The sequence below is a fragment of the Lolium perenne genome, chromosome 1 (assembly GCF_019359855.2).
Source record: "Lolium perenne isolate Kyuss_39 chromosome 1, Kyuss_2.0, whole genome shotgun sequence".
Lineage (NCBI taxonomy): Eukaryota > Viridiplantae > Streptophyta > Magnoliopsida > Poales > Poaceae > Lolium > Lolium perenne.
Genome location: NC_067244.2, coordinates 226,680,890 through 226,752,978, shown reverse-complemented (window position 1 = coordinate 226,752,978; position 72,089 = coordinate 226,680,890). Strand labels below are relative to the sequence as shown.

Here is a 72,089-nt window from a genome sequence, read left to right as displayed (position 1 = left end):
AATAATAATTGACATACTGGAGAAATAAGAGATAGATAACAAACGATTATGGTATTCTGGAATATGCAAATTATTAATAACTAGCACAAAATCCGTGGGTTGCTACGGCCCACATTAAATCAAACAAGCAACCATTTATATATTAAAAATCTGTGTGTCAACTTAAGTCTAGAAGTATTTCCTCATAAACAGTGTCACGGAGACGCACAAGTTTTCCTTACCCCACATGTAAACATAATTCCAAGCAAAGAAAGAAATAAATAGCCATATAAAATTTCTATAGTAGTATGATACTAATTTGCTTATTAATGGAAATATATTTCAATTAAAACTACAACTAACTTACACGATACGTTGCAACCACGAATGGTCAATAATTTGAATTGTATTGGCAAGATGAGACTTTGGTGGACACAAGTTGCAACCTAACACATACGTGATCATTTGGCTGGTAGAGCTCAGACATATTTTACATAAAGCCAGTTTTCTCCTATCATTTATCAAATCATTTTCTTTCCTACTAATTAGACGGTACCATTAATAGAAATCAATGAACCTGGAAACCACCGGTAAACCCCGGTGAATCCTCGTACCCATGATCAACTTGGTTTGAGTGATCTACCCCTGTAGACACAGACCATAAATATTTATGGCACGGGACCTACTAGCCGATAGTCACATATACCAATTGTCATATTCCATGTTCACCCACCAAGTTTTAACTTAAGAAATTGGGATGAGAAAGCTTTCATGAACCTTGTCAGTTCGCTCAAATTTTCCGTAACCGGGGACACAACTAAGTACTTATTTGTAACACTCTATAGAGGTTGTACAAATTTACCCACATGACTTAGTCTGCTCTTTGCTCAAATGGACAGATGTTGACTAGGACGAGACTTTTCCGAAGTGATCACCCAGACCTTTCTCTATGGACCCGCTCCGACCTACATTCCCCTACATCATCATGTCACGTAGGGCCCAGGTTCACACAACATACTCTGTCAAGCCAGAGCTCATATTAGCATGTGGTTGTACGGTAAGCTAATGAGCAGGGTTGTCTATAACCTCTTTGTTCCTGAGTGGCCGTCCACAAGTGTGATACACATAACCACCATAGATATGACTCCGGTTAACCACTCCACATAATCCAATCACACCCACCACCGAGGTGGTTCATTAAACTTAGTTATTTTTCCTTAACCACTAGTAAAACATTTTTCATAGCATAGATGACAACAACAAAATTTAATGGAGACAAAGTAGTCAAGTGGGGGTAGCTAAACTACTGGGAGTGAATAGCAAGCATAAAACCATATACATGTATACTACAAAAATTACTACAGTGCATAGATAAAAAAAATAGGGATATTGGTGATTGGGGTGTCACTTGCCTTTTTGGAAGTCGAAGAGCGTTCACTTCCCGCAATCAAAACACGTAGCTCTCCGTACATACTGTAAGATAAAGATAACACCACATAAACACACATTCCAACAACAACAAAATCAAGCAAGGCAAACAACAAGTTGTTATTTATTTTTATTTTAGTCAAATAAGGAAGATATAGCATGAGGCATGGCTTGCAAGCTATGGCTTTGGGAGATGAAATGGATGGGTCAAATACTTGAAAAGAAAACATATCACGCTCTTGATACATTTGTTATAGATCAATTTAATAAGTCAAATACTTAGAAAGAAAAAGATTATCCAAGTCAATTGCTTAGAAAGAAAAGATTGACAAGGATATATGGTCAAGGGTTGTTTGCTACACAAGGATGGATAAATAGGATGATGCTTGTACAATTAAAAATGCAACTTGATATAGTGTGAAAACACTTATCAAAGTAGCACAGAGTCACACATAGACTTGGGTATGAACTAATAATATATTGAATTACTCGAATAACTCATTCGAAATTTGAATAATTTAAACTAAGTGGAAGGGTTGAATGGCATGAGGTTGGATAGGCATGAATGATATTAAAGATGTGGGTCCAAGATGCTAATGGATATTAAGGGTTCAAAACATGTGCTATGTAGTAGAGCGACTCAACATTACATTTGCACGTGGGAAAATCTATAGCTAAGATTTATCACCACTTACTCAAATAACTCAATTGTCATTTGAATAATGTGAACTAGACAACCAAGCGTAGGATATGTATTATCCTTGAACATGATAAAAAATTCTAAAAGGTTCTGAAAGATGGGTATGATCATAAGGATCATTTTGGCAAAAAGAACTATGTTGAAAATATTTATAGGATTAAACCTATGATGAAAAAAAACTCAAATTCACATATTTTGAAATAGTTCGCAAGTCAATTTTTATCATTCTACTATGTTGCTCATATTTTTATGAGTTTAAGGGTATAATTTTTGCACGATTTTGATAAACAGATCAAAAGATATTGATTTTACAAGATTAAATATTTCTCGGTTAAATTTTGATGACGTCCAAAAGGTCGCGAGAAAAAGTTTCTCGAATGGAACAATTTTCTTCCCAGAAGTTGTAGAGAATTTAATTATGAACAAAAGGCAAAATTAATCATTTAAAACGGAGCTATAGATCTAAAAATATGAAATTACGAAGATACTACAACAATCTATTTAAAAAACGAGGATTAGGATTATTACAGTATGGGCGATGTGTCGAGTCACCGTGTCGCGGCGTTCTCCCGGCGGTGATCTCGTGCGTGATGAAGATGGCGGCGTTACGTAGGCATGTAGCATCACGGTTGTTGCGGCGCGGGAGAGAGGAGAGCCGCAGCGTGTGCGCGAGTGTGCGTTGTTACGTGGGGCGGGTGCTACAGGTGTGCGTGCACAGGGCGAGCAGCTTGCAGCAGAAGAGAGCAGCAGCGCTTCGAATTAGAGAGAAGCGCTGAGCACTGTTGTGTGCGTCGTTGGGGGCTCCAGGGGCAGGTATTCATAGGGCTGGGGCACTGCTAGGCTTTGCGGCGTCCGGGGGCGCGCGGAGTGCGGGGTCGCGCGGGACGCGCTGGGCCGTTCGGCCTGGTCGGGCCTCCTTTTTGTTTCTTTATTTTTAAAGCTTTTTGGGGTATCAAAAATAATCAGAAAAATGCAAATAGAATATGGGTGGATTTCTCTTTAAAAGGACTTCATTTTGGAATCATTTTTAAAACCAAATACAAACTTTATAAAAGCAAAGGTTGCATACATGCCTAAGTGGCTATTAATGCCATTTTCGGATTTGAGGTTTTGAAATAAGGTTTGAAATTTTCCCTAAAATGCAGTGATGTCATGATGCTTATGCATCCCATGCATGATCTTTGACAATTTGAAAATTGGGATGTTACATGGTATTTCCTACCAAACCTTAGTTTCTTATGAGGTTTAAATTACACAAAAAGAAAATTTTGAAAAGGTTGGAGACAAACACACATATTATACTTGGAATAGCAAGTGCTATGTAGGTAGGTATGATAGATAATGGATTTGAGTTGATCTTGGAAACAAGTGTATGCTTGTGTAAGAATTCAAATCTTTTGGCTAGCAAGAGGTCGAAAAGCATGCAATAGTATCCATAGGCTATTCATTCATCATCAAGTAATGATACTTAAAGTTAAACATCTATATACACTAGCAGGAAGTAGCACTGAATAAGGCACATAAAAAATCATCACTCAATAGAGCATGTGAAACTAGAAATGCATTACACAAAATAAATTTCAATTTTTAGACATTCATCTTTTTGTTTTAAGAGCATGCAATTTATTTTACTTTGAACATTCAAAGATAAATAGTTTGGTCGTAGCTTATGAATATGCATTATAAACACTCAATATTACGGTCCTCTCACAAAATAAAACAAAACAAAACAAAACTAGACACAAATAAGGCAAGGACGCTTTAAGTTTTTGCGAAAATTTTATGTTGCTCAAAAAACAGAGTTTAGAGGTGCTGAAACCAGGAATTAAAAATGAGTCCAATAGGGTTGCATTGGCATCCCCAAGATTATGATATTCATCATACTTGAATCATCTTAGTGTGATATTCCTCCATTTCCTGTGAAAAAATTTCAACACAAACTTTTCTACCCATTCTTTTCTATAGGTGACATTAGAGGTACAAATAAATCATGCTTGCTACTATTTTACTCAAGAATAAAATTATATATTTATGAAAAATAGAGCACATAATTTTCTACTCATTCTACCATACCAAAATATTCAATTAAAAATCATTTGATACTCAAAATAATGGATCTAACAAAAAAAGGCAGAATCTGTCCATAATTTGTGACGCAGCAAAACTGAAATTTTTTATCGACTTAGAAAAATCATAAAATTAATCCAATTTACGTGAATATAGAGGATGAAAATTTGCAGCTTCATTATTAAGGAAATTTTTTTAGGAGCTACTAGTAAAAATATAAAAATCATGCACTAAAAATTGTAGCGCAGAAATCAGCAACTCCATATTATGTTTGCAACTTTCAACATCCAAATGGGTAAAAACATGATACTTTATTTAAAAGCCATAGAGTAAACTAAAATAAAACTAACATGCTACATCAAGCATGCAAAAATAAAAAGTCCAAATAAAAAAATCTCGGGTTGCCTCCCGTAAAACGCTTTCTTTGTAGCCATATAGCTAGACTTACTTATTTGATTCAAGTGATATGGAATTTTTGTGGTAGCATAAATGCTACCTCCATCTTCCTTGGAAAGTGTCCAATACATTTCTTATGAGGGAACTTAAACTTAACATTTCCTTCCATCGAATCAATGAAAGCCCATGTTGTTCTCAAAAAAGGTCTTACAAGGATAATAGGACTAGAGGAATTTCTCCCCATGTCCATAACAATGAAATCAACAGGTATATATGTCATATGTAATTCAACCATTACATATTTTAATTTTCCTAATGCCTTTGTGGTTGAATCATCAGCAAGTAATAAATCAATAGAGCATTTTCCATATTCTTAAGGTTGAGTAATTCATCTAGCTCTTTAGAGATAACAAAAACACTAGATCATAGATCAAGAATAGCATCATGTGTTTCTTTGTCAATATATATTAAAATATTGGGAATACACACATCCCCAAGCTTAGGTGGTATCATGGCCTCACTATTATACCTCTGAATCTTTTCTTTAATAACATAGTTGGCAATATAGGAACCAAAACCAGCTTGATTAACATTGATAGTGGGATATGTAGCAAAATTTTCAAGTATAGCAATCAATTCATTCAAACTACATTTATCAAGATCCAAGAGTGGTTCCCTAGCTTCACTAAGCATGTTAACTTCTTCAACATGTTTATCATTAGTAAGCAGAAGAGTTTTTTTCATCCATAGCATTCAAAAAATTTCAAGATTTACCTATAATTTCTTGCACATATTTAATTGTTTCTTCATGGCTCTTTTTTTGTAAGATATTTTTTAAAGAGACGACTTCTTGTGTTAAAAATTAAACATTATCTGTCATAGCATCTTGCCTTTCAAATTTTGCTATTAATTCTTTATTCAACTCTTTTTGTGAAGCAATAAAAGATCTAATGGTGTTTTCTAATTCATTAGAATTATTACCACTAGCATATTTGTTGGGTACATAATGGGGCCGGCCATAGCTATTGTTTTAATTGTTATTCCCATACCCATTGTTGCCAAAGTTTCTGATAAAATTAACATCCACATTTTTTATTGTTGTTGCCAACTAAATCTGGTAAAGGAACATTATCATTATTTTGTTTAGCTATGTATGCAAGGATGGCATCAATTTTATTAGATAAAGGATTTTCTTCTTCAATTGAATGCACTTTCTTTTTGGGGCCAGGTGCTCTTTCAGTATGTCATTGACTATGATTATGCAACATGCTCTCTAATATCTCTTTAGCTTCAGGCACAGTTTTTCCCATAAAAGCACCTCCCGTAGTAGAATCTATCATGCTTCTGGACATTATGTTTAACCCATTATAGAAATAGTGTAGGATAGTCCATTCATTAACTCCATGTGATGGTAAAGTTCTAAGCATGTTTTTAATTCTTTCCCACGTTGTTGCTGCATGTTCATTATCATTTTTGTCTAAAAGACAATATGCTATTTCTATTTTGTAGGATTTAATAGGTGGATAGTACTTTTGGATGAAATCCTCTATAAGATCATCCCAAGAATTATTAATAGCAGAAGGTAAAGATAATAACCATTCTTTGTGTTTCCCTCTAAGAGAGAATGGGAATAATTTAAGAATAATAATATTGTTTTCTACATTCTTAAATTTTTGCATATCACAAATTTCACAGAAATCATGTAACTGCATAGAGGCATATTCACTAGAACTACCGCCAAATTGTTTCCTAGTTATAAGATTTAATAACCCAGGATTTACTTCAAAGCTTTCAACAGTTATCTTAGGTGTAGTAATAGGCTTAGCAATAAAATGATCATTAGGAGTGTTTCTTTCCCCCATGATTTTCAGAAGATAGTTGTTACTATTTTTTATGTGTTTTTCAATTTTTAAGAAAGAGAACTAACAAGCAAAAACTAAAAACAAGCAAGCAAAGATTGAAAACAAGAAAAATAAAATACGATGCAAAATCTAAAAGAGATAGGAGAGATCATAATGATGTTACCTCACCAAGCTTTGGTGAGACACGGTGCCAGAAATGTCTTCAGGCGCTAGAAAATACTCTGTGGTGTAACCGTTCTCAGTTCCCCGGCAACGGCGCCAGAAAATGTCTTGATGACGTTGAGACTCCAAGTACAGAGTGTTGCGTCAGCGAAGTATTTTCCCACAAGGGTGAGGGTTTAGATCGAACTCTCGGGTAACTGGATCAAAGAGTATTCTCTTCTCTTCTTCAGGCAATCCTACAACTAAAATAAATGCCTTTTGTCCCCAACTCCACCGTGTGGTTGTCAAGCACAAGGTTTTGCGTAAGTAAATAACACAATTAGTAATAAAACAAGTAGTAACTAAACTAGATAAAGTAACTAAGTAAAAAAGGGTAAATAGATTGATTGTTTTTGGTGTTTTGGATGCAAATAAGAAAGATAAATATTTTTTGTATTTTCGTAATAAAATAGTGCAGCAAATAGAAAACAATGTAAAGCAATATAATGGTGTTTCTTATGATAAAAAGTGGATCGGGGTTCATGGGTTCACTTGACTATTCTCTTGTAAGGTTGTGGTGGACAAAAAGCAATTCATCAATGAGATATGAAGGTACTAATAATATTATATGTAAGATCAGAATTAATATGGGTATCACGTCCTAACATAGAGATGATGCAACACACCTCTCTTATGCTCCACAAGAATGAAATTTCATCAAATTTGTATTAAGAATTAACAAAGCATAGAAATAAGTACTTTGACATGAAGTTTGAATATCAAATATACTACCTTGAACAAACAAGATCATCATTGATGTCACATGATGAACATAGCACATGAATTCACTTTATCCCTAGTGAGGTAGAAAAAGAAAGGAAAGGCCATAATAGATCATGAATATATTGTCACTATCCAATCACTAAAACTCTACTACTCAATCTAACGCACACATCACCCCCACACACGCTCTTGCATAGATGTTGGATCAAAACATAAACTTAAGAATGGGGTACATAGTATGCATCTATCAATACATCTCACAATATAATAAGATCAGATCTCATATAACAATATCATAGAACAAGGATGAGATAAGTCCATTTTACCACCCTAAACTTGTCTCAAAGTTCTGTTTACAACCCTCAACTTTATTTTGGTTCAACTTTCAACCCTGAATTCTAAAAACGGTACAGAATCACCCCTTGCATTATATTAAGCTGATTTTTCTTGTACCGTGTATGTTGTATGTTGATGAGTTGGCACAATATATAGGAATAAAACCCGCTAACTGGCGAGAAAACCCGGTTCAAAACATGTCAAAAAATGGTAGAAGGTCCAATTCCGAACGGTTTATAGAATTTAGGGTTGAAGACTCAACCAAAGTAAAGTTGAGGGTTGTAATCTGAACTTTGAGACAAATTTAGGGGGTTAAATTGGACTTCTCTCAACAAGGATCCACCACATAGGTATTACAAATATGACCATAATCATTATAGGCAGGTCATATGGCACTAAGTACCACTACTAGGAAAACAGCTATCAGTGGCGCACTAGTGGTGCGCCACTGTTATCACGCCACTGCTAATAGCTAACAATGGCGCACTAGTGGTGCGCCACTGGTAAGGCGCATAGCAATGGCGCACCTCTTTGAGCCATGTAGTGCGCCACTGTAATATTGATAGAAGTGCGCCACTGTGAGCCATGTAGTGCGCCAGTGCAATATTGATCGAGTGCGCCATTGAATCAGTGATGAGTGCGCCATTACTATAGTAAATAAATAAAAAATAAAAAAGGGCCACATGGCCCTGGCTGTGGCAGGCAGTCGATCTGGATCTGAGTTGACCCATATGAAAATACCGGTTTTATTTTATTACAAACAAGAGTTACTACATGACCCAAATAAATAAAATAACCACATGTTCTAAAGTTTACAGCTAGGACCCTAAAACAAAATGAAAAACGCAATCGAATCCAACACAGTGGAGAGGCGTCGCGCCTCCACGCCGTCGTCCGCCGTGGTGAAGAGCCGCTGTGCCGTCATCCTCCGTGGTGAAGAGCCGCTGCGCCGTCGTCCTCCGTGGTGAAGAGGAGCCGGGGGCCCGAGCTTTGCCTGCGAAAGGACTTGGAGAGGCGGTCCAGCACGTCCGGTAGGTGGAGGAGGCCGGTCACGGCAGGGGCGAACAGCAGCTCAGCCAGACAGCCATGGCTAGCGTGGGGAGTCGGAGGCCATGGCGAGTGCGGGAGGGCGGTGTCCGTGGCGTCCGCGAGCGCGGGCGGCACGGGGGCGGCCTTGCCCTCGAAGCGCGCGTCGACGTGGCAGAGGAGCTCGTCGGCGGTGCCGCAGAGCTCCATGCCGGCGTCGGAGAGGTGGAGCAAGGGGGCGAGCGGGGCCGCCTCGGAGCGCGTGGGGTGTAGTGGAGGCGCGGCCACGGGGCAGCCGTCGGAGCTGTAGAAGCGGACCACGCCGTCCTTGTCGTCCGGGTTGGGGTCGATGGACGCTGACACGGATGGGGATCTGGCGAGCGAGTACGGGGAGATGGTGGTAGCGGTGCCGCCGCTGACCGTGCCCGAGCCGGTGCGGTGGGGAGGCGGGGAGCTCGCCGGCGACGGGCGGTCCCGGCGCGGGGAAGGGGCTTTCGTGTTCACCGCTAGCTTCTACTGGATCCAATTCCAAGTGTCTGGGTTAGCTTCTACTGGGGAGGCTGGGAGAAAGAGATAAGAAAGAGGGGTGCGATTTGTGGTGTGCTCGAGCCGGTGTGGATAAGAAACGGAGATGGGTTTGTGGCAGGCGTGGGGTGCGTGTGTGGCAGGCGGTGGGATGTGGAACACATGTCCGATGGAGGCGTGTACGTGGGCTGAAATTTTAGGCAGTGGTGCGCCATTGCTATTTAAAGTAGTAGTGGAGCACCTATGTGTAGTGCGCCACTAGTAGCCTCAGTTTCATCCATAAATCAGGCCAAAAAGTAGTAGTGGCGCACCATATATCCTAGTGCGCCATTGATATTTAAAGTAGCAGTGGCGCACCTATATGTGGTGCGCCACTGCTAACACCAATCTCATCTATAAACCTGCCCAAAAATTAGTAGTGGCGCACCACTTACCTTAGTGCGTCACTGTTATTTTTTTACCAGTGGAGCACCACTTTTCGGTGCGCCACTGCTAATTAGCAGTGGCGCACCACTATTGATGTGCGCCACTAAAACCCTTCTTACGGCTAGGCCTTTTCCTAGTAGTGTACTATGAAGAACATGAGAGAAATAGATTAAGCTACTGCCACAAACCCGTAGTACAGAGGTGGACTACTCCCTCTTGGTCATGGTGATGATGATCAAGATGTTGAAGAAGGTGGAGATCCCTCTGGCGGTGATCCCGGTGGAATTTCCCACTCGATCTTCTCTGCAACAACCTCCGTTTTGGTGTTTCTATCTTTCTGCGGCGCCCTTGATACATTGCAAGCGTATCTATAATTTTTTTATGCTCCATGCTTGATTTACACCAATTTCTATGTGTTTTGTTTACACTTCGTGGCACTTTTATGCATTTTCCGGAACTAACCTATTAACAAGATGCCACAGTACCAGTTCCTTATTTTCTACTGTTTTGTATTCCAGAAAAGTTGTACAAGAAATATTCTCGAAATTGGACGAAACAAAAGCCGAAGTTACTATTTTATGCCTAGGCGCAGCCTGGCCTTAGCCCGCGCCTAGGCATGGTGTGGGGCCACCTGGCTCCCACCGACCTCGCCCTTCCATCTATAAATCCCCTTCGACGAGAAAACCCTAAAAAATACCAGCCTCCGTCCACGAAAAGTTCCATCGCCGTCCAGACGAGTTTCGGGGGTCAGAAGTTCCTGTTACGACACCCTGCCGGGACGGGGATTGGCCCCCGGAGCCATCTCCATTGACTCCACTACTTCCACTTCGAGTCCATGATGGTTGGTGAGTAATGCCCCTTGGACTACGGGTTCTCGGTTGTTGATAGTTGGTACTCTCTCTCAGATGTACTTTAATACAATGATCCCATGAGCTGGCTTACATGATTGAGATCCATATGATGTAATTGGTGTTGTGTTTTTTGGGATTCAGTAAATTATGGAATTGTGATCAGATTGTTCATCATATTATCATACTACTGTTATTTAAGATCTTGCATGCTCTCTAGTACTTTTAGTTACCTTGATCAAGTAGTTGCATGTATCTTCAAGAGGGAGTATTTATGCTCGATAGTGGGTTCATGCCTCTAGTTTTCTGGAAGAGTGGCTATAACTTCTAAGATTGTAGATGTGTTGTTGCCACTAGGGAGAAAACAACAATGTTTTATCTAAGGGTAATTCTATTATTTACTTTACACATATTGTTTAATGCGATAGTCTGTTGCTTGCAACTTAATATTGGAAGGGGTTCGGATGATAACCTGAAGGTGGATTATTAGTCATATACGTAGTTGGATTGCGGTCTATATATTATGTTATAATGCCCAATTAAATACTACAGTAACCTTTATCTTATCATAGCATGCATTGTCATGCCCTCACAATTATCAATTGCCCAACTGTAATTTGTTCACCCAACACATGTTATTTGGAGAGTTACCACTAGTGTAGATAGCTGGGAACCCCGGTCCTTCTGTCATCATCATTGCTCTACAGTCAACTACGCACGGGAATACTTTCCGGTACCATCTCCTATTTGTTACTACTGTGTTACTATTATCATTGCTCTCATATTATTGTTGCTTTCACATCACCCCCTAGTGCTTTTCTAGGTGCAGCTGAATTGACAACTCCGCTATTAATTAAGGCTTATAAGTATTCTTTACCTCCCCTTGTGTTGAATCAACAAATTTTGGTTTTAGTTCCCTCGAAAACTATTGCGATCCCCTATACTTGTGGGTCATCAAGACTATTTTTTGGCACCGTTGCCGGGGAGGCATTGCTCTACTCATCAGTTCACCTGAGGAGTACACTTTACATGTATCTTTGTTTTTATTTTATTCTCTAGTTTATTTGTGCTTTGTTTATTTCTGTTTAGTTGTGTTTTGTTTAGTTTACTTTTGTCTAGTTTATTTTTGTCTTGTTTTATTTTTCTTATATACCTGAAAATCCATAAAAATTTGAAAAACCAAAAATCTAAAAAACTGTTTTATGGAAGAACCTACTAGACCCTCTATGGAACATTTTATAAAGTATAGAGAATCAGATAAGGGTAAAGTCATGAGAGGCGCGTTAAAAAGGTTGGATCAAATTTCTAAAATTTTGCTTAAACGCCATGATATAAACTGTTGCTCTGAACAGGATACTAAACATCTTAAATTCCAATGTGGCTTTAGTAAAGAAGTTTTAATTATGAACTATCATTGGAATAACTATATTTATCTTGGATTTGAAGAAGTAGAATAATTTATTTTATTTATGGGAGCTTCTGAAATAGAATCCTTCATGTCTAAAAATTATGAAACATGTGTTGCTTGTAAAGACCTTAAATATTTGGTCTCTTCTATCCTTTATTATTGCATATAAAATTTGAGCAATAATTTTTATATCCTTGATTATAAAGAGAGACTCGGTAATGCACAAGAATGTATCCACGATTTACAGGAACCTGTGAAAGAAGAAATGACTGAACCTGAAAGCTCATTAGATGAAAAAGAGGAGGAGAGTGATGAACAAAAGGAGGAAGAATGGACTAGCTACCCAAGCCTACCTTCTAACGAGAGTAACTCTTTATCCCTTACATTATTTGATTATCCCCCATGCTTACCAAAGGAGGATGAATGTTATGTTCCTGTGGATTCTCTTGAAATATCTACTATGTGTAAAACTTGTGATAATAATTATGCTCTTGTTATCTATGATAATCCATACTATTTTGATAAATCTTATGATAATCCTTTATTTGTGCCTAATTTCGAAATGCATGGTACTAAAGAGTTTTGCTTACAAAATGTTTATGATAAAGCTCTAGATGATGTTCCTATATTGCTTGATAATATTAATTGTACTACTATTGAAAATGATATTGGAGGGGTCTTAACTTTATCTTGGAGCCCCATACCTCTTGATAATGATCAATCATCTTGTTATAAAATTGTTAAAAGTGAGTTTGAATGTTTTAATCCCACTATTTTTGAGCTTGATAAAAATTATGTGCTTGTAGATCATGAAAAGCATGCTTTATGTGATAGTTATATTGCTGACTTTATTTATGATAATACTAAAAATTATTATGAGGTAGGAAAATATGGTTGTAGAAGTTTTCATGGAACTAAAACACCTTTCTATATGCTGAAAGTTTTGAAGTTACTCTTGTTTTGTCTTCCTATGCTTGTCACTTTGCTCTTTGTGAATGTATTTGTGTACAAGACTCTTATGCATAGGAAGTGGGTTAGAATTAAATGTGTTTTATATTTGATCCTTGATTCTCTCTTTTACTTCAATTCATATTTCTTATGTGAGCATCTTCTCAAATTACTGAGCCTAGCTAAAAGGCATTAAAGAAAAGCGCTTATGGGAGACAATCCATTATTGTTTTATTTTTGTATTTTTTTCTTTTTTTTTGTTGAGTTTTGGAAGTTATTACCACTGTAATAACCTGTCATTATCATTTTTATTTCGCTTTTGTGCCAAGATAGCATCTAATAGGAAGATAGTAAGATTTGGGGAAGTTGCTGTCCTGAAAACAGATTCTGTGCTGTCACTATAAAAATTCGTATAAACAGCCAGAGCGGAATTTTGAGCTGCCAATTTTTGTGCATATGTCCCAGGTTATTATATAACTTTTATTAGTTCACCACTTTCCGATATGAGCAACAGAAGATTTTCGTAAAATCGATCTTTACCTGCTATTTTGCTTTGACAAATTTCTATCATCATTTGCATTTGTCGCTTGATCTCTTTCTTGTTTTTGGATTTCTTTTGAGAGAAGGAGATTTTCAAAGAAACTGCTACAATAGCTAAACTTTTTAATGGATGTTTGAATTATGTTAGATCTGAACCAATTGAATTTGTTATTTTGATTGCACTAATGCTGCTAATGAGAATTGTGTGAAGTTTTGTATGAAGGAAGTTTTCAAGTGTAGGGAAAGAAGAATGATGTGATGAGATGAAGAATGGACAAAAGCTAAAGCTTGGGGATGCCCATGTCACCCAAATAAATATCCAAGAGGTACAAGCGTCAAAGCTTGGGGATGCCCAAGGCATCCCCATCTTCATCAACAAAGTATCACGTCATCTTTCAATATGCTATATTTTTATTTCTTCATATGATATGTGTTGTTCTTGGAGCGTCTTTGTTTGTGTTTTTAGTTTTCTTTTGTTTTGTTTGCTGTAGCATATAGTTGGACCTCAACATATTTGTTTTGGAGAGAGACACGCTCTGTTTTAATTGCATAGAACGCTCTAGTTTTCGCTCTTATTGTTCTACGAGTGTTCTAGTTTGCTAGTACTGTATTTAGCTCTTGTTCTTTCACTCGAATTATGTTCAGAGCTCGTTAGTATTCTTTATTTATGTATGGTTAGCTCTCTGTTACATATTATTTCTCATTTCTGAGAGCTATTTCAAATAAGTTGATTGGTGTTGGAGACGAGTAATATGGTTCATGCTTATAGTGATGCAAAAGGAAGCTTGTCTAGACTGTGGCATATACTTTGGCATGTCATGTTAGATGTTATTTTAATCATATGCTTAGTAGTTATTGTTGTAGCAAGACTTGTTTCAAATATCTGAGAGTGCTTAATGCGCCATTGAAAGAATCATGTGTTGTTTCCATCATACAAAAGCATAGTATTGTGGTATTCTCCTTTAATGATGTTATTGGGTCGACTTGGCACATGTTACACCATGTTATGACTACAAACCAGTCACCTAAAGCATCTATGATCATTTAGTTTTTGACTTGTAATATCACTTTATGCTTTGATTAATAATGTTTTATTGATATGCATGATTATGGCCATTATTGCTCTCTTAGTTGGTCACTCCCAGTATTTTGCTAGCCTTCGCCTGTACTGAGTATGAGCTCTACTCGTGCATCTAACTACCAAAAACCAAAGTTTTCAATTAGGTCCACCATACCTACCTATATGTGGTTTTTCACCGCCACTCCAAAGTGAATTGCTTGTGTGCGACCTTTAAACCTTCAAAATTACTACATGTTTTGTGTTTGTTTTAGCTCATGAGGAAGTATTGAATGGTTTATTGTCTTTTCATGACTTCACACCTTGACTAGAATGCATAATGTGCTAAAGTTCTTAATATTGCAAAAAGAGCAAGGCAATTGGGTGCCCATCTCAAATAAAATATGAAATAAACAAATAAACAAATAATGTTCCGCACATTATGTACCGGAGAGATCCTAAATAATGGTGTGCATCAGAGAACTACATGGGAGTCGCTCTTAAGGTCACTATATGAAAGGATGATAGATTGTTTGATGCCATTCGTTGACATGGACATACATACCTCTCAAAATATATATTTTTAACACTCCTAAAGCTTTCAAAATAAAAAGCTCTAGCACATGAGTAATATTGCTTTCCTCTGCGCTGGGTCTTTCTTTTACTTTTATGTTGAGTCTTCATATTCTTTCTTTATGCACCACTAAGAGAGTATAGTTGTCATTCTGAGTATAATGTGCATAGTCCCAAAAATTATTATTGATTGATTCATGATTATGACTATTGCTTGTTCTCAAATTATTTGTATCTAGTAACCCTCTAAACTTTAAAGATGTCCTGGAATTTATGTTTTGCTACCTCCTAAAGGACAAGCTGAATACCACTTTGCTATGTTTTCGCTATGCCCATAAACAAACAGTTGCTTTCAGTGCATTATTATTCATGATCTTTTGTTTGAGTTACTTCTCATGTTATAAAATAGTTGCTAAGTTCTATTGAATTATATCTATCATGTCTATGTTTAGAGTACTTTGATCCCAGCTCACAATGCTTTTACAATAACTTGATCAAGATTGTGTTGGATGCATGTCACCTCAAAAATTAATTTTGTTATCACTTACCTACTCGAGGAAGAGCAGGAGTTAAGCTTGGGGATGTTGATACGTTGCAAACGTAACTATAATTTTTTATGCTCCATGCTTGTTTTACACTAATTTATATATGTTTTATTTACACTTCGTGGCACTTTTATGCATTTTCCAGAACTAACCTATTGACAAGATGCCACAGTGCTAGTTCCCTGTTTTCTGCTATTTTGTATTTCAGAAAAGTTGTACAGGAAATATTCTTGGAATTTGATGAAACAAACGCCGAAGTTTCTATTTTACCGAAACGAAACGGAGCCCAGAGGAGAAACGGAGGAGGGCCAGGGGACGGCCAAATCAGCCCTAGGCGCGGCCTGGCCTTGGCCCGCGCCTAGGCATGGTGTGGGGCCACCTGGCGCCCACCGACCTCGCCCTTCCGCCTATAAATCCCCTTCGATGAGAAAACCCTAAAAATACATACCTCCATCCACGAAAAGTTCCGTCACCGCCGTCATCATTCAGACGAGTTTCGAGGGTCAGAAGTTCCTGTTCTGGCACCTTGCCGGGACGGGGATTGACCCCCGGAGCCATCTCCATCGACTCCACCGCCTCCACTTCGACTCCATGATGGTTCGTGAGTAGTTCCCCCCTAGACTACGGGTTCTCGGCTGTAGATAGTTGGTACTCTCCCTTATACTTAAATACAATGATCTCATGAGCTGTCTTACATGATTGAGATCCATATGATGTAATTGGTGTTGTGTTTGTTGGGATCCGATAAATTGCAGAATTGTGATCAGATTGTTCATCATATTATCATACTACTATTATTTAAAATCTTGCATGCTCTCCGGTACTTGTAGTTACCTTGATCAAGTAGTTGCATGTATCTCCAAGAGGGAGTATTTATGCTCGCTTGTGGGTTCATGCCTCTAGTTTTCCGGAAGAGTGACAATAACTTCTAAGATTGTAGATGTGTTGTTGCCACTAGGGAGAAAACAACAATGTTTTGTCTAAGGATAATTCTATTGTTTACTTTACACACATTGCTTAATGCGATAGTCTGTTTCTTGCAACTTAATACTGGAAGGTGATTATTAGTCATATACGTAGTTGGATTGTAGTCTATATATTATGTTGTAATGCCCAATTAAATACTACAGTAACCTTTATCTTATCATAGCATGCATTGTCATGCCCTCACAATTATCAATTGCCCAACTGTAATTTGTTCACCCAACACGTGTTATTTGGAGAGTTACCACTAGTTTAGATAGCTGGGAACCCCAGTCCGTCTGTCATCATCATTGCTCTACAGTCTAGTACGCACTGGAATACTTTCCGGTACCATCTCCTCTGTGCTACTGCTGCTGTGTTACTATTGCCATTACTCTCATACCACTGCTGCTTTCACATCACCCTATTACTAGTGCTTTTCCATGTGCAGCTGAAGTGACAACTCTGTTGTTAAGGTTTATAAGTATTATTTACCTTCCTTTGTGTTGAATCAATAAATGTGGGTTCTACTTCCCTCGAAGACTGTTGCGATCCCCTATACTTGTGGGTCATCAGCCCTCCTCCCGAGAAATCTTCGGGGTCATATATATAATGATTTTTAGGGCAAAATACATCGATTTGCGAAAGAATTAGGGCAAACAGACGATCGACGGTCGAATGGAGGTGGGTGGCGTGGCCTGACTTCTGGGCCACGCCACCTGACCTCGTTTGGCCCTCGGGCCTCTCCAGGTGTTCTCCAAAAGACCATTGTGTTCCTCCTGATGAAAAAATGATGCTCCGAAAATCCCAGGTCAATTTGACTCCGTATAGGTCTCAAAAAGTGAAAAATACGCGAAACATGGTTTTCTAGTTCTGCATGGTTATAAACCAAATAAAGGGGATCATTGGTAAATCCCCATAAATCAAGGTAAAACATGGTATTATCATCATATATGTTGCAAATAATTGGGAATTCAATATGATAAAGGAAAAAGTTCATGTATGCATTTTACATGCATCAATCTCGGATGCAGAGTTTGCCTAAAACCACGCCAAGCACTCAACAACAATGAGAAGTCCTTTCATAGTCGTCTACGGCCTTGAACCGCCAATGGGGACTGACCTACTACCACTTACGTTACACGAGCAAGTAAACATGAACATTGACAAACAATCCCAATACATGAAGAAACTACACGAAGACACAAGATCAACAATCGAGCAACAAGTACTTCGTCAAGCCACAAGACTCAAAGCCGAGATGAAGGCCATGATTTTTGAAGAAGGAGATCTAGTGTGGCTACACCTTCGCAAAGACCGGTTCCCTCAAGAACGCAGCTCGAAGCTCAAACCATGAGCTGATGGTCCCTTCAAGGTCATCAAGCGCATCAACAACAACGCCTACGTCATCAACATACCAACGTCCAAGTACTTGGTGACCAACACATTTAATGTGCTGGATCTCTCACCCTATCATGGAGATGAGGAGAACATATAGTCGAGGAAGACTCTTTCCCAAGGAGGGGGGAAATGATACGGGTGGCTTCGAACACCTCTCCCCGGCAACGGCGCCAGAAAATCTTGATGGTGCTCATGTGATGGTGCCAGACAATCTTGTTGGCAGTTGTTGTGGAAGCGGTTGGGAAACCCCAAGAGGAAGGTGTGATGAGCACAGCACTAAGTTTTCCCTGAAGGAGATATGCCCTAGAGGCAATAATAAAGTGGTTATTATTATATATCTTTATGTTTATGATAAATGTTTATATACCATGCTATAATTGTATTAACCGAAACATTAGTACATGTGTGATATGTAAACAACAAAGAGTCCCTAGTATGCCTCTTAACTAGCTTGTTGATTAATGGATGATTAGTTTCATAATCATGAACATTGGATGTTATTAATAACAAGGTTATATCATTGTATGAATGATGTAATGGACACACCCAATTAAGCGTAGCATAAGATCACGTCATTGAGTTATTTTCTATAAGCTTTCGATACATAGTTACCTAGTCCTTATGACCATGAGATCATGTAAATCACTTATACCGGAAAGGTACTTTGATTACACCAAACGCCATTGCGTAAATGGGTGGTTATAAAGGTGGGATTAAGTATCCGGAAAGTATGAGTTGAGGCATATGGATCAACAGTGGGATTTGTCCATCCCGATGACGGATAGATATACTCTGGGCCCTCTCAGTGGAATGTCGTCTAATGTCTTGCAAGCATATGAATAAGTTCATAAGAGACCACATACCACGGTACGAGTAAAGAGTACTTGTCAGGAGACGAGGTTGAACAAGGTATAGAGTGATACCGATGATCAAACCTCGGACAAGTAAAATATCGCGTGACAAAGGGAATTGGTATCGTATGTGAATGGTTCATTCGATCACTAAAGTCATCGTTGAATATGTGGGAGCCATTATGGATCTCCAGATCCCGCTATTGGTTATTGGTCGGAGTGAGTACTCAACCATGTCCGCATAGTTCGCGAACCGTAGGGTGACACACTTAAAGTTGGATGTTGAAATGGTAGAACTTGAATATGGAATGGAGTTCGAATATTTGTTCGGAGTCCCGGATGAGATCTCGGACATCACGAGGAGTTCCGGAATGGTCCGGAGAATAAGATTCATATATAGGAAGTCATTTTATAAGATTTAAAATGATCCGGAAGGTTCTATGGAAGGTTCTAGAAGGTTCGAGAAAAGTCCGGAAGAAACCACTAAGGAAGGCGGAGTCCCGGTGGGACTCCACCTCCCATGGCCGGCCAACCCTAAGGGGGAGGAGTCCCAAGTGGACTCCCCAAGGGGGGCCGGCCACCCCCTCCCAAGGAAGGTGGGAATCCCACCTCTAGTGGGAGTCCTAGCTTGGGTAGGTTTCATGTGTTATGGAAGGTTTTGGTTTGGGGTCTTATTCGAAGACTTGTAGACCAACTCTTGGGTGTTCCACCTATATAATGAGGGCCAAGGGGAGGGGGCCGGCCACCCCAACAACACCAAGGTGGCCGCACCACCTAGATGGCCGGCGCCCCCCTCTCCCAAACCCTAGCGGCCTCTCTCCTCCACCACAACCCGCACGCTTAGCGAAGCTCCGCCGGATTTCTCCACCACCACCGACACCACGCCGTCGTGCTGTCGGATTCAAGAGGAGCTACTACTTCCGCTGCCCGCTGGAACGGGAGGTGGACGTCGTCTTCATCAACAACCGAACGTGTGACCGAGTACGGAGGTGCTGCCCGTTCGTGGCGCCGTGATCAAGATCTTCTACGCGCTTTTGCAAGCGGCAAGTGAACGTCTACCGCAGCAACAAGAGCCTCATCTTGTAGGATTTGGAATCTCTTCAAGGGTGAGACTCGATAATCCCCTCGTTGCTACCGTCTTCTAGATTGCATCTTGGCTTGGATTGCGTGTTCGCGGTAGGAAATTTTTTGTTTTCTATGCAACGTTATCCTACAGTGGTATCAGAGCCGTGTCTATGCATAGATGGTTGCACGAGTAGAACACAATGGTTTTGTGGGCGTTGATGCTCTTGTTATCTTTAGTTTGAGTACTTTGCATCTTTGTGGCATAGTGGGATGAAGCGGCTCGGACTAACTTTACATGACCGCGTTCATGAGACTTGTTCCTCGTTCGACATGCAACTTGTATTGCATAAGAGGCTTTGCGGGTGTCTGTCTCTCCTACTATAGTGAAGATTCAATTTACTCTTCTATTGACAACATTAGTATCAACGTTGTGGTTCATGTTCGTAGGTAGATTAGATCTCTCTCGAAAACCCTAAACCACGTAAAATATGCAAACCAAATTAGAGACGTCTAACTTGTTTTTGCAGGGTTTGGTGATGTGATATGGCCATAATGTGATGATGAATATGTATGAGATGATCATTATTGTATTGTGGCAACCGGCAGGAGCCTTATGGTTGTCTTTACATTTTATGTTGAGTAGTATTTCAAAGTAGTTGTAATAGTTGCTACATGGAGGACAATCATGAAGACGGCGCCATTGACCTTGACGCTACGCCGACGATGATGGAGATCATGCCCGAAGATGATGGAGATCATGTCCGTGCTTTGGAGATGAAGATCAAAGGCGCAAAGACAAAAGGGCCATATCATATCACATATGAACTGCATGTGATGTTAATCCTTTTATGCATCTTATTTTGCTTAGATCGCGACGGTAGCATTATAAGATGATCCCTCACTAAAATCTCAAGATAATAAAGTGTTCATCCTTAGTAGCACCGTTGCCAAGACTTGTCGTTTCGAAGAATCTCGTGATGATCGGGTGTGATAGAATCAACAAGTGCATACAACGGGTGCAAGACAGTTTTGCACATGCGGATACTAAGGTGGCCTTGACGAGCCTAGCATGTACAGACATGGTCTTGGAACACGTGATACCGAAAGGTAGAGCATGAATCATATGGTTGATATGATGAACACTTTGAGTGTTCGCCATTGAAATCACACCTTGTCTCGTGATGATCGGACATAGGTGCGGTGGATTTGGTTCGTGTGATCACTAAGACAATGCGAGGGATATTGTTTTGAGTGGGAGTTCACCTAGATTTTTAATTATGTTGAATTAAAATTTGAACTCAATTTGTCATAAACTTAGTCTAAACTTTTGCAAATATATGTTGTAAAGATGGCGTCCCCAATCAATTTTAACCAGTTCCTAGAGAAAGAAAAACTTAAGAGCAACAGTAGCAACTTCACCGACTGGTTCCGTCATGTGAGGATCTTCCTCTCTGGCGGAAATCTGCAATATGTGCTTGATGCACCGCTAGGTGACCCTCCTGCAGAAACTGAAACCGATGAAGTAAAAGCTGTTTACGAGACTCGGAAAACTCGGTACTCTCAAGTTCAGTGTGCCATCCTGTGCAGTCTGGAATCCGATCTTCGAAAACGTTTTGAGCACCACGATCCTCATGAGTTGATGAAAGAGCTGAAAGCTATTTTTGAGACTCATGCGGCCGTGGAATGCTATGAAGCATCGAAACATTTCTTCAGCTGCATGATGGAAAAAGGCAGCTCCGTTAGTGAGCACATGCTCGCCATGACCGGGCATGCGAAGAAACTCAGTGACTTGGGAATAGTGATTCCTAATAGACTGGGGATTAATCGTGTCCTTCAATCACTGCCACCAAGTTACAAGAACTTTGTGATGAACTACAATATGCAGAACATGAACAAGGAGTTACCTGAACTCTTTGGCATGCTAAAAGCTGCTGAGATTGAGATCAAGAAAGAGCACCAAGTGTTGATGGTCAGCAAGACCACCAGTTTCAAGAAACAGGGCAAGTCTAAGGGAAAATTCAAGAAGGGTGGCAAGAAAGCTGCCACGCCTCCTATGAAACCTAAGAACGGCCCTAAGCCTGATGCTGAGTGCTATTGCTGCAAGGAGAAGGGACACTGGAAGCGTAATTGCTCCAAGTATCTGGCTGATCTGAAGAGCGGCCTTGTCAAGAAGAAGAAAGAAGGTATATCTGATATACATGTTATAGATGTTTATCTCACTGGTTCTCGTTCTAGTACCTGGGTATTTGATACTGGTTCGGTTGCTCATATTGTAACTCGAAACAGGAACTAAAGAATAAACGAAGACTACTGAAAGATGAAGTGACGATGCACGTTGGAAACGGATCCAAAGTCGATGTGATCGCTGTCGGCACACTTCCTCTACATCTAACTTCGGGATTAGTTTTAAGCCTAAATAATTGTTATTTTGTACCCGCGTTGAGCATGAACATTATATCTGGATCTTGTTTAATGCAAGACGGTTATTCATTCAAGTCTGAGAATAATGGTTATTCTATTTTTATGAATAATATCTTTTATGGTCGAGCACCTGAAAAGAATGGCTTATTTCTGTTAGATCTCGATAGTAGTGATACGCATATACATAACATTGATGCTAAGCGAATTAAATTGAATGATAATTCTACTTATATGTGGCACTGTCGTCTTGGTCATATTGGAGTGAAACGCATGAAGAAACTCCATACTGATAGATTACTTGAATCACTTGACTTTGAGTCACTTGATAGATGCGAAGCATGTCTAATGGGAAAAATGACTAAGACTCCATTTTCTGGTATGATGGAGCGAGCTACTGACTTATTGGAAATCATACATACCGATGTGTGCGGACCAATGAGCGTAGCATCGCGCGGTGGTTATCGTTATGTTCTAACCTTCACAGATGATCTGAGTAGATATGGGTATATCTATTTCATGAAACATAAATCCGAAACTTTCAAGAAGTTTAAGGAATTTCAAAGTGAAGTAGAAAATCAACGTAACAAGAAGATTAAATTTCTACGATCTGATCGTGGAGGTGAATATCTGAGTTATGAGTTTGGCATGCATTTAAAGAAATGCGGAATACTTTCACAATTGACACCGCCGGGAACACCACAACGAAACGGTGTGTCCGAACGTCGTAATCGAACTCTCTTAGATATGGTTCGTTCTATGATGTCTCTTACTGATTTGCCGTTATCATTTTGGAGTTATGCATTAGAGACAGCCGTATTCACTTTAAATAGAGCACCACCAAAATCCGTAGAAACGACACCGTATGAATTATGGTTTAATAAGAAACCTAAGCTGTCGTTCCTTAAAGTTTGGGGTTGCGAAGCCTATGTAAAGAAGTTACAACCGGACAAGCTAGAACCGAAAGCGGAGAAATGCGTCTTCATAGGATACCCTAAGGAAACTATAGGGTACACTTTCTATCACAAATCCGAAGGCAAAATCTTTGTTGCTAAGAACGGAACCTTTCTTGAGAAAGAATTTCTCACTAAAGAAGTGACTGGAAGAAAAGTAGAACTCGATGAGATTGATGAATCTATACTCGTTGATCGAGTAGCGCGATCGGTAATTGTTCTGTATCACTTTGCACCGGCAACATAGGAAGCTAATGATAATGATCATGAAACTTCGAACGAGGAAACTACTGAACCTCGCAGATCGACAAGGGAACGTGCCACTCCTGATTGGTATGATCCTTGTCTAAATGTCATGATTGTGGATAACAATGATGAGGACCCTGCGACGTATGAAGAAGCGATGATGAGCCCAGATTCCAACAAATGGCAAGAAGCCATGAAATCCGAAATGGGATCCATGTATGATAACAAAGTATAGACTTTGGTAGACTTACCTGATAGCCGAAAGGCTGTCGAAAATAAATGGATCTTCAAGAGAAAAACAGATGCTGATGGTAATATTACTGTCTATAAAGCTCGACTTGTCGCAAAGGGTTTCCGACAAATTCAAGGAGTTGACTACGATGAGACTTTCTCACCTGTAGCGAAGCTAAAATCTGTGAGGATTTTGTTAGCAATAGCTGCATTTTTCGATTATGAGATTTGGCAGATGGATGTCAAAACGGCGTTCCTTAATGGAGACATTGAGGAAGAGTTGTATATGGTACAACCCAAAGGTTTTGTCGATCCTAAAAATGCTGACAAAGTATGCAAACTTCAGCGTTCAATCTATGGACTGAAGCAAGCATCAAGAAGTTGGAACCGACGCTTTGATAAGGTGATCAAAGACTTCGGGTTTATACAGTGTCATGGAGAGGCCTGTATTTACAAGAAAGTGAGTGGGAGCTCTGTAGCATTCCTGATATTATATGTAGATGACATATTATTGATTGGGAATGATATAGAACTATTAAGCAGTGTAAAAGGTTATTTGAATAATAGTTTTTCAATGAAAGACCTTGGTGAAGCATCATATATATTAGGCATCAAGATTTATAGAGATAGATCAAGACGCCTAATAGGGCTATCACAGAGTACATACCTGGACAAGATTCTAAAGAAGTTTAGAATGGACGAAAGTAAGAAAGGGTTTTTACCTATGTTACCAGGCAAGGTCTTGAGTAAGACTCAAGGACCGGCTACGGCAGAAGAAAGAGAAAGGATGAGTAATATCCCCTATGCCTCGGCAGTAGGATCTATCATGTATGCCATGCTATGTACTAGACCGGATATAGCGCATGTTGTTAGTTTGACTAGCAGATATCGAAGTGATCCAGGAATGGAACACTGGACAGCGGTCAAGAATATCCTGAAGTACTTGAAAAGAACTAAGGATATGTTTCTTTGTTATGGAGGTGACCAAGAGCTCGTTGTAAGTGGTTACACCGATGCAAGTTGGAACACTGATCCTGATGACTCTAAGTCACGATGCAGGTACGTGTTTATATTGAATGGTGCTGCAGTAAGCTGGGCAAGCTTGAAGCAGTGCACGGTGGCGAAGTCTTCAACAGAATCAGAGTACATAGCGGCTTCAGAGGCTTCATCAGAAGCGGTATGGATGAAGAGGTTCATTGTAGAGCTCGGTGTGGTTCCTAGTGCATTGGACCCATTAATCATCTACTGTGATAACATGGGTGCCATCGCCAATGCACAAGAGCCAAGGTCACACAAGAGGCTGAAGCATATCAAGCTGCGTTACCACTCGATTCGCGAATACATCGAAGATGGAGAAGTAAAGATTTGCAAAGTACACACTGATCTGAATGTAGCAGATCCGTTGACTAAAGCTCTCCCTAGGGCAAAACATGACCAACACCAGAATGCCATGGGTGTTAGGTATATTACAATGTAATCTAGATTATTGACTCTAGTGCAAGTGGGAGACTGAAGGAGATATGCCCTAGAGGCAATAATAAAGTGGTTATTATTATATATCTTTATGTTTATGATAAATGTTTATATACCATGCTATAATTGTATTAACCGAAACATTAGTACATATGTGATATGTAAACAACAAAGAGTCCCTAGTATGCCTCTTAACTAGCTTGTTGATTAATGGATGAATAGTTTCATAATCATGAACATTGGATGTTATTAATAACAAGGTTATATTATTGTATGAATGATGTAATGGACACACCCAATTAAGCATAGCATAAGATCACGTCATTGAGTTATTTGCTATAAGCTTTCGATACATAGTTACCTAGTCCTTATGACCATGAGATCATGTAAATCACTTATACCGTGATCAAGATCTTCTACGCGCTTTTGCAAGCGGCAAGTGAACGTCTACCGCAGCAACAAGAGCCTCATCTTGTAGGCTTTGGAATCTCTTCAAGGGTGAGACTCGATAATCCCCTCGTTGCTACCGTCTTCTAGATTGCATCTTGGCTTGGATTGCGTGTTCGCGGTAGGAAAATTTTTGTTTTCTATGCAACGTTATCCTACATTCCCTTAGTACGAAATCAAGGTTTAATCGACCAATAGGAGAAAGGCGTGACTTCTGAAGGTGTTGCTAGCTGACTAGTAGCAGGACGCACTACCGGCGTCAGCAACAACGTGGAACCTGCACACAACACAACCAAAGTATTTGCCCCAACTTGCAGTGAGGTTGTCAATCTCACCGGTTTGCTGAACACAAATGATTAGATGTATCGAGTGGAAAGAGATGTTTGCAGAAAGTAAACAGAACAGGATTATTGCAGTAGATGAATTTATCAGTGTAAAGGAAATATGCCCAGGGTCCACAGTTCACTAGAGGTGTCTCTCCATAAAGATAAATAGCATGTTGGGTGAACAAATTATAGCTGGACAATTGACAGAATATCGACCATACATGACAAGATGATTACTATGAGATTTTATTGGGCATTACAACATAATACATAGACCGTAATCCAACTGTGTCTATGACTAATAATCCACCTTCTGGTTATCATCCGAACCTCTTTCAGTATTAAGTTGCAAGCAACAGATTATTGCATTAAGCAATATGTGTAATGTAAACAATAGAATTACCCTCGAATAAAACATTGTTGTTTTCTCCCTAGTAGCAACAACACATCTACAATCTTAGAAGTTACTATCACTCTCCCAGAAAACTAGAGGCATGAACCTACTATCGAGCATAAATACCCCCTCTTGGAGTCACAAGTATCCACTTTGCCAGAGTTTCCACTAGCAACAGAAAGCATGCAAGATCACAAATAACATATGACATGAATATATAATCAATCTCAACATAGTATACAATATTCATCGGATCCCAGCAAACACAAGATGTAGGATTACATGAGGATGATCTTGATCATGTAGGGCAGCTCACAAGATCTAAACATGAGGCACAAATTGGAGAAGACAACCATCGAGCTACTGCTATGGACCCATAGTCCAGGGATGAACTACTCACGCATCACTTCGGAGGTGGGCATGGCGATGTAGATGCCTCCGGCGATGATTCCCCCCCCCCCCCCGGCAGGGTGCCGGGAAGAGCTTCAGAACCCCCCGATATGGGTTCTGCGATGGCGGTCGTGACGGAACTTTTCGTGGATGGAGGATCGGGTATCCAGGGTTTTCCCGAGAAGATGTATAAATAGGCGGAGGTTTTCGGTCGGTGGGGTCCCTGGGGGTGCACACCCCCTTGGCGCGAGCCAAGGCTAGGCCGCGCCATGGGGTGGTCTGGCCGCCTTGTGGCACCTCTTCGACCCCCCTCTGGACTTCGTCTTTGTTTTAGTAAAATGTTTACTTCGCTTTTGTTTCGTCCAATTCCGGGAATATTTCTTGTACAACTTTTCTGAAATATAAAAACAGCAGAAAATAGGGAACTTGCAATGTGGCATCTTGTTAATAGGTTAGTGCCGAAAATCATGTAAAAGTGCAACGAAGTGTAGGCAAAACATATATGAATTGGTGTAAAACAAGCATGGAGCATAAAAAATTATAGATACGTTTGAGACCTATCAAGTGGCGTGGCCTCACTTCTGGGCCACGCCACCTAACCTCGTTTGGCCATCGGGCCTCTCCAGGTGTGCTCCAAAAGACCATTGTGTTCCTCCTGATGAAAAAATGATGCTCCAATAATCCCTAGTCAATTTGACTCCGTACAGGTCTCAAAAAGTGAAAATACGCGAAACAAGGTTTTCTAGTTCTGTAGGGTTATAAACCAAATACAGGGGATCATTGGTAAACCCCCATAAATCAATGTAAAACATGGTATTATCATCATATATGTTGCAAATATGTGGAAATTCAATATGATAAAGGACACAGTTCATGTATGCATTTTACATGCATCAATCCCGCATGCGGAGTTTGCCTACAACCACACCAAGCACTCAACAACAATGAGAAGTCCTTTCATGGTCATCTACGTCCTTGAACCGCCAACGGCGATTGACCTACTACCACTTACGCAAACATGGACATCGACAAACGATCCCAATACATGAAGAAACTACATGAAGACACACGATCAACAATCGAGCAACAAGTACTTCGTCAAGCCACAAGACTCAAAGTGAAGAAGAAGGCCATGATTTTTGAAGAAGGAGATCCAGTGTGGCTACACCTTCGCAAAGACTGGTTCCCTCAAGAACGCAACAAGTAATTCATGTTTTTTTTATTTTTATTAAAACTAGATGACATAATACATGGGTATCTCAAAGGATTTTATATTTTCAATTTTCTGTCTATTTCTTGTATTTTTTAAAAACGAAAAGGCGGTCCACGAGGGGTGATACTCTGCCGAACTGGAGTAGGAGGAGGCGCCGGATTATATGCCCCACGAGCCATTAACACCCCCGTGAAGTCGAGGTGGTCTCCGGGGAAGAAAACTAGGCGGAGGACGGGCAAAGACGAGGTGGAGAGGGGACGGAGTGGAGGGGAAGAAGTTGAGGACAGTCGTGGACTCAATGCTATGATGGGCTAGGTGCCTTAATTGTTCCTGATTAACTAACGAGCTGGATGAAAATAACACGTTTCCTACCGTAAGATGCAGACTATATGCGAACAAAAAAAGGACCCAGGATGTAGAATAAAACCGAACGGAGGGAGTATGTTACTAACTTCATAGTGGTTACTATCATAGGTGTAGTAACATAAAATATTATATTTTTTAAATTGTAGACTCATCTTGCCTTGAAATGTGTGATGTGACGGTGACATAGCCAGTTACCACTATCCTCTCTTTGCTCAATTAATAGTATACCATGTCATCAATATATTTAGTTGGCATTGCATGTTATTGATGTTACCTATGTTACTCCTCATTATGAGTAGTCTTAGACAGCTGCACGCGCGGTAAAAACACTTGATCTTACCTACTACTCCCTAGTACTACTCACCAATCAACGTTCACCTTGAGCAAATGCTGAAGCAAAGCTAAAAGAAGATTATTTTTTCTGTAAAACAAAAAATGCAGATACAATGAATCAATATTAAGTCTAACAGTATGTAGATCACAACTCTGTAAATCAAATTTTCTTTGTATATAAACACGAAACTATAGAAGACATAATTTATTTACAGGACACAATAAATACTTGTCTAGATTTTGTCTTTGTTTAGGAAAAAATCAATTGATTTATCTCAAAAAAACGTAGGAAAACCTTGGATAAAATTTGAACTCGGAAACAATGTGAGCCTTAAACTGTACATGCTGCCTGTGTCAAGTATCGTATCAGAGGTATTGGTGCAGATCCATTGGACCAGTACTTGAGCGACCGTACGGTGGTCAACTTGGCGAGCATGTTGCTGAAGTATTTTGATTGGGACCTAAAAGAAAGAGAGGATTCCTTATTTAGCCCGGTCTAAAGTTTGCCTTCATTTTTTGGTCATGGCAAATTTTTTCTTCCTTTCATGACGCATAAAGTTTGGTTGGTTTCTTATTTGGCCCTCTAGTACAATTTAAGCACTAAGATGACCATTTTGCCCCTGTTGCAATATGTGACAAAATTGCACTAAAAAAGTTGTGATATACTAGTTGATTATTAAAAAACGATCCCTACTATGGCTGGTACCAGCGCACCATTTTGCCCCTGCTACAATTTATTCCGGAAAAAACTCAAATTTATTCCGGAAACTACTGCAATTTTTTTTGTATTTCCACAACTCCAGAAAAAATTGATATTAAATAGGCACAAACATAGAGATAATCCACAGGCACGGCAGAAATTTCAGCCAAAAATACATCGTATTTTGGAAGATATAAAAAAGACAAATTTCTGACAGCTATACGCCTATATAATGTCAGCCTTTTGTTTTTCTTTCACAGCCCAAAATAAAACGAGTTTGTGCCCGAAATATTTCACGTACATCCCAAGCATATACATGTATTTCTAGAATAAATTTGAGATTTTTATGAAACTCAAAAATTTGGCAGCATATTGCAGCAGGGACAAAATGGTCATCTTAGTGTTTAAATTGTACTAGAGGGCCAAATAAGGAACCAACCAAACTTTATGGGTCATGAAAGGAAGAAAAAAATTGCCCGGACAAAAAAAAGAAGACAAACTTCAACCAGGGCCAAATAAGGAATTCTCTCTAAAAGAAATCAAGTGGTGAAGGCAGTTGCTGTGAAACTGGAAGAGGCTTACCCAAACACGGTTTCAGCTGAGAAACATGGAAAACCGGATTCACTCTGCTTGATTCAGGCAATGCCAGCTTGTACGCGACTTGCCCAATTCTCTCAGTAATCTTGAACGGGTCAAAGAACTTGAAAGCCAGCTTCTGACTAGCTCGCTGTACCACTGACGATTGAATATGAGGAACACTTCATCACCAACTGCAAACTGCCTCTCCGTCCTGTTCGTATCAGCCTGGTACTTCATGCGATGTTGCATACGCAGCAAGTGTTCACGAATAGATGACAGAATCATTGAACGTTCATCCACCCAAGCTTGAGTGTCCGCAGATGCGATCTTGTCTGAAGCAGAAATACCAAAGTATCGTGGGTTCCTGCCATAGAGTAGCTCAAAAGGTGTTTTGCCCAGTGTTGCATGTCAGTAAGTGTAGAGGGCTATCCACTTTAACCAGTGCTGAGGATGTGCACTGATGAAACAACAACGCAAATAGCATTCCACCGAGTAATTAAACCTTTCAGTTTGCCCATTCGTTTGCGGATGATTTGATGTACTCATCTTAAGATTGGTTCCAGTGGCCTTAAAAACTGATTGCCAGAACAACAAAGTAAAGACAGGATCACGGTCTGATACGAGATTCAGTGGCATACCGTGTAGCCTGTAGATGTTGTCCACGAACAGGTCGGCAACTTTGCTTGTAGTATAAGGATGTTTCAACGGAACGAAGTGTGCATAGTTGGTTAGTTTATCAACCACAACGAGGATACAATTGTATCCTTTTGACGACGGCAGTCCATCAATGAAGTTCATGGTCGCCGTTTCCCAAGGTGCAGACGGAATCGGTAACGGTTGCAGCAGCCCTGGTGGATGAATTCTCTCGAGTTTAGCTTGTTGGCAAATGTGACAAGTTCTCACATATTCTCTTGTCATACTCTTCATAGACGGCCATTTGAACAAGGAAATCAGCCGGCGATAAGTAATAGGAAATCCAGAGTGGCCACCTTGAGGACTATCCTGGAATGCCGAGATGATACACTGTTGCAGCTGTTCATCTTGCCCTACCCAAATGCGCCCTCGATAACGCAGAATGCCATGATCGAAAGTATGTCATCATCTGCTGGTGCCACCACCAGTGGCGGAGCTTGCCCAAAATTTTGGGGGGGCAAAACAGATAGTATGCAAAGTTTTGGGGGGCAAATGGCTCTATTTTCTTCTCATTTAGGTCCCTAAAAAAAATTTCTTCAGAAATAATGCAAAGTCTGGGGGGGCGGTGGCCCCCTCTGACTTGCACATAGCTCCGCCAGTGGCCACCACTAACTTCTGCGTGTCGATGACGAAGGGCTGGAAGTTCCCCAGGATCTCCTTCTTGTAGTGGGTGAAGCGTTGCTCCGCGTCTTCCACCATGTCAACCTTGATGAGCTCGTACAGGGCCTTGGATTCTGGGGAGAGGGACTCCATTGCTTCGGATCGGCGGCGCGTGACGAAGCGGGTTGTGTGATTGTGGTTGGGGATCTCCAGAATTGTGGATCGAACCTGGCTTAGATACCACTTGTAAGGTGCTACTAGATCGGATCTCGTAGGAACTCTACTAGGTTAACCAGACAACAAGGAATTCGCTCGATAATCCACCCAACCACCCCTGAGTGAGTCTCCACTTTATCGGCCGGGTTCACAAATCACTTACAACATGCCCTATCTCCGGGCTCATGACTAGCTTATATAGCGTAGCTAACATGGACCGGGCTTCACTTGGTCCAGTCCGCACCGGCGTAGCGAGTTGAAGCCTTCCTTTCCCTCCTGTGCCGGGCCTTGCTTCTTGGCGACGATGTGAGCGAATCAGTGTTGTTCCAGCCCGAGCCTTGATCAGCAGGAGTAGGGTCGTTGACATATTCCTTGCAATGCAGTGAAATACTCTTGTTTTGAAAGAACAACCATAGCTCTCAAACTGAACATCAGTGTGTCTGTCTGGACCACGAGAATGTTTGATGTTATCTCGTCGAGATTCACATGCCCCATGATGTGAGCGTAGGTGATTAGATTCAATCTTTATTCTTCAGGTAAGGAGGAATGAACTGACGTCTACCTCGTGCAGATGCTCGTGGCGCAGCAGCTGACTAGATGACTGAGTCGTTCTCCTGCGTCATGATTAATCATCGCAGCTCCAAACCATGACTGCTTCTGCGCCCCTTTTCATCACTACAAACTGGAAATATATTGTCTATCTAGCTTCTACCGTGAAGATAAAAGACCATCGGGGGAAGGTACACCACCTGCTCCATGGGCAAAACACGAGAAGAAACAGTGTGCCATTTACAACAACAACCACCGTAAGTGTCAAATCCACCACTCATCATCCAACAAGAAAGAGAACAGCGAGATTGCAGTGTGCCCACCCCTTTCTCTCGGATTAGCAGGACATAAGAGTTCAGGATATCCGCCACCCCCTATACATGATAGATTAACAGTTACACTTATTCACAAGCCAGCTTCGTGCCGAAGCTGGTGAGGCAGATGGCGAACGCCTGGAACGCTGACAGGGGATGCCGGAAGTCCATCGTGAACGCATCGTCCTCAATTTTTCCAAACTGTAGAATCACCGTCTCTTCATCCCCGACGCCCCACGGATTGCTGGTACCAGCTGGGGCGACGAGCTGGAAGTTCTTCACCGAGGCCACGGTCACCCGGCCATGAAAATTCAGGCACCAGCACTGCAGATGCTCGTGCCAACGAGGCGCTTTGTTTCTTAGAGACAAGGTACTCGAGGTGCTTTGTGGCTTCTCCTTAGATGGATCCGACGCAGTGCCCTGACCTACAGGGCCCTGACCTACAGGGCACTGGATATTGCACTGCATTCTTCTTGGTCCTCTTGATTTGAGGAAGTTGAACTTGTACGACACTTGTCCAACCTCAGAATTACTGCCCGAAACATGTGCGCTGATTTGTTTGCTTGGGTAGCGGCGACTTGATCGACTCTTCAATGTCTTGGTGCCGTGGTATGGTTGCTGATTGTCGTACATGATAAACTTCGTCCCCAGGAAGTCCGATCTAAAACAGTGAAGTTAAAACAATGCTTAGGCCAACAAATAGATATGCAGGAAATAGACTTCCATAAAGTTATTGTTGGGTACACCAAGCACTAGAACAAATTTGCAGGAGCAGTACATTCTGCTAGAATGATAATGCGTGAAAATGTGAACGGTGTAGCCAACAGTGGCTGCATGGCAATGGGGCGAAAGGAATGGCTTGTGCATGCAATCAGTACTAAAGAAAGCTCGGCATGGGGATGATTGCGCTTATCCATACCTCCAAGTCAACTTGGCAAGGACAGAAGTATTTGGCAGATTGTCAAAGACATCATGTGGTCCTCTTTCAGTTCAAAAGTTCTAATGCAAAGTAACGTTGTAAAGGAACTAGCATAGAAAAGGCAGCAAAACTCATATGATCATATCTGTGAATTTGCTCTTTTTTTCACTTTTCTAATGAATCCTACTCCCTCCGTTCCGTATTAGTTGTCACTGATACAGTACAGAGTTGTACTAAATAAAGCGACAACTGATATTGAATTGAGGGAGTACATAATAAGCAGAAAATCAGGAAGCAGGTTCCATCAGTTCCTTCATTACATGATGCAATCATAGGACAAGACTCAATTGTGCATACGCAGATAAAAGTACATACTGTTGGCAATTAACTACCAGAATAAGAGATGGGATATTTATTAATTCACTAACCATACTATTTGAACGATACTAAGATTGTTTGGAAGAACACATCAGGAATGAAGACAAGCTTAAAAGGAGTGAACATGATGTCTGGTTCCAATGCTTGATGTAATCACATCATAGTTCTAGTGACCTCACTTGAATCTTAATCGAAAAGGTGTACTTTGTAATCTAATAGTCATGCATAATCCACCAATCAGCCAGAAAAAAACTGATGCTATGGAATGTTGAGACCTCACCTCAATTTTCCAACACCTGAATTACTTCCTGGATATAGGTCATCGGAGTTATAAGAGATGATATATTCGGTATTTGCCCCATTTCTGAATCTTCGAGCAACCAGAAGAAACTTCCCATTATCTGTTAGGGCTGTCAAAACGTAAAATACTATTAACTTGAGAATACAGGAAGTTGTGTTCCGGTATACATTTAAGCATACTGGAAACATAAGTGCATGCGAGCAACAATGTCAAACTAGTACATTATAACTTTAACTACAGCAATCTATAAACCATCTCTTGAGGTTCACAATCAATGGAATCAAAACATAAAGCATGTCATAAGGTGGACAATTAGGGTTCAACCCATATTCTGAACTTCAATCAAACATACTAGTGCCTAACCTTGTATGTTTGAATGCCGAGAGGCACCCAGACAACACTTCAAGTTATGACCACGAGCGATAGTTACTCATCATTTCTGACTAATATGTGTCGGAACTAGCATGGGAAAGGTCAAATGAACAAGTGTTGCGTTCAATTGCTGTCTCTGTTTTGACACTTCTCCTAAGCTGTAATGTCTATGCAGAGTTGGTCATGTACCCTATTCATAATAGCAGAGAGCCGGCCTAACTAATATAGGGAGCTGGGGGCAATAAACTATAGGTACAATACAACTAAACGACAGAATGACCCGGTCTAAGCATGGTCTATTTTCATCCCTACCCTTGGAATTAGTCAACACACACACACAAAAAAGTATGACCGGTTAGATGTTATGTCAGCCAGTTAAGACTTTGAAATTGCATGCTGGGAATGAAGAATTTGGGATCAAGTCAAGTAGGTAAGACGTCATCACTACAAGGTATGTATTTAATTCAAAATTGAAATAACTTGCCAACCGCCCAACTACCCAATCATCCTGCTTTCTCGATACGATTCTATTTAGATATGAGAAAGTCTCCTTTTGATATTGGTGGGTCACCAAAATAGGGTGCACGGGTCCTCATCAGGAAGGTACAAGAAAGTTGTGACTGATTACGAGAAGTACCACCCTGTTTTCTAAGCAAGACTGTGATGCTGGTAAGAAGATTTCAACGTCACAGGTCACGCGCAGCACGGACAAAGGAAAAAAGTTATAGCCGTGTATGGACTGCTTATTTGGCAGTACCTACAAAAGTTACCATATTCTGAACAAGTTGGGACAAAATTATATGATTGCATCATCACGTACCTAAGGTAGATGAGGAATATTGAAAAGGTCAAGAAATATGCCTTTCAGTCGCTTACTTGGCAGTTTACAGTGCTTACTAAATAGACAAATGTAATGTGGGGAAACAGGCATAGATACTTACCATGTGTTAAGCTAAGGTAAAGATAAAAGGTGGAGTTGCTTTTGTTCCTCCTGATGAAGCAGTGCATCGGCGCATCCCTTGGTCCAGACTGCGGGGAAAAATTATACATCCATTAAGTCGTTATAAGGAACCCCGTAAACAGAAATAAAGCTTTTACATATCATTATACTCTCAGCAATAGGCCAGAATCATAGCCAATTGGCACAATAAGCAAGCTCCATATAGGCACATACCTAATAGTACCCCTACTGTTTTACTAACTAGGGCCTACTATATCACTGTACTAGAATCGGTCACCAAAAAGCAAGGTGCGATCCAAAATAAGAAAATACAGAGGATAAGATGAGCATATTCCTTGCTTCTAAATCCTGGCATATCGGCATGTTTCGTCGCTTCTGAGTGCTTGCACCAGATGATATCGTTAATCCCAAAAGAGGAGATACAGAGATTGTTTTACGCGGCAGGATGTCGTCAAATCTGTTGAATCGTTGGACAAATCTGGTAGGATGCGCCAATTAAAGCCAAAATTTAAACAGTTATTTTTGCCGTAACAGCCCGGATCTGCCCCAGTTCATTCCAGCAATCGCGTCTAAAAATGGGATCCCCGTACATGAATCCAACCCGTCGGTTGCGTAATCGAACCGCGTGACGGAAGGCCGCCGCAGAGAAATGGTTAGATGCTTCCGAAGAAGTGCTCGGAGTAGGCATCAATTCAGTCGCGAATTTGCGGAAATCAGCCAAAAAAAAATTTACCAGATCGGAGGAGGGGTCTGACGCACCTGCTTGAGGGAGGAGGGGAAGGTGATCCTGCCGGACTCGAGCGGGGGGCGGACGACGGAGACGGCGGCGTCGCGCCAGCGGCGGCAGACGCAGGCGCAGGCGGCGACGTCGCGGCGCGCGGGCCAGCGCTCGGCGCCGGCGTCGACGCGGCGCACGATGTCCGTGAGCAGCTCCGGGAGCAGGCGGGACCAGCGCTCCTCGTCGGCGTCCTGCTGTTCCTCGGGCGCGTCGTCCGGGGCGATCTCGGGGGAGACCTTGGCCTCGTTGACGATGCCGGCCGCGCCGAGCGGGGAGCGGGAGCAGGAGGAGAGCCAGGAGGAGCTGCGCCGCCACAGGGCCATGGGTGGGCTGGAGGGTAGGGGCGTAGGGCGATCTCTCACCTCGGGAGCTTCTAGAAGCTTCGAGGCGAGAGATGGAAAGGGGGCGGGCGGGACGATGGGGCGCGGATAAAGGGGATCGGAGAGGAGACGACCAGCGCAGCGCGGCGAGAGTGCGGAAAAGGAAAAAAAGGAGATAGATAGATAATGAGAGCGAAAAGTTTGGGGTCACAGATAAATAAGTGCTCGCGGCGTCTTAAAAAGCCCAACTTTTCGCCCCGAACCGCACGCCCCCGCCGTGTGGCATGACGCGCGGGACCGGGACCGGCAGGTCGGCGGGCCCACGCGTGGACGCTGCCGGCGGTGGTGATCACGGTTGTCCTGACAAATGGTAAAGAACCTTGGGGGACGAGACGACGGAGGCCGTGTCCCGGCGACGGTGCCGCGCACGACGGGCGCCAGTGAACTCGACGCTCTCCGATCCGTTCACCGCGAGCGAGATGGCGGACCAACCACCGCCGGCCGACAGCGACGCCGGCCCCCGCGCGCCCACACGCCCCCTCGTGTCCACCCGGGGCGCCACAGGCGGAGCGACAGCGGCAGGGGGGGCGTCGCCACCGTGCATGCGTCCCCCCCCCTCGGTGCTCCGGTCCACGCGTAGTACCCATCGCGCACTGCTCCAGGCTGCACGCGCGCTTGGACGTGAGCACGGACGGGCCTACGTGGCTACGTGTGCCGTGCCCGCTCGGTGCGGTCCAGCCCGGCGGTCCGGTGCTGGCCTCGCGTCGTCGTCTCGTGGACTACCGGTCTAGACTTTCACCATCGGCGAGCGAGCGGGTGGAAGTCGTGCTCCGGCGTTCACACTCCAGACTCCAGACACCTCCAGGCTGCTGCAGCTCACGGCCGCGGCGTGCGTGGCGTAGCGTACGCGCCGGTCGCCACTCGAGAGGTTAGGCGGGCGCGCGATGGACAGCATCGTTTACCTGTTCCTGACGCCGTCGCCGGGCCACGTCGACGCTGCCGATCGAATTGCCTGCACCGATCAGAATCAGATGCTCAGCTGAGCTGCGCTGCACGAGCCGAAAGCACGATGCCCCAAGAAAACGGCAAATCCGTGTACAGCGAGCTGAAGAGAAGCCCGTTGTTGTGCAACAGCCAAGAGACACGTACGGGCATGACAGCTGAGGAACAAGATAGGCTGGGTCATCAATGTCACTGTGCGAATCATCAGGGCTTACTGAAGCTCCATACAATACTAGCCAAGCGCTTGCGAACAAGACGACTTCTACCCTCCTCGAGCTAGAGGGGAAACTTGCGCACCGCGTTCTAACTGGTGGCTGTACACTGTTCAACTAAAAAAACAAAAATGCTGCCACTACTAGCCTTCTTCTAGGCTCGACCCTGTGAAATCCATCCATGTGCAACAGCGAAGAGAACAGTGAACCAACCCTGTGAAATCCATCCATGTGCAACAGCGAAGAGACACGAAGATCAGGTGACAGCTGCAGAACAAGCTATCCTTTGGTCATTTGACTGTGCAAATCATCAGCGCTTACTGAAGCTCCATTCAGAACTAGCCAAGCGCTTGCGACCAAGACTGCTTCTACGCTCTCCTCGAGCTAGAGGGGGAACTTCCGCACCATCTTCTAACTGGTGGCTGTCCAGTGTTCAAGTCAAAGTCCTTCCTACCGCTTCTTCTAGGCTCAGCCAAACTCTGGAGAAATCTCCGGTTACTAGCTCCAGCAGTCCAGTCATCCGAGAGAGAAGACTTCCCTGTGAGCTTCAAACCGGCCAAGGTCAACCTGTAGCCAGTAACAAAATGTCAGTCCAGTTATTCATGTACCAAGACCAAATCAAGGCCTTCTTGTCCTCTCACTTCTCACATTTTAATCAAATTTAAGAGTCTGCCAAACATGAGCCTCGGGTAACTATAAACACAACCCTGGAAAATAAGAACCCCCAGGTACTGAATGAGCTCCAGGCAGGATTCGGCAAAGCAGTGGCTTCAAGGTTTGTACAAGGAACAGGCTCTTGACTTTGCTCACACTTTGCTTTTACTATGGGTTTGCCCCTGCTTACGCTTTCTGACTGCACCCTAGATCCTTGTTCAGCAAAATACCAGAGCAGATGGCATGCCCTAGGTGTGCAGCTGGCCTTAATGAGTAGGAAAGATTCAACATTTCTGTAATTTAAACATGAAAAGGTGGTTAGTATAACAACTGGATACTACACACATTCTGATATGCATGCCATATGAAAGCATGGGTATTTTCGACATACTTCCCTTCCTTCGTGCCGCACTGATTTTCCACTCGAAGTGCTTCCCAACTGAATTGATGGAGTGAATTTATTAATTAAAAAATGGTGCTACAGAAGGAGTTCACAGTCAATTTCACTGCATATGCATCTACAGAAGTACAGAACTAGATAAGTAGACATCCGTAATCTAAGATTATTAATTAAGCATGCATCTATTTTGCACTACAGCCAGGCCCTGACTGTATCCACGAGTAGCGAAATATCCATTCATCATAATTATTGGCCTGATTTGACCTACTACCCATTGTAATTTGTCCCGTTATAATGTTGTTATAAGTTATGATTTATAAAGAAATTGATCGGATGCCTTTTTGAGTTATGTTGTCAAACTTCATATGATTGCATGGGGAAAAAAACTTGACAAGTACCCCATATTTTCAGAATTACACTTTTTATGCTGCAGAATGTACTTATTGTACCTCATCACAAATAACATATAAATATTCGATGTACATAGAATAAATTAGGAATGTACATATGTAACATAAATAATTTAGTGTGACTCCTAACCTGGTTCGCTTTCATCTTATTCAGTGTCACGCCTACCATACTCATCATAGCAGTGTCCAATTTTCTGTTCCAGCAGCCTGGACTGGCCATCCTCCAACCTAGAATTCCTCACGCACCTCCAGTCCTATAGTTCTCCTCCTCATCCTAACTCCAGAATCATGATACATGGGAAGTGTCTTGCCCATTCTGACCTGCAAGACTACACAAGAGAGCAGAGCTACTGGTCTTCTGCATTCGCATTGCTTGCAGCAATAAGGATAAGAACTAGAGTTCAGTTTCTATTTCCTATTCCTGGACCAACAGATTGGAACCAATAGACAGTTATTAGAGTATCAAGTGAACACATCTCTTTCTGAATACTGATTAGATGGCGACCTTGCAAGAACAGAAACTTTATTATTTGAGAACCTTCACTTCTGCTTGAGCTTGGATTCCGTCAAGACCAACTTGACAGAGAAAAGGAGAAAGAATGAAATGCCTTTGTAATATTTCAGAAGTAGAATCTGACTTGATTTAATAGACTGGACTCAAGTTCACAGTTCAATCCAATGGAAATTACCACGAGGACTTCTTTGTCTCTGTAGTCGGTAGAGCATGAAGTCCTCAGACCCCTATTTTGTTTTGATCTAACAGAATGGTCTCACTTAGTATCTTGGTAAAACTGGACATCGGTGAGCCAATGGCCAGTCTGATTATACTATGGTACTTGTTTGATGAGCTAAGATAATCCCTTAAGTTAGGATAACTACTAGACTTTTGAGTCTCTAACAATCACATAGTTCCAAGGGTATTATTTCAAAATAACACAATTTTGTGTTAATTTAGAAGATGGAATCTCACTAGTGGATTCAAGCTCACACTTGTGTTCAGTGGAAATTATCAAAAGAACTTTTTTGTCTCATAGCCCGTAGAGCATAAATTCCTCAGATCCCTATTTTGTTTTTATCTGACAGAATGGTCTCAATTAGCATCTTGGTGAAGCTCAACATCTGTGAGCCAATGGCCATTCTAATTATACAGTGATACTTGTATGATGAGCTAAGATAATTCCTGAAGTCATAGAACAGCTAGATTATTCATATCTCGAACACACAAAAATTCAAAGGGTTACATTTCTCTTTAAGAAATTGGTAATTTACAAATCAAGTCCGTAGATGATGAATATAACAGAATTTAGCGTGAAAACATGAACCAAGACAAAAATAATAATAAGAGACTGCTTCAATAGTGTAGTGAAAGCGAAATCCGGCACTCCTTTAGACTATAAGAACTACAACAAGCACATGAAACACTAGCATATGGAGTAACATTTTGGATTGTGTAAATGGATAATAACAGTACAAAAGGACTGAGGAAATATGAATATCATTTATCTACACAGGTCCCATGTTTCATCGTATATAAAGGCACATCCTTTCAATCCAAAATTTCTTTATATTCCTCTCAAGCAAGAGAACTAGCTTTAGAACTAGTGAGTATAAGAAAGTACATTTGGAGCGGATCCTGTTTGGTGGTGCACGAGAGGCTCCATGCCAGGTTTCAACTCCTTGTTGCAGAAGTCATCATACTCTTCCTTATCGCCTGCCTTCTTCTTCACCTCGACCACCAAGAGGCTCGGTGTGAGCTCAAATATCTCAGCCCCAATTGTCAATGGCCCCTTCTCCCCTTCCCTTGTGCCTTCTATGCTCACACGCCAGTCCTTGCGCCGGATGGAGAAGCTCTTGACCTTAGCAATCTCCTCCAACTTTGTAATGATGGTTTGCATGGGCTCTGCTGAGATGAATCTCATTTCACTCCCTCGCTCCTCAAAGAGGCCTGATAAATCGAATCCCTTTGAGAACGATATGATATCGAAGGCGTTGAGACTTGCAGGCCGTGTGAGACGCCCAGCAGGCCGCTGCCGCTCCTGCCGCTCCTCGGACGACAGGGTGGCAGGGCATGATGCAACGGATGAGTCGGACTCCCACCCGGAATCATCATCTTCTTGTTGCGGTGGTGGCGGCGGCAGTGGGGGAGGAGGAGGAGGCTCGGTAGGTTCGAGGCCCAGCTCTTTGCTTTCAGTGTCACCCAAGCTGTGCACCTGATCATCTTCAACATAGAACCTGACGGGCCGAAATCCTTTCTGAAACCACCTGCTCTCCATGACCTGGGCCATGGTGATCCTCGTCTCCGGGTTGATGTCGAGGAGCCGATTCAAGAGGCTGGTGAGATCCTTGGAGAACCATCTGGGGCACCTGAATTCCCCTCTGTAAATCTTGCGGTACATGGCCATGAGGTTCTGGTCATGGAAAGGCAGGTACCCGGCCATGAGCACGAAGAGGATGACCCCGCAGGACCATATGTCGGCCTTGGCGCCGTCGTAGCCGCGTCGCGCGAGCACCTCGGGCGCGACGTAGGAGGGCGTGCCGCAGAAGGTGTGGAGGAGGCCGTCGGGGTGGAACTGGTCGGCGACGGCGGAGAGGCCGAAGTCGGAGACCTTGAGGTCGCCGCGCTCGTCGACGAGGAGGTTCTCGGGCTTGAGGTCGCGGTGGAACACCCCGCGCGCGTGGCAGAAGCCGACGGCGGAGATGAGCTGCTGGAAGTAGCGGCGCGCGGTGTCCTCCTTGAGGCGGCCCTTGGCGACGCGCGCGAAGAGCTCGCCGCCGCGGACGAACTCCATGACGAAGTAGATCTTGGACTTGGTGGCCATGACCTCGAAGAGGCGCACGATGTTGGGGTGGCGGACGCGGCGGAGGATGGTGATCTCGCGCTTGATGTGCGGGACCAGGCCGTGCCGCAGCGCCTTCTCCTTGTCGAGCACCTTGATGGCGACGGTCTCGCCCGAGTCGGCGTGGCGCGCGTGGTAGACCTTGGCGAAGGTGCCGTGGCCCAGGACGCGGCCCAGCTCGTAGCGGCCGAGCAGGAGGCCGCCGCGCTTGCCGTTGCCGGCGGCGGCGGCGGCGGCTCCCGCGGCGGAGGAGGCGGGGCGCCGGGGCTGCGGCGACGGTTCCCGCGATGACGGCGGGGTGGCCGCCATGAGGGAGGGAGGACGAGCGGAGGCGGCGGCGGGAGAGAGGCGCGGATTGGGTGGTGGGAGAGGAGGACGGGTGGCCGGAGAGGAGAAGCAGGAACAGAAACAGGTTAGATTTCCTGCTCTTTCGCTCTTTTCATGCGCTGGCTGGGTCGGTCGGTCGGGCAGAGCCTCTTTCCTTTTTGTTTCCCTTCTCTTCTTCTTCCTCCTTTTAAATGGGTTTCTTCCGTGTCTACAGCTCGATGCCAACTTCTTTTTGTAGAGAGGCAACAGCTCTATGCCATTGCGTCTCTTCATAATCACCTGCCTTTTTCAGCTTGACCTGTGGTTATGATTGCCGATTAAGTTGGGAATCTTGGAGACGTCTTTGGGTGCCGAAACAGCTTGCCTTCTGCTTTGAAATAATTTGGCGACAATAATAAATCAGAGTAAAATTCACAGCACAACCTAATATTCTCATACTTTTATTTTTCTAATAAATTAAGATTTATCTATACACTAGGATATCGGAGATACTAGTGTATAGATACATCTAAATGTAGATGAATTCCTAATATTCTCATACTTCTATTTTAATATTTTATTTTAATGTTTATATACATTAAGAACAAAGTTACTCCGTACTAAATTTTGGCAATTTAGGTGGTTCTTAATTTCTTCATTAACCAAAATTGAGAACCATGGTGTATGAGCCTTTTTTTGCGAAACACAATACAAATTTAAACGCTCATAGATACATACATACACTCACACATATGAATACATGCACGCAAACCCTACCTCTATAAACATCTTCGAGAGACTAGGTCTAAGAAAAACTGATCCGACGGATCAGAAATTGATGAAGTCGCCACATGCGCCTCGATGTTGACATGAAAACATTCTTTTCACTATAATTAATATTATACTAAATCCCATCTCCGAGAGACCGAGTCCAAGAAAACTGATTCGACGGGTCTGAGATTGATGAAGTCATCACATGTGCCTCGTTGTCGACATGAAAACATTCTTTTCACTATAGTTAATATTATACTAAATCCCATCTCCCCTCGCCGGAACAATATCATAACAATGATAAATTTGAAATATGATCTGACCAATGGTGTGAATATACACAAATTCAATTGCACCAAAATTAGCGTAGTGTCTAAAATGCTAAGTTAGTCATTCCACACTTTAATCCTGGTACATTCTGTGGAGTAGTCCTTTTGTACTATCCCCCTGTTAGAGATATGCATAGATCGGGATATAACACCCTTTAGAAAAAAGCTTATAAATTCAAAATAACTTCAAAAGCTAAGAACTTAAACTAGGTTTGAGTTGTAATATGGCCAACTCTCCCAACAAGAAGCTATTTTCTTCCACCTTCAATTGCTTTCACTCAAAATTAACTGGAGTTGAGGTTTTATCCTTCTCCTAATTAAAGTATATAGGAAAAATATGCTAATATCTACAATATTAAATATATAGGAAATATATTTTATGTTTAATCTAGCAAAATTAATTTGCAGGCGTAGATAATGATAAATATATTTCTATTAGTTTGGCTACACTTTAGAAAAAAATCACTGATAACATGGTAAGAACTTCTACTATTTCCCCACACAATAAAAAGAAATTCCATTAATTAAGAAAGCTCAGAGGTTTTTTGTAGGTACCTAGAAACGATTAAGTTATTTCTGTGCGTCCCTCAAAAAAAATACTATGTCTACCGTACTATACCCAAGCCAACCAAACGGTCCCTCAAAAAAAAAAAAAAACTAAACGGGACCTGAAAACAACAGACGAGCTGTATCGAATTTAGCATTTCGTATTAAGTTATTTCTGGCAGTTCTACTCCAAGTTGCAGACCATTTTTCTGCAGGTCGCCTCTTTCCGCGAATCTACATTCCAGATCCTTCCATCCACCAGCATGCACCGTACAACCTGAGCTGCACCCTGCAACTTGTTATGCACTTATGCTAAATCTAGCCGGGCCCCACACATAATACACTCTTTTTTTTTTTGCCAGAATACGCGCCAACCGGCCCCAAGTGTTCAAGCAATGACAAACAGGGAAAACAACAGATGTAGGGCCGGCAAAGTGATAAAGCTTTTGAAATGGGATTTGCTAGACTAAATATTTGGATGAGTCAGTTGGGGTAGACTCGTATTGTTAGTGGGGAATTTGAGGGCAACCTTTTCCTCAAGTGATAAAGCTTACTTCTCTAAAAAAAAGTGATAAAGCTTACTAAATACTCACTAAATACGGGTCTACATACGGATAAATATTGTTAGCGGCGAATTTGGAAATCAGAGTTACTAATTGTTTTATTCAGGTTGTCCTCAAGTGGTAAAGCTTTTAAAGGGGATTTGCATTAGTCAGTTTGGTAGACCCGGACATTCAAAATTCAAAAAAAAAAAAAATGCTATTTAAAGTTTCATAAAAAACTTAAAATGATTCATGCTACTCATGCAAATTTTCAAGGAAAAGTACAACTGTATTGACCTACACATAAAAAAGAGAAAATGAAATTTGTATTTCCTTCAACATCTAACTCCAATCATTATACTCCAAAAAAAATTACGTAGTGCTACTTTTTGACATTTTATCATTTTTATGTAGGACACGTACAATTGTATTTTTCCTCGAAAGTTTTCTCGAGTAAGTGTCAAAATAATTTGTATACGCAAAATTTTGTTTATTTAAAAAAATTGAAATAGCATTTTTTTTTGAAAGAAAACGGCTCCACCGGAAGTCCGGAACCCTGGTTCCACTACCTACTTTCAGCAACTTGCACTGCTAGGTCACCTAATTCACTATACTAAAACACCTTGATGCAACACCCATAGTGACCAGCTTCCTCAGTTTACTAGTAGCACCAAAAGTCCAAAACTTCGGAACCATATCAGGTGACCGAAAAGGTATTTTGCATCCGAAGCCAGAGCACATTCCACTCCGTGCCAAAACTACCCTGCTATATTAACTTAGCTAGCATGGATGTGCGGTCCAAAGTCTGTGCCATGTCGTTCTCTGAAAGAGTGTCTGGAACTAGCTACCATGTCACGGAGTTGACATGAGCGTTGTCCCGTCTAGGCGCTGGATCTTGATTGGATTCTCTCTGGTCAGAACGCTCTTTTTAAAAAGCATCCGCCGTGAAAATGTCCTGATGTGGAAGAGAATGCTTGGCCGTGGAATGCATGAATTTGTCTGGAAAGCTAGCGCACCTTCTGAGCTCTTGTCATCATCATTGTATGAAAGGAAAAAATAAAAATTTGCCACATATTGTGAGAGTGGACAAATGGAGGCTGAGGTACATGTATCTCTTTAATTTTTAGAAATTCAAAAATTATATTCAAAGGTTTTAAAATTTCCAAAAAAAATTGACACGACCTGAGAGGCGTTATAGTTTTGCAATATGCACTATTCAACTATACTCAGATTCACACTTTTCTTCTATTTTTATGTAGCCTACAACACAAAAAGATTCACACTGATATTTTGGACGTTTATAGTACTCCATCCGGTCATTAATATAAGACATTTTTCGAAATTAGTGAACGGGCCAAGTATACACTACTATTGTCAACATGAAGGATTTTCTGCATTTTTCTAAAAAACCCTAAAGTACAGTTTTAAATAAAATAGTGGACTACATGTAGCTCGGCATGTATCTGTATCATGGTTGTTAGTATTTCGATATTATCATATTATCTTATGATACTACCGTGATCAATCGATCTGTATCTTATTCTGGCAGTATCTTAATATGTTAGTATCCCGATACGTATCGTGGTACTTTTAGCATCCCGATACAATACGATCCCACTCCTACGCTAAAAACAAGGACACAGTGCATTGTGTGAATGCTAGCAAATTATTTCAATAATACAACTCATTCGTTAGTTTTGGCGAGGAGTTTCTAAGTGCAACAAGATAGCTAACCAGATATATTTTGAAGCATGTCGGCACTTTTTTGTTTTTGTTTTGTGGGTTCATATTTAATTATGTTTATATCATGCATCAGACAAATCGGCCCATATTTTGTGTTATATAAATGCATCGCGTACATGACCAACCTCTACAAAAGATATAGAATTTGATAAAAATTCAAAGTAAACATTAAATTTAAATCCCATTTGAGTAGGAAACGCTATTTAACTTTCATGGTGCAGGAAAGTTATTTTGCACCCACTATATTTATGTGTTGTTACATTCATAAAATTATAGTCTTGTATACAAATAATTACGTTAGTGTTGACTCACAACAAAATATTCGACATAAACGCCGCATTGTATGAGTCTTTACGATGTAAAAAAAGAACACCAAAAATAAGTATTTTACGTCGTATTTTTATATGTCGTGTTTTGTTTAAAATAAAAGTCTCGTAGTATCGTGATTGTACGTTACGATACTGCTGACAAGAAAAAAATTATTATGTAATACGGAGTATCATGATCCTGAAAAATCCTTGATCTCAGTTTCGGCATTGACTGTTGCTAAGTCTCCGGATCAATTCATCCCACAGCTACAAGTATTGGTCGGAGCACTTGAGAGCATGTTCTTACTCGTGCTGATTATTTCGCCAACGAAAGTTGATTGTACTGTTCCTCGATCATGGATCCATCCTCGGAAAATTCAGCGGTTGCACCGATCGGTGTTTCTTTGCCACCAAGTTAGGCGCCACGTTCTGGCCAATCATAGGTACGTACGTGGCTGGGCATGATCACGCGGGCGACCTGTACGTACGCCGCCGAACATGTCTATGCACCACGCATCACGCATGTTAGAGTATACGTACGGTTTAGGTAGTCTAGGATAGAGATAGATCTTGTGTCTTGTCTTGCACTCCAAGATGATTCTTGTACGCCTATATATACTCACCCATGAGGCTCAATAATACATCCAACATATTCCGCCAATATCTCTCTATCTATACTTCTACATGGTATCAGAGCGGCGCTGATCTTGACCTAGCCGCCGCACGCGCTTCCGCCCGCGCCGCCCCCGGGGAGGTCAATCTCCATGGCCTACTCCGGGGACCGCGCAATCCGTACGAGGGTTCGTCCGCCGATCCGTTGATCCGCTGCCCTCGAGTCTTTTTTTTCCAATCTATAGATTGGTTTTCTTTTTGCTCCGCCGGTCGCTCGACCGGCGTTTTCTTTTTGGTTTTTACCGATCATAGATCGGATTGAGTCGCCTACCACCGCCGTCATCACGCGCCTCTACTCCAACCTCGGCGTCGACTGCACCGGCCATCTTCATCAACCGCGCGGCGCGGCCGCACGCGTCACACACGGGACGCCTACGTGCGACGCCGCAGGCTGTCTCGCCCGCGCGGTCTCCATCGCTGGTCCGTCTTCGCCGTCATCGCCCGGGACTACATCGACAACGCGCCATCGACTCCGATCTGAGCGTCGTCCACGCCATGGCACATGTAGCGCCGCCGTCGGTCTGATCAACCGATCCCGCCACGTCTACGCCAAGCACGTCCCCGAGCACGCGCCTACCACCGATCGAGCGTCGGGTTGCCGCTGCGTCGCCCCTTCGGGCCGCAGCGCCGCCGCCTTTGGTCCATGCTACCGGCCTCCGACGCGTCTTCCAAGGCGTGTACGTTGCTGGTGGCCTCCCGCCGCTGCATCGACTCTCACCCTGCAGCTACGCGGCCCCTCGGGCCGAGACGTCGCCGCACGCAGTCTACTTCGCCGTCCCCTCGCACCGACGTTCCAGGCTACTACCGCGCCGCCCCATCGGCGCGGGTCGCCTCCGTCTGCGCATGGTCTTCGTCACGCCGCCGGGTCTTCCTCGCCAACTTCAGGTACCCTGCATGACCACTGTGGTCGTCGCAGGCCTCACCGACCACCTCTACAGTCTAGGCATCCAGCATGGTCACTCCTGGTCACCGCTGGTGTCGCTGCCTTCTACGTCTCCGTCCACCACGACCTCGCGGTCCATGATGGTCCCTTCCCTCGCACGCCCGGTATTGGCAACACCGACGCGTGCCTTCGTCCCCGACGCGTCCCCGAGCCTGGCAAGCTCGGGCCAGCGCCTCGTCTTCATCGGCTTCGACAACGTCTTCATCGGCATCGACTCTTCTACGACTGCCTCGACCGCGTCGCCGACTTCGTCCTTGCGTACTCGGTTCTGGCAAAACCGAAGTATGCCTTCGTCCCCGACGTGCGCCTGGTTCTGGCAAAACTAGGGCCGCACCTCGTCCTCGACGGCTCGGACTGCATCGACTTCGGCATCGACAACCTCCACGACTGCCTCGACGCGTCTCCGTCACTCTCCTCGCGCACTATGCGCTTGCGGCTTCATGTGCGGCTACATCGACACCGGCACCCGGCCACGACATCGACCACGGCAATCCCTCGCGCGGCTCCCTCGACCAAGGTTGCAGGACCCACGCTCTCGGCTACCTCGACATCGGCACAAAGGGCTACCACCTCGCCTGCGCCTCACCAGCTCCTTCTACAGTCCAAGCATCCGCGACGCGACACCGTCCACGACGCTCCTGCTACGACTGCGGGGGAGTGTCAGCCTTCTGGGATCCACTTCGGTTTATCTCCAGTCTGACCGTCCACGTCGTTCATATTGTTCACGACGCTCCCGCTACGACTGCGGGGGAGTGTTAGAGTATACGTACGGTTTAGGTAGTCTAGGATAGAGATAGATCTTGTGTCTTGTCTTGCACTCCAAGATGATCCTTGTACGCCTATATATACTCACCCATGAGGCTCAATAATACATCCAACATATTCCGCCAATATCTCTCTATCTATACTTCTACAACGCACATGATTGGCTGGATCCTACAGGAGTTGCGTGACCGAGAGCGTGTTGCGTCTCCGGGGCGCGAACCCACAAGAGACAGACGAGGCCAGTTTGGAGACGATCGATGGGCCGATACCGACACGGCCGGCCGAGCTTCGAAACGAAGAAAAAGATGCCGGCACGGACGACGTGCCGCGCAGCCAGTGGCCGGAGGACCAAGGCTCCTGTAGCACGCTACCTACGCAGGCTGGATGGAGCTTCCTGGGCGGCTGGGAGTCGGTGGGCGTCGGCATCGGCGGCAGAAGTCTTCTTCTTCCTTGCACAAGTCGCGTAGAACGTGGAGACCGGGGAGGAGATGGCGCGCGGTCGGCGATTCAATTCGCTCGCACGCCGCGACTTGGGGTTTTGGCCGGCGCCAAGACGTGGGACGGCGGGGGCGCTCGGGCAAGGTCAGCCGGGGCTGGCAAGCCGGTCAGCGCTTCACCGGTCTCTCTGCTCTCTGCCACCCAAGAAGTGCCACCTGTGGGACTGTAGGTTTTATTTAATTTTTCTTGCTAATATATGCTCTTGTTCAACTGTCGATGTGAGACATGCCTGGCGTCAGCTTCTTCAATATCTGAAGTGTGGAATCTGTGAAATGCTATTGCTGATTCCAGTAAAGTACAGTATTGATTTTTCCTAACTGATAAAGTATTGATGTTGAGTGTACATAATGGAGATTTTTTTCAGGCGCCGAATCATTTTATTTCTATACTACTAGCAACGACACGCCACGTGAAGCCTGCGAGTGGTATCTATTAACCTGAAATCTTTTGGGCGGCCGCGTGCCAGAGAGACGTCCTGGGCACACGCACCGGGTCTACGGCTGTCAAAAGAAATAGTACGTAGTAAGCTAGCTAATATCAGGTTTTGTTTTTCAAAAAAACTGTAACATTTAAACTGTGCGGTGAAATTACAATTCGTTTTCACTTCTAAAATCCCCACGACGAGAGCTTCGAAACTAGACCACATTTTCATATGTTTCGATGTAATTTTTTAACAAGCAACTTTGATGCACAACGGAGCAACTTTGTTGTGCAGGAAAACAATTTTGATGTGCGGCAAAGCAACTTTGGTGTGCAACGAACATGTACACTTTTTGGTACACGAAGGCACAACTTTGGTGTCCGACAACAATTTTGGTGTCCATCAGAGCAATTTCAAGGTGTGACGAAGAAACTTAAGTGTCATGCAGAGCAACTTTGCTGCCCAACGACGCAGTTTTTGAACCATGCAGAGCAACTTTGACGTCCGATCGAGCAATTTTAGTGTCCTGCAGAGCAGCTTTGGTACTCGATAGAGCAAATTTGGTTTGTGACGGCCCAATTTTGGCGTCCAGCGAAGCAACTTTGGTGCCCACCGAATAAATTTTTATGACTGACTGAGCAACTTTGGCATCCAGCGATGCAACTTTCGTTCTGAATGTAGATGTACGCTGTGTCGTAAAGTTGCTTCGCCCCGCACTAAAGTTGCACCGTCTCGCATTATAGTTGCTTTGTCGCATGTAGAAGTTGCTTTAGAAAAAACTTCATCAAAATATATAGAAATGAGATCTAATTTTGAAGAGCTCACCGCAAGAAATTCAAAAGTGAAAGCGGATCCTAATTTTGACTTATGGTGCAAAAACTATATGATTTTGAACAATTGAAAAGAAAATTTAATCCTTATGGAATAAGGTTCACGGAATCTTCCCTTTCTATTTTTGGATAACAGAGACACTAATTTTCCTTATTTAGAGGTGTGCTGGGATTCACTAACCAGCACGCGCGTGCTCGCTAGACGCGCCCATCTATTAATGCCCGCAGACAAAAGTTAGGGGCATGCTGTATCCCAGGAGCACTAATGTGAATCACATATTCACAGTACACACAGACAAAAAAACATGGAAAATATTTTATTTTTAAATGACAGTTGTTCAGAGACTGGGCTTCAGTTACTCTGGGCCAAGCTAGGGCCTGTGAAGCGTAAGAATGTGCAGCTCGTAAAGAAGAGTTCCTATACCTTATATTTAGACGTTGGTTCGGACACCATACCTATGGCTGACCGAAACCGTTATCTTTTCCTTTTTAATACCCCTTGGTTGTCACTTTTAGACCTGAATTTTTTGTTTATTTTAAGATTTATATATTTGCTACTCTTTGCTATGCACGGGCGTCGATTAGCTAAACCTCATGTACTACGCACTTGCAGAATCCCACTATATCATCCCGCTGCGAGTATTCGCTAAAGCTTTTCATCTCTGTTCGCAATTATGATTGCTATTACAATTCTTGCTTGTTCTTCGATTGCTCGCAGGAATTGACCCTCGTGGTCAAGTTTATCAAGCTTCGGTATGGTCAATAACCTCAGGAGTTGGTGTAGACATTGCTAAGGTGAAACGTCTCTCACGTTTGTAGTCAAATCATCAATGTCAACGTCCACCAAAACATGTTATTTACCTCTTTCGTCGAAATGCCGGGCACCTTTACCCTGTTAGAAAGACCCAAGGGTAATTAGATCACAAAGTTTCACTCCCACGTGTCACCGTGAAGAACTCAAACCTATGCACCAAATGTCATGGGAAGATCACACAAGATGCTCAAGTCCTCCACTCCCAAATTCCACCAAAGCTACAAAATTATATGGGGGAAATAGAGTGGAAGATCAAAGGAAATTCACAAAGAACTCCAAGATCTAGATCCAACATGTTCCCCTCTGTTAGAAATGATATTGATTGGTGGAAATGTTCATATAGATCTTCTCTCTCTTTTATCTCAAGAAGCTACAAAAATCATAGGAGAAATCAAGAGTTGGGGAAAGCTCTTAGGGAGAGAAATGCCCTTTGGGCTACACTTTAGTATTAAGTAGAGGAACTTTAAGTATATCATTCATCATATTAATTTCCTCTACTTGTTTAGGTTCTTTTTTTAATTTCATTTGGATAATCAGATATATCCTTGGAAAAGCTTAAAATCCTACTCATGAATGATATTTTATTGTGAGCATCAATTAAAGAACAATCTTTACTCTTAACATATAATTCCAAAGAGTTCACTTTCTTAGAAAGTTTTGACATGGTATCATTCATTTTTTTTATCCTTAGACGTGTGTAAGGACTAGCATGATGCACACTATTTTGGTACGGGGCATCACTAACCGCTGCATTTAACTTGTCTGCAACATAGTCTAAGTGTAATGATAGTCATTCATCTTCTATCTCTTATGTAGTTTGCCCGGGATTTCCAATAGACTTACTAGAAAAAACTAGGAAATGAACCTACAACACCAAGGATCGGGAGTCTAGCTAAAACTAACCAATGAACCTACTTAATTGGGCAACCGACAAAAGAAGACACCTATCTACCAAATACACGGGTTGACACATAAAACCAGAACCACAAGTGGTCATCAAGCTTGAGCTAGCATCGTTCACTTCACGGAGATAAAGAGAGAACAAAGAGATTGACTACATCGATCGAACAGATGATAATGCAGAGAGATTAGACTGTACAATGTAGGCGCAAAACAAGCTTTGGGATTATGAACCATCATTCACTTCAGGATCACAAACATAACAAAAGTTAGGTGCACCGTCAACAAGACATGCTTAGTGATCATCAGCCATCATTCACCTAAGGTTCAAGAACAAAATTCATGTGCACATTAGACAAAACATATTTGGTGGTCATCAAGCATCATTTAGGTTCACAAAGATAGTTCATGTGTACGGTAGACAAAACAAGTTGGTGCTCATCAACAATCATTTACTTCCGTTCACTTCTTCTTAGAGCCATGATCTATCAAACTTGTGTCAATAGTCTTGTGATTCTTTCCAAAGCTATCAATCACGTTAGCCCAAGTTGTATAGCTATATTTCCAAGATCAAGTTCCATTCATTAAATACTCTTCTACATCACAAAATGAAACATGTCGAGATTTTGTAAACAAACAAGAAAACCTCAGTGGTATATATTAGAAGCATTTTACATATTGTTCATCAACCTCAAAAGTTAAAATCAATCATTCTCATTGATTTATACTAATCTTTTTTGCTTACCACATACATTGTTATTAAATATCAGATGTCATCCCAAATATACTTTCAACTGAAACATGTTATTCGGAGAGAGTTTTGTTAGTTTTTTTCTTGAAACGTTGTTAATATGTCACATAGAATCATTTGCTCAATTAAAAAACTTTGTTAGATTAAAATCAATTGAAAACCATAGATGTTAGAGAATTTGGCATTACTTTTGTGCGACTGAAATGTGTTTGTGTATCTTGCCAAAACAGAAATCTATAGTGTATATGTATGTGTTCACCTCCATTTTACCATGCATAAATATTTGGGGGAGAGCTCAAGATATCATATAAATGTTATAAAATTTGTTAACGGAGGTTAGAGTGTATAGCCATCTAAATTAGACGTGTATAAGTTGTGTGAGGATTGAGGTGTCCACAAATGATTCGTCGTCTCGCGGTGTTCATTCTATCCGTTTATGGTCAAATATGTATCTAGTGTTCCTATGTTAAATGTTAATATTGTTACTTTTGGCATTTTTGGAGTTCTATACTTATCGCGTAGGATGGTGTGTGAACCGCACAATGCTATACACTACAGGAAATCCGGTCTATTGCAACAATTTTTATATCTACAACCACATTTCGTTGCAATAAAACACAATATTGCCACCATTTTCACCTTTGTGGTAATAGGCCGCGCATATTGCCACGATTTAGTTTTGCCATGGCAATTACATGTTTTGTTGCAATATAGGCCTTATATTGCAACAACATGCATGGACGTTGCAATGTGTCCACTATATTGCCACAACCAAATTCCGTTGCGCGAGTAAGTGATTTTGTTGGGATAGAAACTAGGTCTCGCAACAAAGTAGACATTTGTGGTAATATTCAAAAAAATATTGCAACAACTGTGTTACATTGAGATAGGTACAAATATTGTTGCACCTATTGCAACAAAACACATATTGGTGTTAATAGCGCATATCTTTCACCTCAATTTCACCGCGTTGCAATAACTATTGTTTACTGCGACAAGTTGTGTATTCGTGGCAATATGTAGATCATATTACAACAACCCACTATTGTTGCAATAAAGAACAAGATGTTGCAACTATATTCCATAGTCAACGACGATCCTTCATGTAGGCCACCTGGGCCATGGCTATCGCCAATTGAATTATGTTAGTAGCTACTATACTAGGATCAGAATTCACATTTAGTACTCACTTAAGTGCAGAAAAAATTAAGTGCAAAAAATCATTGAAGTTGCTCTCAAATACACAACTTGGGTTTTCAGGAAAGAGAGAGAGCTGGTGGTGGTCTCGAGGACTTGTCAGACAAACTAGGTATCAGACGAAAAAACAAGTTGGAGGCTGATGACCCACAAGTATAGGGGGTGTATCGTAGTATCTTCGATAAGTAAGAATGTCGATCCCAACGAGGAGCAGAAGGTGTTGACAAGCAGTTTCGATGAAGGATTCACTGTAAATGCTCACAGACAAGTATTCAGGGGGTTTTGATGTAGCAGATGAATAAAGTACGAGTAAGTAAAGTGCGAGAGTAACAATTGCAGCGAGTGGCCCAATCCTTTTTGGCACAAAGGACAAGCCGGTTTGTTTACTTATAATGACCAAACGTTCTCGAGAACACACGGGATTTTAGTCTAGTGCTTTCGCTACATACGGCTAATTAATCTTCATTGTTTTGATAAGTGTTGTGTGGGTGAACCTATGCTAATGTACCGCCCTTCCTAGGACTAATACATACTTGCGATTATACCCCTTGCAATCATCCGCAACTACAAGAAAGTAATTAAGATAAATCTAACCACAGCCTTAAACTCTGAGATCCTGCTATCCCTCCTGCATCGATATACCAACGGGGCTTTAGGTTTCTGTCACTCCGGCAACCCCGCAATTAGCAAACGAGTACAAGATGCATTCCCCTAGGCCCATAAAGGTGAAGTGTCATGTAGTCGACGTTCACACGACACCACTAGAAGAATAACACCACAACTTAAATATCATAACATTGAATATTACTCAACCATACTTCACTACTAACATTTAGACTTCACCCATGTCCTCAAGAACTAAACGAACTACTCACGAGACATCATATGGAACATGATCAGAGGTGATATGATGATGAATAACAATCTGAACATAAACCTTGGTTCAACGGTTTCACTCAATAGCATCAATAACAAGTAGAAATCAACACCGGGAGAGTTTCCCCTATCAAACAATCAAGATCAAACCCAAATTGTTACAGCGGTGACGATGTGCAGCGGTGGAAACGGCGGTGATGGAGATGGAGATGATGATGATGGTGATGGAGATGATGTCCAACTCGATGGCGGTGACGATGGCGTCGATTTCCCCCTCCGGGAGGGAATTTCCCCGGCGGATCTCAGCCTGCCGGAGAGCTCTTTTCTCTCTGGTGTTCTCCGCCCCGCAGAGGCGGCTGTGACTCTTCGCGACGTATTCCCCAGAGCTTAGGTCTTCGGGACGAAGAAATACGCGAAGAAAAGGAGGCGAGAGGGGGCTGTGGGCCCCCTCCTCACAGGGCGGCGCGGCCAGGCCTTGGGCCGCGCCGGCCTATGAGGTGGGCCCACCTCGGGTCCCCTCGGCTCCCCCTTCTGGCTCCCTTCATCTTCTGGAAAAATAGGATTTTTCATATAATTTCCATCAACTGCTGATCTTCCGAAATATTGCATTCTGACGGCGCTTTTTCCAGCGGAATCCTGACTCCGGTGCGCGATCCTCCAATAATCATGAAACATGCAAAATAGATGAAATAACATAAGTATTATCCCCAAATATGAAATATATCAATGAATAACAGCAAATTATGATATAAAATAGTGATGCAAATTGGACGTATCAACTCCCCCCAAGCTTAGACTTCGCTTGTCCCCAAGCGAAACTGAACTCGGTAAACAGGACCACATGTTTATGGAGTGAAGAGTCGATAAATAAAATACGGACAAGAAGCATCATATTCATTCACACAAGACATTCTAGTAAACATCTTCCTCATATAATTCAACTTGAGACAAGTATAAGGTAATCACAAATAAAGGTGCATAAGAAATCATAGTTGGTGATGGCAAACTTCGTTCTTGGTCAGAGAACAATTAACAGGTTATACTTATCTTATTGAGCAGCGCTCTCATGTTAAAGTTTATATGGCACAACTTGCATACTCAATCATAATAGTTTCCTCAATATCATTGATAACTTTCAAAGCTATATTCATTCAGATAAAACTTGTACTAAACAGGGAAGAGTAAAGACATGATGAAGCAAATCACAATATAATGGTTTGATCACAACAACTCAAATGCTTGCTTGAGAAAGAGGGAAATAGGTTTACTGACTCAACATAAAGTAAAAGAAAGGCCCTTCGCAGAGGGAAGCAGGGATTAAATCATGTGCTAGAGCTTTTTCAGTTTTGAAATTATATAAAGAGAATGAAAGCAACATTTTGAGAGGTGTTTGTTGTTGTCAACGAATGGTAGCGGGTACTCTAACCCCCTTGCCGGACAAACCTTCAAAGAGCGGCTCCCATTTTATTTTTATTTTTGTGTGGCACTCCTTCCAACCTTTCTTTCACAAACCATGGCTAACCGAATCCTCGGGTGCCTGCCAACAATCTCATACCATGAAGGAGTACCTTTTTATTTTAGTTTTATTATGATGACACTCCTCCCCTCCTTGCTTTCTCAAGCCATGGCTAACCGAATCCTTCGGGTGCCGTCCAACAATCACATACCATGGAGGAGTGTCTATTTAGGTTAATTAATTTGGGACTGGGAATCCCATTGCCAGCTCTTTTTGCAAAATTATTGGATAAGCGGATGAAGCCACTAGTCCATTGGTGAAAGTTGCCCAACAAGATTGAAAGATAAAACACCACATACTTCCTCATGAGCTATAAAACATTGACACAAATAAGAGATAATAAATTTTGAATTATTTAAAGGTAGCACACGAAGTATTTACTTGGAATGGCAGGAAATACCATGTAGTAGGTAGTTATGGTGGACACAAATGGCATAGGTTTTGGGTTGAGGTTTGGATGCACGAGAAGTATTCCCTCTCAGTACAGGTCTTTGGCTAGCAAGGTTAATTAGCAAGCATAAGAGTCGAGGGAAACAAACAAATATACATGTGATAGAAACAATCATGCATCTTCCTTGTAAGCACAAACAGTTTTAACTTCAGAATAATAAGCTATGAGCTAATCAAGAAAGGAAGACAATGAAACAACTACATGTATTTCTCTTTTCTACTTAAACCTCAAAGTGTTGTTGCTATTGACCAATGCTAAGTTTGCCAAAACCAAATAGATTTATTCAATGCTCCCAAAGTGATACCAATACTAATAACAAGATCAATCATATAATAAGGATTGCAAACTAAAATAAGATGTGCAATATGTAAATGATAAGACTTCTCATTAATACTTCATAACGATAACTCACACCAAGGGATACATAGACAACCAACTAAAGGAGAGATACTTCCACACTGCAACCCATCTTATATGATAACTTCCCTACTCATGATATGACACTACTTGACAGTAAAAAGTAAAAGGTAGTGATGATGTGATACCGCGGCACTCCCCCAAGCTTGGAACAAACCAAGGGGATGCCAATACCGATGATGAATTACTCCTTTGGCGATGGTGATGAATTCCTGACAAGCTTCTCAACAAGCTCCTGAAGCTCATCAATCTTGTACATGAGGTTGCGGATCATCTCCGAATTGTGCTCGACGCGGTTAAGAAGTATGTCCGACGGCGAGTCCCATTTCTTGGAGCTATTTCCCCACCCTTCAGCTTCAGGCTTCATCCTTCCTGCAGTGTTAGAACGATCTATATCCCAATTGCTAGGCAATGCTGCCTTGGGAGTCTTTTCAATTTGACTATTGTAAATTAGATTGCGGAAGGGGTGGTGAGTGCCTGAAGAAGATGTCTTCGGAGCTAGGTAATGACGTGGAACCCTTCCTCCGGTGCGAATTCTTGCGCTCTTGTTTGCACTAAAAGGGTTATCCACCACCTCGATGCTTGCGATGGTGGCACGCGGGTATGCACGCGAGTCTTCCTCCACTTCTTCTTCATCCTCTTCCTTGACACTCTCGTCCATCTCTTTCCACTCGGGATCTTGAATATCTTCATCCGAAAGCCCCTTGCCCTTATTCTTGGAGACCATGGTGCTTCTAGATTGAAAACAGATCCTGGCAGAAACAGCTCGAAACAAAACACGTCGAGAAAACGATATACGGACCTCCAGGGGTCCGGGGGATTATATAGCAAGAATTTTTATGTCATAAGGAAAGTACCAGGTCGAACCAGAGTCGGAAAGGGGCGACGAGGCGGCCAGCTCATAGGGCGGCGCGGCCTGGCTGGGGCCCGCGCCGGCCTATGGGGGCACGCCCTCGTGCGTCTACTCCACTCTGTTTCGATCTCGTAATTTTTCATATTTTCCAAAAACAGCAAAAACATTGTTCGGAAAGTAAATTGCGAACTTTTTATTACCAGTACTGTTACCTATTCAAAGTTGAGTTCTGGCGGACTGTCAATTTGACCTTTGATGAAAGCCTCCGGTGTTTCCACTCGAATAACATCAACATCTACATTGTAAGAATCACCTGAGATATAATGCTTGAGTCTTTGTCCATTCACTACTTGTGTGGCATTGCCTTGGAGAGAGCTAATTTTAATTGCTCCTGAACGATACACCTCCTCAACAACATATGGTCCTTCCCATTTCGAGAGTAATTTCCCTGCAAAGAATCTGAGACGAGACCGATACAATAGGACTTTATCCCCAATATTAAATTCTCTTTTGATAATCTTTCTATCATGCCATTTTTTAACTTTCTGTTTAAAGAGTTTAGCATTTTCATAAGCTTCGCTTCTCCATTCATCTAGAGAATTCAATTGCAGCAACCTCTTCTTACCGGCTAGTTTAGGATCTTTATTTAGTTCTCTAACAGCCCAATAAGCTTTGTGCTCTAGTTCTAAAGGTAAATGACAAGCTTTTCCATAAACCATTTTATAAGGTGACATTCCCATGGGATTTTTATAAGCAGTTCTATAAGCCCATAGTGCTTCCTTCAATTTACTAGCCCAATTCTTCCTAGTTTTATTAACAGTCTTTTGCAAGATAGCTTTAATTTCTCTATTTGATAGTTCTACTTGCCCACTAGTTTGAGGATGATAAGCGGAAGCAATTCTATGATTAATACCATATTTAGCAAGAGTTTTTCTAAAACCACCATGAATAAAATGAGAACCTCCATCAGTCATAATATATCTAGGAACTCCAAATCTAGGAAAAATAATATCTAAGAGCATTCTTAAAGAGGTCTCATCATCAGCACTTTTTGTAGGTATGACTTCCACCCATTTAGTAACATAATCAACAGCAACAAGTATATGAGTGTTACCTTCTGAAGAGGGAAAAGGTCCCATGAAGTCAAATCCCCAACAATCGAACGGTTCAATAACAAGAGTATAATTCATAGGCATTTCATTGCGTCTGGAGATATTACCAACCCTTTGACATTCATCACAAGATAAAATAAACTTCCTTGCATCTTTGAAGAGAGTTGGCCAATAAAAACCTGATTATAGAACCTTTTGCGCGGTTCTATCTCCGGCGTGATGTCCTCCATAAGCACTACCATGACATTTACTCAATATCTCTTCTTTGTTCATATTCGGGAACACATCTTCGCAGAATACCATCCACTCCTTCTTTATATAAGTGTGGGTCATCCCAGAAATAATGCCTCAAGTCATAAAAGAATTTCCTCCTTTGCTGAGCTGAAAAGGTTGGAGGCAAGTACTTGGAAACAATAAAGTTAGCATAATCAGCATACCAAGGGCTGTCTGGCGAGCTCACCTTTATTACAGCCAATTGTTCATTCGGAAAACTATCATTAACAGGAACAGGATCATAAGCAATATTTTCCAATCTAGACAAATTATCAGCAACAGGATTATCAGCACCTTTCCTATCTACAATATGTAAATCAAATTCTTGCAACAGAAGTACCCATCTAATAAGCCTCGGCTTAGCATCTTTCTTTTGCATAAGGTATCTGATTGCAGCATGATCAGTATGTATAGTAACTTTTGAATCAAAAATATAAGATCTAAACTTATCACAAGCAAAGACTACAGCTAACAATTCTTTTTCAGTAGTAGCATAATTTCTTTGAGCAGCATCAAGGGTTTTACTAGCATAATGAATAACATTCAATTTTTTATTTACTCGCTGTCCAAGAACAGCGCCTACAAAGAAAATCACTAGCATCACACATAATTTCAAATGGTAAGTTCCAATCAGGAGGTTCAACTATAGGAGCAGTTGTTAAGGCTTTCTTTAGAGTTTCAAAAGCTTCCTTACAATCATCATCAAAAACAAAAGGTACATCTTTTTGAAGAAGATTAGTAAGAGGCTTTGAAATCTTGTAGAAGTCTTTAATAAACCTCCTATAAAACCCAGCATGACCAAGAACACTACGAATACCTTTAACATCCCTAGGGTAGGGCATCTTCTCAATTGCTTCAACTTTAGCTCTATCAACTTCAATACCTCTCTCGGAAATTTTATGTCCCAATACAATTCCTTCATTAACCATAAAGTGGCATTTCTCCCAATTAAGAACAAGGTTAGTTTCTTCACATCTCTGCAAAACTTTATCAAGGTTCTGCAAGCAATTATCAAAAGAATTCCCATAGACAGAAAAATCATCCATGAATACCTCTACAATACTCTCACAAAAGCCATGAAAAATAGCAGACATGCATCTTTGAAAAGTAGCAGGGGCATTACATAAACCAAAAGGCATACGTCTATAAGCATAAGTTCCATAGGGATAAGTGAAAGTGGTTTTCTCTTGATCCTTAGTTTTAACAGTAATTTGTGAAAACCCAGAATAACCATCAAGAAAGCAAAAATGAGTATTTTTGGATAGCCTTTCTAACATTTGATCAATAAAAGGTAAAGGGTAATGATCTTTCTTAGTAACTTTATTAACTTTTCGATAATCAATGCACATTCTATACCCTACAACGACTCTTTGAGGTATGAGCTCATCATTATCATTAGGCACAACAGTCATTCCTCCTTTCTTAGGAACACAATGCACAGGACTAACCCATCTACTATCAGCAATAGGATATATAATACCAGCTTCAAGAAGTCTTAATACCTCATTTCTTACCACATCCTTCATCTTAGGAATTAGACGACGCTGAGGTTCAACAACAGGCTTTGCATCATCTTCCATATTAATGGCATGTTGGCAAATAGAGGGAGAAATCCCCTTCAAGTCATCAAGAGTGTAGCCAATAGCTCCTCGGTGTTTCTTCAATATTTCCAATAACCTTTCTTCTTCAAACTCTGTAAGCTTAGAACTAATAATAACAGGATATATTTTCTTATCATCAATATGAGCATATTTAAGATTATCAGGCAATGGTTTTAAATCAAAGACAGGATCTTCCTTTGGTGGTGGTGTTGTACCCAGATCTTCTACCGGTAAATCATGCTTAAGAATAGGTTGACGAAGGAAAATTTCATCAAGCTCATCTCTTTCTTCCCTAAAAACTTCACTCTCACTATTCTCCAAATGCTGCTGCAAATGATTATTAGGAGCAAGAGCAATAGATGCACACTGTTCAACTCTAAAATCATTATTAGGCAAATCAGCTTTATAAGGAGTTTTGGTAAATTTAGAGAAGTTAAACTCATAAGATTCACCAGCAAATTTAGTCAAAATTTTCTCTTTCTTGCAATCTATAATAGCTCCACAAGTATTTAGAAAAGGTCTACCAAAAATGATAGGACAATATTTACTAGCAGCAGAACCAAGTACCAAAAAGTCAGCAGGATATTTAATCTTACCGCATAGAACTTCCACATCTCGAACAATACCAATTGGAGAGATAGTTTCTCTATTAGCCAGCCGAATAACCACATCAATATCTTCAAGTTCACAAGAACCAATTTCTTGCATAATCTCCGTGTAAAGCTCATAAGGAATAGCACTAATACTTGCACCAATATCACATAAACCATAATAACAATGATCTCCAATTCTAACAGATAACATAGGAACACTAGCTTTCTTAGACTTATTAGGATGTGAAACAATATTAGAAGCATCTTCACAGAAAATAATATGACCATCCTCCACATTTTCAGTCACAAGATCTTTAACTATTGCAACAGCAGGTTCAACTTTTATTTGTTCTTCAGGTTCTATAGGTTTCTTTTCACTTTTATGAACCGCACTATTTATAACAGAGTACTCCTTCATTTTAGCAGGGAAAGGAGTTTTTTCAATATAAGATTCAGGAATAACATGATCAACAGTTTCAACTACAACACATTTATTAATAGATGAATCAATTTTATCTTTATACGGTTCATGATACTTATCAAAATTCTTCTTAGGCAATTCATAATGAGAGGCAAAAGCTTTATAAAGATTTGCAGCAACTTGAGAATCAAGACCATAAGTAGCACTCATATTACGAAATTTATCAGTATCCATAAAAGCTTCAATGCATTTGTAATCATAATTTATACCTGATTCTCTATCTTTGTCGTTCTCCCATCCTTCAGTATTTTCCTGGATCCGATTAAGAAGGTCCCTTTTAAACTCTTCTTTGTTGCGTGTGAATGATCCAGAACAAGAAGTATCCAGCAAGGTCTTGTCTTGAAAAGAAAGTCTTGCATAGAAATTATCAATAATAACATTCCCAGGAAGCTCATGAATGGGGCATTTGAGCATTAAAGACTTCAATCTCCCCCACGCTTGGGCAATACTCTCTCCATCATGAGGCCAAAAATTATATATGTGGTTCCGATCTTTGTGAATTTCACTTGGAGGATAGAACTTAGAATAAAACCGGGGCACAATATCATTCCATTCAAGAGAATCCCCATTATCCAGTAATTTATACCAATGCGCCGCTTTACCAGACAGCGATATAGAGAATAGTTTCTTCCTCACTTCATCCATAGCAATACCTGCACACTTGAATAAACCGCATAATTCATGTAAGAACAAGAATGATCTCCAGGGTGGACAGTTCCATCCCCTGTATAACGGTTATCCACTACACGTTCAATAATTTTCATAGGTATTTTGTATGGTATCTCTTCCTCACCTGGCGCCTCATCCACTACCTTTGCAGTAGTAGTAGATTTTCCAAATAAAAACTCAAGAGAAGATCTCTCCATAATGAATTATGTCAGCAGGCAGAAATAAAATCAGCACAAACAGTAGAAATTTCCCTTACCAATTCCACTTACCAATAGCGCTTCACTCCCCGGCAACGGCGCCAGAAAATAGTCTTGATGACCCACAAGTATAGGGGGTGTATCGTAGTATCTTCGATAAGTAAGAATGTCGATCCCAACGAGGAGCAGAAGGTGTTGACAAGCAGTTTCGATGAAGGATTCACTGTAAATGCTCACAAACAAGTGAAAGGATCGTATGCCGCACCTAGAGGGGGGGGGGGTGAATAGGTGCTAACCAATTTTTAGTTCTTTTTCAATTTAGGCTTGACACAAAAGGTAAATTCTCTAGATATGCAACTAAGTGAATTTACCTATATGACAAGGCTAACAACTAAGCAAGATATAGCTAAGCAATATAAGAGATAGAATAGGATAGAGGTAACCGAGAGTGGAGCACGCGATGACACGGAGATGATTCCCGTAGTTCCCTTCCTTTGCAAGAAGGTACGTCTACGTTTGGAGGAGTGTGGTTGCTACGAAAGCCAAACCAACAGCCACGAAGGCTTCACTCGGATCTCCGGTGAGCAACGCCACGAAGGCCTAGCCCACTTCCACTAAGGGATTTCCTCGAGGCGGAAACCGGGCCTTTACAAGGTTCTTGGGGCACACATCCACAACCGAATTGGAGGTTCCCAAATCTGTTACAACACAACAATCAACAACAATACATCAACACAAATCAACTAGGGAACCAAATAGGAACACTAGCATGAGATCCCTCAAACAAGAGAGGGGGAAATGAGAATCGCTTCGGTGAGGATGTAGATCGGTGTCTTCTCCTTCGAATCTCCAAAGATCAAGAGCTTTGGTTGGGGGAGGAAGGAGATCTTGCAAATCTTGAGTTTTCTTGAGGTGGCTCTAATGGAGGTGGCTTGGCAGATTTCTTGTGCAATGATTGAGCAAGCAACCAAGGTAGAAGAAGGGGGGTATTTATACCCCCCCACAAAAATGAGCCGTTGCAGCTTCCGGGGGGCCGGATATTCCGGCCTAAGTAAGGGCCGGATAATCCGCCCCCCCCCCCCCCCCGGATAATCCGGCCTTCGGGACAAAACCGTGACAAAATCCGGCCAAATGTCCGGCCCTATGCCAGACTTGATTTTCTTCTGGTCCTTAGCCAAATTCGAGGGGGCCGGATATTTCCAAAATATCCGGCCCGGATATTCCGGCCCTGGTACAGTACCGGGACAATATCCGGGCAAAAATCCGGCCCCTATACTGCGCTGCTTTTCCTCGAAGACTTAGCCGAAAACTGGGGGCCGGATATTTCAACAATATCCGGCCCGGATTATCCGGCCTGACCAGCTTTGCTATTTTCTTTTGACAGACCGACCATATCCAACACACAAGAATATGTATCTATGTAATCCCTGTACCACTTAAACAAACATTAGTGTATCACATATATTGACATCAAACACACAAAACATAATGTGAGAGATGTTCTTTCAATCTCCCCCTTTTTGGTGTTTGATGACAATATACGGATTTGCAAGAGAATCACTATAGAGACAAGCATGATGGCAAAACATAGAGGCACTCCCCTTACATGTGTGCATATAAGTAATTTGCATTTGAATACAAATACACAACACATAGGAGTGAGGTGCCTCAACACAAGAGATATCCAACATGATCACTAACAATAGACATTGACAAATATGAAGTTGAGATAGGATGCAAGAAATCATACCCATGTGTAGATATATAATACGGAGATATAGCATCACACATAATGTAATATCCTTGATCTCAACAAATAGAAATCCGAAAACCATAACAATGTCTCACACCACATAGCACATAGTTTTGAACGGCACACAAACAAACCAAATAGTTCAAATAAGAGGGAACACAAGCAATATAAGAATGATAAACGCATAAGCTTGTGCCCAAACCATGCAAATCCCCGAGAGTCCTAATAGAACACTTCTCCCCCTTTGGCATCGAGACGCCAAAAAGGGGACAAGCGCGATGCTACACGTCCCATGGGAATCACTCGGAGGCATCTTCATCATCGGACTGGTATGCCGCTTCCTCATCTTCATCTTCAGTGTCAGGTGCATCCGGAGAGCGGCGAGAGATGTTGGACCTTTGAAGGCAATCATCAAGATCACTCCATGGAACCTGTGCAGAATGTCATCCACTATAACCTTGGTGAGCTGGAGGCTGAGGCGGGGGACCTTGATCACCACTGAGCTTGTGTAGAATAACCGCCTGAGTATGCTTAATCTCAGAACGCTCTCGGCTAGCCGCATAGTTCTCCTTATGGATCTCAATGTTCATGCAAAGGATGTGACGCTGAAACCAACTAAGCCGGCTCACTTGCTTCCTCATAGTCGGGACATCAGGATGGCGAGCAGGAGCAAAACCACTAGAACGAGCATCACCCATGAAAGAGTCAGGTGCAGGTACAACAGAAGAGACTGGCTTAAGTTTGTAAGCCTTCTTGACACCGTGCTTCATCAAAGGGTACCCGCTCAAGTCTTCACCACCCAAGGCCACAGAATTGTTGATGAGAAGCTGGATGTAGGGAGCATAAGGTATGGTGGTCCGGGAGACCATGGCATCATGGATCTCATGGAAGATGAAGTCCATGACATCAACAGTGTAGTTCCGTTCCTCATTAACATCACGAGCACACTTAAAGCTGAGGTGCATAAGGTCCACAAGGGCTCCCCGGAGAGCATCATTGTTACCACCACTTGGGCAAATGGTTGCCCGAAAGAACCGGAGCAACTGACTGTAGATGGGAAGCAGCCCCTTGGCATAACCAACTTTTCCCGCTGAGGTATAGAGATCCACCAGTGCATTCTTATCTGTCTTCTGTGGTCCATGAAGGCGACGACCCCCTTCTGCAGGAACTCCAAGAATACCAGCAAATCGGCGCAGAGTGGCACTACAGTGAGAGGAGCCAGTCATCCATTCCATAGTGCGTTCCTCATCTTTCTTGATCGCCAAAGTGGCAAAGAATTGCTTCACCAAATCTGGGCTATAGTCACATTGAATCTTCATGATATCAACCAAGCCCAACCTGCCAGCTACCCAGATTGCATCTTCAAAGTGATTGTTGACACTTAGAATGTCCACATCGATAGCTTGCATGGGTCTCAGATTCTTCATGGGCTCATAGATGTCCCTGTAGATGAAATCCTGCTCCATGCACCAGTATCTCCTGCCCTCAATCTCTTCATCCCTTGGGAGGTCTTCATACCAGTTCTTCATGCGGATAGCGGAATAAGAGATAGGGTCCATGGCCTTGTAGTTCTCCCTCACTTCCTTGTTCTTCCGCCTTGAAGCGACGGACTTGCGAGGTGCATTGGGTGCAAACTCGTCACTTGATCGATCATGCCTAGAGCGTCTCCGACCACCCCGAGAAGCACCACCTGTGAGAAGCAAAGACGGGTAGCAAAGAGAAGGTAATGCTCATAAGTCATGTAAGATAAAGTAATATACTCTAGAAACATACTATAAGTCGGTACAAATCTAGACATGATAGATTGAAACAAAACTGCAGCGGCGATGAAGCTCCAGGCCGGATAATCCGGTGTCCCCTGGGGGCGGATAATCCAGCCTGCGCGGGGGCCGGATAATCCGGCCCTGCGAAACTTACAGTTTTCCAATCAAAAGCTTGTCTAAGACTAGATCGGCCTCATAGCATGCAAGAGGAGTACACTACACTTGATTTGGAACAACTAGACACCAATTCCACCAAGAAAATAGCACATATAAAACACAACATCTAGGGTTAGAGATTGTGAATCATACCCACATCCATTGTGGAAACCGCTTGGAGGAGAAGGTAGCTAGGGAGGAGATGCACCCGATCCACCCAAGAACTCCGAGAGGGAGCGGACGGAGCATCTCCGGCGAGGAGGAAGAGGTCCGGCGAACTTGAGAGGAGAGAGAGGAGAGAGAGGCGCGTGGGGGTGGTGTGAACCTTTTCCCCCCCCCCCCCCCCGCGGCCTCATCCTCAACCCTTTCAAGATCTGCCCAGGCCGGATAATCCGGCCCTAGCTTAGGGCGGATAATCCGGCCGGGCCGGATTTTCCGGGGTGTCCTGGGGCCGGATTATCCGGGGTTCTGGAAAATTCCAGAATCACCGGGAATCCGGCCCATCTTTCGTTGGTTATTTGCATGACCCATATGCGACGCAATAATGTATCACGTCACATATAAGGTGCAAATTTACCAATAAGATGGAGCAACCTAGATCATCCGATCGAAAAACCTCAAACTCCAAGTTTTTTACCAAACATGACAAATGAGCAAGATGGAAATGGCTTATAGGAGAGAGTAGGCTTAGGTTTTAGAAGATACAAACTGTTAATGGTACATGGTCACTCAAGTTTGCAAGATATGAGCAAATAAGGCCAAACTAGAGTGATTTCCCATAAGAACATGGAGTTGTCAAATAAAAGGCGATAAGATCCAAATAACTCCAACTCTTCACAAAGAAGAGTGTGGTGGCCTAGGCCACCATATATGAGTGTTGTGGCATGGCACCGCGAAGATATATCTTGGGTCCAAGCCACTACTCATCATTGAAGCTCACATATCAACATATGATATAAAGAGAATGATTTCTTAATGTTGGCATTATGGGGGGAGGGATAGCTCAATAATTTAAACCGCACTCCCCCTATTTCCATGCCCACATCTAAACCAAATAAAGTTTTGAGACGAAGGTGTGTTTGCAAGATGGTCAAGCTATACTCCTTGAATCAATGATATTTAGCTCATTCCTCAAATAAGTGAACCTTGCTTCATCAAGAGGCTTCGTGAATATATCGGCAAGTTGATCTTTGGTAGGAACATAGATAAGCTCAATATCACCACGGGCAACATGATCCCTAATGAAATGATTCCGGATCTCAATATGCTTCGTTCTTGAATGTTGCACCGGATTATAGGCAATCTTGATAGCACTTTCATTGTCACATAATATAGGCACTTTGTCACAAATGACACCGTATTCCTTTAAAGTTTGCCTCATCCATAACAATTGAGTGCATCCACTTGCGGCGGCAACATATCCGGCTTCGACGGTGGAGAGAGATATACAATTTTGCTTCTTAGATGACCAACACACCAAGGACCTACCAAGAAATTGGCATGCCCTGGAGGTTGATTTCCTATCATCCTTGTCTCCCACCCAATCCGCATCGGTGTATCCATTGAGAATAAAACTTGAGCCTTTGGGGTACCAAATACCATATCTTGGGGTATCAACCAAATATGGAAAGATTCTCTTGAGAGCTATCATGTGGCTCTCCTTAGGAGAAGCTTGATACCTTGCACACACACCAACACTCAACACTATGTCCGGTCTAGATGCACAAAGGTAAAGCAAGGATCCAATCATGGAGCGATATACCTTTTGATCCACCTCTTTACCATTGGGATCAAGTGCAAGATGACATTTGGTAACCATAGGAGTGGCAACACCTTTCATCTCGGTCATCTTGAACCTCTTGAGCATGTCTTGGAGATATTTTGCTTGGTTGATGAAGGTTCCTCCTCTCAATTTCTTGATCTCAAAACCAAGGAAGAACTTCATCTCTCCCATCATAGACATATCAAACCTATCGGTCATAAGCTTTGAGAATTCATCATTGAAAGCTTTGTTAGTAGAGCCAAAGATAATATCATCAACATATAATTGGCAAACGAAAAGCTCCCCATTGACCCTCTTAGTAAAAAGAGTGGGATCGATTAGCCCAACATCAAACCCACGGTCTACCAATAATTCCTTAAGGTGCTCATACCAAGCTCTAGGAGCTTGTTTGAGACCATAAAGAGCTTTATCGAGCTTGTAGACATGGTTAGGGAAGTTGAGATCCTCGAACCCCGGGGGTTGCTTAACATAAACCTCTTCATGCAAAGGACCATTAAGAAATGCACTTTTCACATCCATTTGTTGTAACTTAAAGTTATGATGCGATGCATAAGCAAGAAGGATACGGATGGACTCAAGGCGAGCCACGGGAGCATAGGTTTCTCCAAAGTCAATTCCCTCAACTTGAGAGAACCCTTGAGCCACCAATCTTGCCTTGTTCCTCACAACATTTCCAAACTCATCTTGCTTGTTCTTGAATATCCATTTAGTGCCAATAACATTGCGGCACCCCTTTGGCTTCTCTACTAAGATCCACACTTTGTTGCGCTTGAAGTTGTTGAGTTCTTCGTGCATAGCTTCCAACCAATCCGAATCTTCAAGGGCTTCAAATACTTTCTTGGGTTCCACTAAGGAGATATAAGCATGATGGTTGCTAAAATTAGCCAATTGCCTTCTTGTGGAAACCTTCGCCCTTATATCACCAAGAACCTTATCATGAGTGTGATCACGAAGCTCAAGGTTCCTTTCTCTTCTTGCTAGACGACGGGCCTCGATCTCCTCCTTGGTTCTTCTTGGCCTTGGAGGTATTACTTGATCAACTTGATCTTTTGGGTCCCCGTCTTGACCTTCAACTTGAGCAACTACAATTCCTTGCGAGTGCTCAACATCATGTGCTTGATCTTGGACATCATTTGGTGTGGAGCAAATATCAATTGGATACTCGCTGGAACCATCATGAATTCTTGGTTGATCTTGACCTTGATCTTGTCCTTGGTCTTGCCCTTGATCTTGTCCTTGATCTTGCACACTAGAGGGAGGGTTTTGTTCTTGTTCTTGGGTTGGTGCATCATTTGCTTCACTTGATGGGGTTTGTTGATGTTGAGAAGATGAGGGCTCCACCGTGGTAGAGCATAGTCCTTCCCGAGACGGCACACCGTGTCCCTCAATGGGGCGGAAAAATCCCACACCCATTCTTACTATGGCATCTTGAGGTATTTCATCACCTGCACATACATCAACTTGCCCCACTTGGGAGCCATCATTTTCTTCGAACCTCACACTACAAGATTCAATGATAATCCCGGAGGCTATATCAAAGATTCTATAAGTGCGAGACTCGGCACCGTAACCAACAAATATACCCTCCAAAGCTTTAGGAGCGAATTTAGATAAACGAACCCCTTTGATTTTGTAGAAACACTTACACCCGAACACCATGAAGTATGAGATATTAGGCCTGTTCCCGGTGAGTATTTCATATGGAGTCTTGTTCAAGCCCTTGCGGAGATAGAGCCGGTTAGAGGAGTGACAAGCAGTGGAGATGGCTTCGGCCCAAAAGTTATAGCGGGATTTATACTCCACCATCATAGACCTTGCCATATCCATAAGAGTCCGGTTCTTCCTCTCCGCAACACCATTTTGTTGAGGGGTGTAAGCAGCGGAATATTGATGACGAATCCCCTCATCACTAAGAAAATCATTGAGTGTGTAGTTCTTGAACTCGGAGCCGTTGTCACTTCTTATTGCCATAATGAGGAGGTTGTGTTGGCGTTGCACCTCGGTAGCAAAGTCAATGAATATTTGTTGAGTCTCATCTTTCGTCTTGAGAAAGTAGACCCAAGTGTATCTTGAGTAGTCATCGACAATCACCAAGCAATGTTTCTTCGCACCAAGACTTGCATGAGTAACGGGACCAAAGAGATCCACATGAAGGAGCTCCAAGATCCTCTTGGAAGAGATGATGGTCTTGCTTGGGTGCGGGGAGTCATGCATTTTGCCTTCAACACAAGCCCTACAAACACGATCTTTGGCAAAAGACACATTTCCATTAGTCCCACAATATGGTTCCCCTTGTGAAGACTTTGCAAAGTTCTCATGTTGACATGGGCTAGGCGGCGATGCCACAACCAACCCACGTCCGCCTTTCCGAATAGGCACATCGCACTTGTCGTGGTGGTCCCCGAAAAGTCCACCACATACAAGTTGTGTTCGCGATACCCAACGAATGCGACTTTTAGAGTCTTGCTCCACAAGAGGACCACAATATCATTATCAATAAAGACGGCGAAACCCATCTTGCCAAGGGCGGAAACGGAAAGCAAATTGTAACCAAGGGTTTTGACAAGCATGACATCCACAAGAGTAATGTTGTGTGCAACCACAACCTTGCCAAAACCCAATACCTCGGATGTAGAATTATCGCCAAAGGAGACGGTGATATGATTTATGTTGGGCCTCAACTCCTTGACGAGGTTCTTGCCGCCGGTCATTGATACGTCTCCGACGTATCGATAATTTCTTGTGTTCCATGCCACATTATTGATGATATCTACATGTTTTATGCACACTTTATGTCATATTCGTGCATTTTCTGGAACTAACCTATTAACAAGATGCCGAAGTGCCGCTTGTTTTTTCTGCTGTTTTTGGTTTCAAAAATCCTAGTAACGAAATATTCTCGGAATTGGACGAAATCAACGCCCAGGGTCCTATTTTGCCACGAAGCTTCCAGAAGACCGAAGAGGAGACGAAGTGGGGCCACGAGGCGCCCAAACCCTAGGGCGGCACGGCCTGCCCCTTGGCCGCGCCGACCTGTGGTGTGGGGCCCTCGTGTGGCCCCCTGACCTGCCCTTCCGCCTACTTAAAGCCTCCGTCGCGAAACCCCCAGTACCGAGAGCCACGATACGGAAAACCTTCCAGAGACGCCGCCGCCGCCAATCCCATCTCGGGGGATTCAGGAGATCGCCTCCGGCACCCTGCCGGAGAGGGGAATCATCTCCCGGAGGACTCTACGCCGCCATGGTCGCCTCCGGAGTGATGTGTGAGTAGTCTACCCCTGGACTATCGGTCCATAGCAGTAGCTAGATGGTTGTCTTCTCCCCATTGTGCTTCATTGTTGGATCTTGTGAGCTGCCTAACATGATCAAGATCATCTATCTGTAATTCTATATGTTGCGTTTGTTGG

At 42.4% G+C, this 72,089-nt stretch overlaps 2 protein-coding genes across 2 annotated transcripts; both read right to left on the bottom strand.

The window, feature by feature from the left end:
- Positions 1-32,216: 32,216 nt before the first annotated feature.
- Positions 32,217-36,533, bottom strand: LOC127327192 (tubby-like F-box protein 9). Its single transcript, XM_051353963.2, has 4 exons — positions 36,000-36,533; positions 35,221-35,308; positions 33,887-34,016; positions 32,217-32,970 (listed from the first exon to the last, which is right to left on the bottom strand). The coding sequence occupies exons 1-4, from the start codon at positions 36,339-36,341 to the stop codon at positions 32,397-32,399; spliced, it is 1,134 nt and encodes a 377-aa protein (XP_051209923.1). The 5' UTR covers positions 36,342-36,533; the 3' UTR covers positions 32,217-32,396.
- Positions 36,534-40,445: 3,912 nt separating this feature from the next.
- On the bottom strand, positions 40,446-42,368 carry LOC127327193 (CBL-interacting protein kinase 19). The gene has a single exon (XM_051353964.2). It carries the CDS (start codon positions 42,160-42,162, stop codon positions 40,615-40,617), a length of 1,548 nt encoding a protein of 515 aa, XP_051209924.1. The 5' UTR covers positions 42,163-42,368; the 3' UTR covers positions 40,446-40,614.
- Between the last annotated feature and the right edge of the window lie 29,721 nt (positions 42,369-72,089).

Excerpts from the sequence above, each read along its gene's own strand:
- LOC127327192 (XM_051353963.2), bottom strand. The coding sequence starts at position 36,341 with ATGGCCCTGTGGCGGCGCAGCTCCTCCTGGCTCTCCTCCTGCTCCCGC. Across the intron at positions 35,309-35,999 it reads TCCCCTCCTCCCTCAAGCAG|TCTGGACCAAGGGATGCGCC; the intron begins GTGCGTCAGACC and ends TTTTCCCCGCAG. Across the intron at positions 34,017-35,220 it reads TTACCTTAGCTTAACACATG|CCCTAACAGATAATGGGAAG; the intron begins GTAAGTATCTAT and ends ACGTTTTGACAG.
- LOC127327193 (XM_051353964.2), bottom strand. The coding sequence starts at position 42,162 with ATGGCGGCCACCCCGCCGTCATCGCGGGAACCGTCGCCGCAGCCCCGG.